The following is a 72,089-nucleotide window of genomic DNA, read 5'->3' on the forward strand; positions in this document are numbered from 1 at the left end:
GAGGGGTCAACACTCAAGGCTCACAAGGGGGATTACATGGTAGCTATACAAAGCAAAGCATGGATGACTTGAGCAACCAAAAATAGACCTTGGGCACACTAAAATATGCATAAAAGCTTCACAAAGCTAGGCCAAAACAAGTAAGCATAGTGGTCTAAATGCTACGCACATGTTAAGGCAATTCATGGCATTACAAGACAAGTATGCTAAGCATGCATGGTGTGTCTAAACAAATTAAAAACAATGCTATATCATGGCAAAATAAGCACAAATAACACTTAAGACATGGCCAACATGCACTTAAATAAGATGCTCACACATGAGGCTAAAATGGTCAACATTGAAGGCAACAAGGAGGGGGGACCCTCTCCTTCTTAGAACCTTAAAGCACCATCCCCACCACTGAAATCTTGGAGGCCCAAACAAGGTGGTCCCGGAGCTCACCAAAAATGTACAAAATGGGGACCAAACAAGGCCTAAGAGGGGTCAAACAATGCCAAACAACAAAGTGACCTTAAACAACTATTTAGAGCACTCAAAAACAAGACTTTTATTAGTTATGCACAAAGTCTCAAAACAGATGCAAGGTAGGTTAAAAGACTATGCAAAAATGAGAAATAAAGAGCAAGAATCTTACCCTTGTAGACCCCTTCAAGGATGGAGCTCCAGCAGCCTTCCTTAGCTCAAAACCAGCTCAAAACTTTGTAAACAAACCTTTGGCACCTCAGAAACCAACGTAAGGTGTAGCACTAGGTGTTTGTGCACAAAAGTAAGACACAAACACACTTATACACACACAAAGGCAAAAAGAGAGAGAGATATAGAGATAGGTGATACACAAACCCTAACCCTAATCCAGACCTCTGGGGCTCAACCTTCTACCCCTTGAGAAGGGAGCAGAAGGCCTCCCTTTATAGAGGATCACTCTTGCAAAGCTTACAAAACAAGCTAAGCAAGAGTGAAATCCCTCCATACACGTGTATGGAGGGAGGGCAAAGTGGGTGCCAGCTATCGCAGCTGGCACAAAATATCTGCCAAAAGCAGATGCACAGTGGTTGGCCAGCCAAAGATGCCAAATTGGCCAAAACAATGGTCAGCCGACCATCAATAGTGCCGACCGGCCAAACATTTGGCCGATGGCAACAAAACAGTGGCCGGTGGCCTCAAGCCATGGCCGGTGAGGTGTGGAGATGGCCAACAGGCCATTCCTTGCCCTCCAAAGCAAAAACACAAGTGTTTGGTGCAAAACCAAACACAAAACAATCGAGTCGAGAGATCCTGAGGCAAGGCACATGGCTGAGACCTCCGGGAACTCAAGACGAACACAAACATGGATGATCACTAAGTGTTCAAACGGTGATGTCCAAGTCTTGAGGACGGTCAAAAATGGGGTGTCTACACCCACGTACTCAGCACGAGCCTATTTCTTTCGCCAACAACTAGTGGATTTCCCGAACAAGGGGTGGTGGTGCCATTGGATGTGCAACAGGTCTGTTGTTGACATTGCTTGGTGTTGCCCCTGGTTTGATCTGCCCGAGATGAGCTACAACATGTCTCTATAATCTGGCATTCAGTTGATTGGCCTGATACACTGTGTCTTCTATTTTTCATTTTGATTCAGGCGTCAGTTTGGGCATGACTAGGCTTGTCCAGAAGAGGGGGTAGAGTACCCGACTTCATTTCCAATTCGAGGCTCACAACTAGCTCGATATCCCACTGCATGGAGGACAAGAGAACTTCTGGATCCCACTCCAAATTTCAGTTGTGCGCTTTCTGGCGAATGCCTGGCTTGGCTTGAAGATAAGGTGCAAACCGGGCCTACTTTAGCATCTGAAGCTTTCACAAGCTCAAGGAGGGGACACAGGAACACTTGATTTGTCTATGCCCCAAGTTTATTTCTTTGATCTGTACTTTCAAGTTTTCCTTTTGAATGTAATAAAAAGAACTTTGATTTGCATCAAGAGTTAGAGAACTTTGTATTGAAATCAATGAATTTGAAATTGTGGGCACTGAAAATTTTCTTTTTGGTCCAAAAATGGTCTAAGTTGTAGAGTGATATGGGGAGGCGGGCAAATTCTATTAAAAAATGGGAAAATTATCACACAACTATTATAAATTCATGAAAAAATTTAAAATTATTAATATTTATAAATTTTATTACTAATTTATAATTAATTTTTAAAATATGCACTGAATTGTTATTTCTCTTTAAAAAATTCAGGCAAAAAATTAAATTAGTGTTTCTTTATAGTTTTTGAAATTGTAATTTTTATGTTAATTAAAATTGAGAAAATTATGTAAAAGTCTAATCTAAGGAGGGTATAAGGTATTAGGTCCAATAGATATTTTTTATTATTGAGATGTCCACTCTTTGTGAAATAGTTTGGTGAGAAGTCTTTTTATTGATTTTGAAAACGCACAATGAATAATATCAGAGTAAAGGGATTATGTGAATGAGATATAGTAAATGATATAAATATTTCTATACCATAAGTAATTCATAGCGAAACGACCTTGGGTCCATTAGATGTACAGAATGGAATTGATCATATCATAACAGAATGACCTCAGGTCCAATCATTTACAGTTGTATAATGACCATTCGGTTAACTCATAACAGATAGTTAGACTTATTAGATGTTCAGAACGACCTTGGATCTATCTTATCAAATGTACAAAATGACCTTGGGTCCAATTCAAATATACAAAACAATATTGAGTCCATCATACATATTCCTGTCACATCGATCACATTTAGAGATATCACAATGATTAGACAGATAGAAACTCATTCACTTTTATAAATTCACAGTTTCAGAAAGTTTACCATAGTAGGATATACGGAAAATAAAATAATTAAGAAAATATATTTACTAAGATATTACTCACAGTGGTTTGGTTGTTGATTCATCCTTGCGAAGGATCCTACACAATCATAAGACACACACACGTTGAATCACATTGTCTAAATTGGATTTTTTTTTTAAGTTATTCAATTCTCTTAGGCTTCATTCTACCCCTATAATTCATTTAGGATGTTCGATTCATGTCTAAGAATGTTCAGAATGGAATGAGAAGGCAAACTTGACCAGAATATGTCCTTTCAAACTTTGTTGAAATAGAGCACTTTCCTCGGGCGCAACATTGGACTATCGAGCGGACCACTTGGTTTGCAAAAGTACTTGATGGTCCAAATCTAGGCTCGATGTTCGCTCGAGCCAATGTGCAAAATAAAAGGCGATCGCTCGAGCGGTGACTTGGTCACTTGAGCCAACTGTAATTGTCTGCAAAAATACTGAATGCATGCAATGTGCGCTCAAGTGACGGATTGTTCATTCAAGCGGTGAGGTAGAATTCTGGAATTTCCAGAACATAATCGAGATTCAATTCTTGTAATTCAAACACAAACTCTTTCATGGCTTGTAAACCACTTCTCAAAGACTTAAAACTCTTCTATAAACATGGATACACAATCAATTCTCAACCCTCATGGGCAAATTTCATGGATTCAAACTAAAATGACATGCATGTATGATTAAACTTCAATTATTTTCCAAAGTTTACAACAACATGCAATTTCTTTTCAAAATCTTGTAAATCAGGGAATTAAGCTTAAAACTCCATAATTCATGAGTGCATGTAAAAGATATCTTCAAAACTCAACATAGATGACATGTGTTCAAACTTATGAAACTTTATCAAATTATGCATGCATGTATAAATTGACTTTGATTCTAACAATTCTAACTCAATTCTTTCTTTTAAACACATAATCTCTTTGAATTCACAAGTTTGATGATGTAAACTCTTGAATTTTGGTTCAAACTCTTACCTAAGGTCTTCAATTACACCTCCACAAGCTAATTCTTGAATTACTTCACACAATTCCACAAGCTACGAGCAATATTCTCCAAGTTTGACCCTCTCTCTCTCTCTAAATTGCTCTCACTCTCTCTCTAACTTGTAAAATTTCAGCCAAAATGAAGTATTGAGCTCATCTCTTTAATTATAACCCATATATATACTAATTGGCTTAATTAACCCTAATCAAGGATTAAGCGAATAATCAGGTTTAAGTTTAATTAATTAAAACTTAATATTTTTGAACTGAATCAAATTTTAATCAAAGTTATCATTAGGTTCTGAAATCATGTTGATCACAATAAATTAACCAATTTCGATTTCTGATGCCATTAAGGCCTTCAATTTCAGATCAAAGCAGAATTCTTAACAGATTTTCCTACAATCAACAGATATAAAGTCAAAAACATATTAGTCACATACTTATCACTAAAATACACACACTTGGCGCATAAGCATATGCACAATTAAGGAATTAAAAGCATAATACAGAAAGGGGTTATTACAGTCTTTCCCCTTTTAAGAAGTTTGGTCCTCCAAACTTACATTATCTTGATTCGAAAAGAACCCGGGGTACCTTTGCCTCATTTCATCTCCTTTTCCCCAATTCGTTTCCATGCCATAGTGGTCCTTCATTCTACTTTTACCATAGGAATCGATTTTTTCCTTAACTGTTTGACTTGTCGATCGATAGTTTGAATTAATTTTTCTTCATAGACCATATCATCATCAAAAGTTATTTGGTGATGGTCAATAACATGGAATAGATCTCGAAGATAGCCCCTTAACATCGACACATGAAACACATTGTGCATTTGTTCCACTCCCGGTGGTATAGCAACTCGGTATGAAACCGGACCAAGCCTTTTCAAAATCTAAAATGGTCCAATGTATCAAGGTGATAATTTGCTTTTCTTGCCAAATCTCGATTGACCCTTCATCGGAATTACCTTTATGAATACACGGTCACCTGTTTCATACTCAAGAGCTCTCTTTTTATGAACTGCCTAGCTCTTTTGTCGACTTTGTGAGTTTTGAGCCGTTGCTGAATGACTTTAATCTTTTCAGTGGTCGTTTGTACACAATTTCAGGTCTAAGCAATCCCTAACTTCAGTCTAACATGTCGGAGACCGACATTTTCTGCCACACAAGGCTTCATATGGTGCCATGCCACTGCTAGAGTGGGAAAAGTTTCCCAACTCCCCTGAAAGTCTAGAGCGCACATTCAGAGCACATCCTTCAAAGTCTGGATAGTTTCTTCTAATTACGAATCAGTTAATTCGGTATTAAACCTCAATTCCGTTACCATGGTTCTTTGAAGACTTTTCCAAAATCTAGACACAAATTTTGGATCTCCATCCGAAATAATGGCTTTCGATACTCCATGCAACCGAACAATTTCATCAATGTAAATTATAGCCAATCTATAAGCATCATAACTAGTTCTCACATATAGGAAATGCACAAATTTAGTCAACCACGATAACCCATATAGAGTTCATACCTCTCGGTGTTCGAGGTAGACGAACAATGAAGTCCATGGTCACGTGCTCCCATTTCCATTCCAGAATACGGAGAGGTTGAAGTAATTTCACCGGCTTTTGATGTCCAACTTTGACTTGCTGACACCGAACACACTTAGACACATATTCTACAATTTCTTTCGTCATGCTGGGCCATCAAAAACTTTGTTTCAAATCCCGATACATTTTGTTATTGCTCGGATGCATTGCAAATTTAGACTTGTTAGCTTCCTCTAGTACTATCTTCTTTAACTCAGGAATGTTCGAGACACACAATCTTCATTGAAAACTCAACACTTCATTTTCAACACTGAACCCCGATTTCAGATTCTTATGCTTAATTTTGTCATTGATCACCAATTGAGCTGAAATGGCGGCTATCAACCTGCCTTGATCATGTAGCACCATAACAATCTCGGTTCTTTCTAAGTCTTGCAATATCCCTTTCTATTCAGTCAAAAAACATGCCAACTTTCCCGTTGACTTTCTACTCAAAGCATCAACTACGTTATTGGCTTTACCCGGATGATATTGAATTTGAAGATCATAGTCTTTAATTGGCTCGAGTCATCTTCTCTGTCGCATATTTAGCTCATTTTGAGTAAAAAGGTACTTCAGACTCTCGTGGTCGATATAGACTTCACATTTTACTCCATACAAATAGTGGCACTAGATTTTCAAGGCAAACATAACTACGACTAATTCCAGATTATGAGCCGAATAGTTCTTTTCATGAGGTTTCAATTGTCGAGAAGCATAAGCTATCGCCTTACCATTCTGTATCAAAACACAACCCAGACCCTTGTAAGAGGCATCACTATAAATGACAAATTTTTTTGTGCCTGAAGGCAATGTTAAAATTGGTGTTGTAGCCAATCTTGTCTTCAGTTCTTGGAATGCGGATTCTCTTTCATTAGTCCATTCAAACGGTTGTCCTTTTCGAGTAAGTTGGGTAAGTGGTATAGCTATCTTTGAAAAGTTCTTTACAAATCTTCTGTAATACCCCGCTAATCTCATGAATGTTTAGACTTCCATCATATTTGTCGGTGTAGGCCAATTCACAATCACCTTAACCTTTTGTGGGTCTACCGAAATTCCATCTCTCTTAATGACATGCCCTAAAAGCACAACTTCATCTAGCCAAAATTCACACTTTTTAGTTTTGCATATAATTTTTTCTCCCTAAGTGTTTTTCAAAACGATTCTTAAATGTTGTTCATGTTCTTCTCTACTCGAATAAATTAGGGTATCATCAATAAATACTATTACAAATTCATGAAGGTAGGATTTAAAAATTCAGTTCATAAGGTCTATAAATGCTGCAGGTGCATTTGTAACCCCAAATGGCATAATCAAAAATTCATAATGTCCATACCTTGTTCGAAATGCAATTTTCTCAACATCTTCAGCTTTCAGCTTCAGTTGATGATACCTAGACCTCAAATCAATTTTCGAAAACACTTGCGAACCCTGTAACTGATCAAATAAATCATCAATACAAGGTAGAGGGTAATTGTTCTTGATCGTTACCGTATTCAACTCTCGATAATCGACGCATAGGCGTAAAGTTACATCCTTCTTTTTCATAAACAAAATCGGTGCACCCTAAGGTAAAGTACTCGGTTGGATAAAACCCTCGTCAAGCAAGTCCTGCGGCTGTTCTTTCAATTCCTTCTTTTTAGTAGTTGACATTCTATATGGAGTTTTTGAGATAGTTTGAGTACCGAGTACAACCTCAATTGTGAATTCAATTTCTCTGTCAACTAACTCCCATGACAATTCTTCTAGAAACACATCCACAAATTCCCTAACAACAGAAATATCATCTAACATAATGTTCATAGATTAATCAGTCATTATACTACACAAATAACCCCAACATCCCTTCTTAAGGAGTTTGCATGCTTTCATTGCTGAAATCACGTAAGGCGGAGCTACTACACCATTACCCACAAATACAACTTGATCATGTCTAGGAGGTCTTAATAAAACCCGTTTCGTCACACAATCAACAGTAGCACAATATTTAGACAACCAATCCATCCCCAAAATCACTTCAAAATGTCAAATGTCAAGAGGTAACAAATCTACAAATAATGTAGCATCTCCAACTTGTATTTTACAAGCACGATATATAGATGAACATAGAACAGATTCCCCAAATAGAGCAGATATACACAACAGATATGGCAATGATTCCATGGGTCTACTCAGTCTAGATGCAAATGCAGTAGATACAAAGGAATGTATGGAGCCCGAATCAATTAGCACATAAGTATCTTGGTTACAAATAGATGGGGTACTTGAGAAAACGGCTTTAGTATTTCATGTATCACCTAGGGCGAGTGCAAAAACTCTTCCTTACCTCAGTGTGTCTCTTGTGGCAGTGGGTCTTGCAACGTTTCTTGGCGTTGGGATAGATCTAGCCGAACTAGCAGCTGGCTTTCCACTCCTTTGTTCATTTTTGGGACAATCTCTAACCATATGTCCGGTTTTGCCACATCGAAAACATGCCCCATAAGAGTGATAACAAACTCCCTAGTGTCTCTTATCGCGCACACTACAGGTTGGTGCAGAATCTCTTGTCGAATTGAAGGTACTAGATGCTCCCTGGTTTTGCTTCTTTGAATATAATGATCCTTTATTCGAAAAAGAACCATGCCTCTTTCCTCTCCATTCAAAGGGTCGGTTATGGGATGCCAAATTCGCCTAAGATATTAAATCTCGCTCAAGAACATCCACTTATTTTGGCAGTTTCAAAACATTTACTTTTTCTAAAATTGCATTCCACAATCCACCCTTAAACTTTCTCACTTTTTTATAATCAGTGTTGACCATGTGTGGTGCAAACCCTCCTAACTCTGTGAACTTTGCTTCATATTCAGCTATTGTCATGTTGCCCTACTTATGTCCCTCAAATTCTGACACTTTTCGGTCATGGACGCACTGTGGAAAATATTTCTCATAAAATATTTCAACGAACTGTGCCCAGCCAATCCCTTTATTGTCCTCTCAGATTAGCATCCACCATCTTCTGGCTTCATTCTCTAAAGTGAATGCAACCAACTGAACATTTATGTCTCGGCACATGGAAACACTTCAAATAATTTCTGTGTTCTAAGAACCCAAGCTTCAACTTTCAACGAGTCCACTCCCCCATGAAACAATGACAGTTCATCTTCTTAAATTTTTTGGTAAATGCAATTGTACGGTCATCAGTCTAATAGTTCTGTACAGGTGGTACTGGCATTGGCGGAGGTGGGGGTGGTTGTAGCCTCAATGCCTCAGACATATTAGGGATCATTCTTTCCATTCTGCCCAGTCGAGCCATAGTTAACTCTTCTATCTCATCAGCTTTTATTTTCACCATTATCTATATAAACTTGCATTATAATAGGCACATAAATTGCACATATACACATATAGGCACAACAGTTCATGTTCCAAATATTCACATATTCTCAATGTACATAGACAGATCCTTATCAGATGGATGCACCTTAAGTCTTTTCTAGACACCTTATTGCTTATTTGGCCAAGTGTGTGAGTTATTAACCCGTGCTCTGATGTTATTCTGTCATGACCCGAACCCGCCCCTAGAGGTTTAGATCATAACTGACCAGTAATCATGAGATCACCAATAGCCTCAAACAGAAATCTAATCATATTTAATTATATAGGGCTAGAAGTGGAAGCATAATTATAAAATTTTATCCAGTGAGCTGTGCATAAATGGCATAAACAGAACTTCTCATATATTAATAACCCACACTCATACAGACATAATAAGATTTCAAATGGTTAAGATCTTTCGAAACATCATTGTCGTACAAAACCAAAACTTATATACAGAAACGATCGAGTATGACAAACAAAAGAAAGAAACAAAAAATTAAAAGATCAAAGAAACAAAAGCCTCGATTGTAAGGCGCTCATAACAGACTTCACAAAACTTGGTTTGCTTTACAAGTTCACTAAGGCTGGGTTTGGAAATCCCGCTACTCACTTACATACATATAAATACAGAGTGAGCTAATGCCCAATGAATAACATTACAGTAAAGGTGTTTTGTGAATGAGATCTTGTAAATATTTCTACGTCATAAGCAATTCATAACATAATGACCTTTGGTCCAACAGACAACAGAACGACCTTAGGTTCATCAGATGTACAGAATGGAATTGATCATATCATAACAAAACAACCTCGGGTCCAGTCATTTGCAGCTGTATAATAACTATTCAGTCAACTCATAATAGATAATCAGACTTGTCAGATGTTCAGAACGACCTTGCGTCCATCATATCAAATGTACAAAATGACCTTGGGTCCAATTCAGATATACATAACGACCTTAGGCCCATCATGCACATTCGTGTCACATCGATCACATTTAGAGATATCACAATGATTAGACAGATAGAAAGTTATTCACTTTTGCAAATTCACAATTTTAGCAAGTTTACCACAGTAGGATATATAGAAAATATTAAGAAAATACCTTTACTAAGTTATTACTTAGTGTGGTTTGTTTGTTGATTCGTCCTTGCGAACGATCCTACACAATCATAACACACACACACGTTGATCACATTGTCTAAATTGGATTGTTCTTTAATTTATTCAATTCTCCTAGGCTTCATTCTGTCTCTTTAATTCATTTAGGATGTTTAATTCATGCCTAAGAACGTTTAGAATGGAATAAGAAGGCACATTTGACCAGAATATATCTTTTTAAACTTTACTAAAACAGAGCACTTCGCTCAAGTGCAACATTGGTCGCTCGAGCAGACTACATGGTTTGCAAAAGTATTGGATGGTCCGAATCTAGGCTCGATGTTCGCTTGAGCCAAGCTGCAAAATAAAAGGCAGTTGTTCGAGCAGTGACTTGGTTGCTCAAGGTAACTGCAATTGTCTGCAAAAATACTAAATGCATGCAATATGTGCTCAAGCGACGAATTGTTCACTCGAGCGGTGAGGTAGAATTATGGAATTTTCAGAACAGAGTCGAGCTTCAAACCTTGCAATCCAAACACAAACTCTTGCATGGATTGTAAACCACTTCTCAAATACTTAAAACTCTTCTATAAACATGGATACAAGATCAATTCTCAACCCTCATGGGCAAAGTTCATGGATTCAAACTCAAATGATTATGCATGTATGATTAAACTTTAATTCTTTTCCAAAGTTTACAAAAACATGTAATTTTTTTTCAAAATCTTGTAAATCATGGAATTAAGCTCTAAAACTTCATAATTCATGAGTGCATGTAAAAGATAGCTTCAAAACTCAACATAGATGACATGAATCATGGTCAAACATATGAAACTGTATCAAATTATGCATGTATGTATAAATTGACTTTGATTGTAACAATTCTGGCTCAATTCTTTCTTTTAAACATATAATCTCTTTGAATTCACATATTTGATGATTTAAACTCTTGAATTATGGTTCAAACTCTTGCCTAAGTTTTTCAATTACACCTCCACAAGCTAATTCTTGAGTTACTTCTCACAATTCCACAAGCTACAAGCAAAATTCTCCAAGTTTGAGCCTCTCTCTCTCTCTCTCTCTCTCTCTCTCTCTCTCTAACTTGTAAAATTTTAGCCAGAATGAAGTATTGAGCTCATCTCCTTAATTATAACCCATATATATACTAATTGGCTTAATTAACCCTAATCAAGGATTAAGGGAATAATTACTTTTAAGTTTAATTAATTAAAACCTAATATTTTTGAACATAATCAAATTTTAATCAAAGTTTTCATTAGGCTCTAAAAATCATGTTGATCATAACAAATTAACCAATTTCGGTTTCTGACGCCATTAAGGCCTTCAATTTTTAGATCAAAGTAGAATTCTTAACAGATTTTCCTACGATCAACAAATATAAAGTCAAAAAAATATTTATCACTCAAATACACACACTTAGCATATAAGCACATGTACAATTATGGAATTAAAAGCATAATATAAAACGGGGTTGTCATAGTGTGGACTTGTGGTGTTGTGAAATAATATAATTGTTTTATATGTAAGATGTTATGTTGATTTGGTGAGGGACCTATTGTGTGGAAAGTCGAACCTTAGAGACATGATCATTTGTTGAATAACCTTGAAAAGTCCGACTGGAAGCATGTTCGGTCAGCGTGGCTTTGAATCAAAAATTCTAGGCAAATTTTGTGGGAATGAATAGGTTACCTTACCAATGTCCTTGTGTGATTGTATGTCTTATGGTTGATTATATATGATGCTATGTTCTAAGTTAGTCAATATTTATCCAAGTGTTACTAACCTTTGTCTTGTGTCTTTAGGAAAGGATGGTGAAAGGTACGAATGAAGTGGACATTGAATCTTTGTCAGAGCGATTAGATAAAGTAGAAAAAGTGCTAGAAAATATGATGAAAGCTATGCAATCATGTCATGACAAACTGTAAGATCGAAAGATAGAGTTAAATGTGAAATCAACAAAGGGACCAAAGAATATGTTTGAGAATTTTGTAGTAGGAGGCAAGCAATCCTAAGCAAGGTCGTAAAAAAAGTAAACCTACCCTCAACATATCCAACGTGTCTTAAGCCTCATAGGCAATTGTGTCATCGACATATGGGAGCGTGTTTTATATGTGGAGAAATGAGGCATCGAGTGAAAGATTGTCCAAAAATCAAAGGTGTCACAAGTCACTCAATTAGATTGAAGGTTAGTACTTAATGAAGATGTCAATGAGAAAATGTTTAGTATATGCAAGAAGTCTTGAGTTAGGATTTGTTGTATTTGCATTTGTCTTATTCAATTATTGAGAAATTAGAATTCATTAGCTTACACAATTGGGAACTGACCCAAAATTGTTAGAATTAGAAAAATGTGAGCAAGACTTAAAAAAATTGTTTGATGCGGAATAATAAGTGAGGGTTTTGCTTTTGTTTTGGTTTTGTCGAGATTGTTCAATCTGATTAATTCATATGCTTTTGGAAATATGTTTGAATAAGAGGAGAGTTGTACTCCACTTTAGTAGACTCATGCCTGTGTGAATTAAATAAGAATGACCCAATTTATTAGAATCAAATCTTCATTAGTATTCCTTAAGAACATCAGAAGAGGACTATTTTTATTTACTCAAGCTATGAATCTAAATGGATTGTCTATCAGAAAACATAGTAACTTTCACATATGAATAATGGTTAAATTGGAAATATGTTAAGTTTTGCTCTGATCTGTATGTCTGTCAGAAGCTATTGGGATGCAGCCCGTTATCTGTTCAAAGATTCTATGAATTTCTACAAGGAATGCTTTTGTTATGGATCTGATGTGCTTCTTTTCCGAATTAGTTTTTCTATTTTGTGAACAAGATGCCTATATGAAATTGAGACCATCAATATGTAATAATATTTCTATGCAGTCCAAAAATTATTGTCATAGATTGACATGTGAAACTTTATTTGGAGATACTACATCGTATGTATATGACTCAGTGCCTTTGGACATGAACTAATATGATGTAATTTTGAGGAAACTATACACATTGTGTAAACATTACTCATATGCCTAAGCGAAAAGATTTTGACCTCCGGGACAAAATGACCTTTCTTTGGAAATAATTGAATAGTTTTTCAATTTATTTAAGGTTGTTAATAAAGGCTTCTGAATTACATAGGAATGAATGCCAAGATTATTATTGTCAATGGAATTGAAAGTCCAAGAATTTGAGTTTGTTATTAATGTTTCATTGAGTACAATAGCTTTTGATAACGGTATATGATTTGCTTCCGATGTAAGTGCCATAAGTTTGGAGAACCAAACTTTCTAAGGGGGAGAGATTGTAATAACCACATCATACACATTATTCATAATTATTTAATTATGTGATTTTGGATATTAATTTGCATAGTGAAGATTTGATTATGGAATTTATTAGCATATCATGTGCCTAATTTGAGTATGTGTAATATGCGTTAGATTGAAGAATTTAATCAGTTTAAATTGAGAGCCTAAATGCCTTAAGGAAATATAATTGATGAACTTAGTTAGTTTACTTTTATGTATTGAACCATATGGAAGTTTAATTGAATATTTGATTTAGTTTAGTAAAAACTTGTTATGGTTAAAATAAGCCCAATTGGAATTAAATAAGTCATGTGGGTTTATGATTATTTTGAATTTTACTCGCTTTTGTAATTTATTGGTTGTAATCTAGTTTCTTATCAGAAATTGAAAGTTTTAATCATTTGAGAAATCATAATTAATATGATTAATTGAATCAGTTTAATGTGTAGAACGATATTGCCATTTACTTAAAAAATCTGATTCAGAATAATAAAATTAAATATGTTTAATTGGGCCTTAATTGCAATTAATTTGACCAAGTAAGTTATGTACTAATCATGATGAATTAAGTTTAAGTGTGATTTAATTACGAGAATACATAATTAGTGCAAATCTATTCCCAACTAAGTGTGATGTGCTATAACTATTTTTGAGTGTGTGTGTATGTTAAGCGGTGCTGGAGGCTTGAGGGAGTATGTGTGTGTGTGTGTGTATTTTGATGGCTTTAAGGGTACAAGCCAATATGTTCATTTTGTTATGTGCTAAAAGAACTCTACACACACACACACACACAAAGTCCAAGTTCTTGAGAGAGAAGTGAATGAATTCAAGATATGTGCTAGAAATTGAAGAAGAAAAAGGAAGACTAACTAATAATCATCTCTAATTTCTGTAGATTAAAGTTCTAGGTAAGGATTCTAAGCCTAAATTATGTAGAAACCCTTTATGCGTCATGAATTGAAAGAGTTATTAAACTAATCTCATGAATTATGTAAGAAATTGGGTTTGAAATAAGAATCTAAGTTAGAGCCATGATTGATGAAGATTAATTAGAATTTCATGATTTTGTTTTGGATTTTGAAGTTTGATGCATGAAAGCTTTTATATTGCATAATGTTGCAAAAGATTTCAGAAAATTAATAGAATTACATGTTTAATCTCATGTTTTGTTCTTCAAAGAGAAAGAGTTTGGAAATCTTTGCATGTATGGGATTTTAATTCAAGTTTTGGAAAATTGATGAAGTTTTGGGAAAATGGTTTATAAAAGATCATGAAATTATGTTTTTCAAAGTATTTTCATGTTTTTGAGTAAGCCATGCATGAACCCAAGTTTTGAAAATGTGTTTGTAAAATAAATTGATGTATTATTATTGATTGATTTGTGTTGTTATGTATTACAACTCCTATATATAGAAGAAAATGTGGTAGTAGGTGTAGTGTAGTGGAAGTGGTAGGTGGAGTGGGTGGTAGTGGAGATGGTAGGTGGAGTGGGTGGTAGTGGTAATTTACATTTACACAATTTACATTAATAGCCCCCCTCAAACTCAAGGAGGATAGGCACTAGCCAACTTGAGGTTGGAGAGAGTAACAAAACAGAAAAAATAAACTGATAAATAAAATAAAACAGGATAGGAGACACGGTATGGTCGTGTCAAACCGTTGTAGGAGACACAGTATGATCGTGTCGGACCGTTGTAGCAGACAGTTTACGGGGTCATGTCGGACCGTTGTAGCAGACACTGTGTGGTCGTGTCAGACCGTTGTAGAAGACAGTTTACGGGGTCATGTCGGACCGTTGTAGCAGGACAGTTTACGGGGTCATGTCGGACCGTTGTAGAAGACAGTTTACGGGGTCATGTCGGACCGTTGTAGCAGACAGTTTACGGGGTCATGTCGGACCGTTGTAGCAGACACTGTGTGGTCGTGTCAGACCTTTGGAGAAGACAGTTTATGGGGTCATGTCGGACCGTTGTAGCAGCTGACCGGAATCAATGTCGGGACAGTTTATGGGGTCATGTCGGACCGTTGTAGAAGACAGTTTACGGGGTCATGTCAGACCGTTGTAGAAGCTGACCGGAATCAATGTCGGGACAGTTTACGGGGTCATGTCAGACCGTTGTAGCAAGTTGTGGTGGTGCACCAAGGGGGCGACTTAGGGAGTGCGCCATGAGGTGGCTTGAACATGATACTGTGTATAACCCCCCCTCAAACTCAAATAGGTGTGAAGATAGAAACCTATTTGAGGTTGAAAAAGGGATTGATAAAGCTGACCGGTGTAGAAGACACTGTATGAGTGTGTATATAGGCTGCCCAAAAGATATACATGAATGTAGATATCGAGCCCTCAAAAGTCGTGTCCTCAAAAGGTGTGCCCAATCTATCAAAAGGCGTGCCATCAAAAGGCGTGCCCGATGCATCAAAAGGCGTGCCAGATATGATGGCGAGGCACGTGAGTGCCTTGGCTGGCGTGCCCGTTTGTCTGGCCTCAAGAGGCGCGCGATGCGCGTGGCTGCCTCGGCTATTTAACCAAGACGGAGCCTGAGGCCGAGGCAGAAGACAAACAACTTGCGAAGAAAAACTTCTGAAAAACGCTTCGTTGTGCTGAGAGAGATAGTCTGTAACACTCTGTTGCGAGAGATGGCTTCGTCGTCCCGTGGTCTGCTGACTCTCTTTCCCGACCTCAACGAGTCAACAAGAGAGATAACGGATGCGGTGTCCCGTGAACCTCAACCAAACACCACTGGGTTTGCTCCGTTGAACTTTCCGATGCAGTCGGTGGAGCAAAAAATGGCAGTGCAAACGGATGTGGAGGCGAATCAGTATACTTTGAAGGCATGTGTGGAGTCCATGACGGCAGTCACAAACTTGTCGCACCGGCTGCAGAGTAGGACAAATGAGGTGCAGCAATTAAACGCCCAGCTGGCTCTGCTCCAACGCATGTATAAGGATGCGCGAGCAGAGATAAGTGTGCTAAAGACGGAAAACAAGGAGCTGAAGCGGAAGGCCACCGTGATGTTCCGATTTGGAGGTCCGCCATATGCTGCAGTGGAGGAGTATGGGGGAGTGAACGTGCTCGACGGCGTGGAAAACACGGAGGCAACACCGTCAAGGACCGCCCAGGACGGAGGTAAAAAGAAGAGACCGGCGACAGAGTAGAGAAGGGAAAATCCCACTGTGGATGAGGTTGTTGTGTGTGGGTTTTTTTTTTTTTTTTTTTTTTTTGGTGTAAAATGGTGATCGGGGTGAGCCCCGACATGAATAAAATGAGTTTGGTGTGCAGTTCGTCTTCGGCGTTTGTTTGTTTGTTTTTTTTTTTTTTTTTTTTTTTTTTTTTTTTTTTTTTTTTTGGAAAAAAAATGGAGAGTGTTTGGTTTGGAAGGGAATCAAAATATATTTGTGGGTGTGTTGATTATGAAAAACTAATGTGCTGGTGCTGTGTTGTAAAGTTCAAAAAGAGAGATAAGAAAAGAAAATAAAAGAAGCACCTGGATGAGACATGCCCAGGTGGGTTGAGGAAAAAATAAAAAAATAAATAAAAAATAAAAACAAAACGAAAAGGTGAAAATATTATAAAAAAAAAATGCGGTGGGTATGTGGGTAGTGGGAAACATGGGTGTGAAAGTGGCTCACCAACTAAGTGTTTAATAATAAAAGAAAAAGAAGCACCACACCACTACATCCCAATTAAGCAACTAGAGAGAGAGAGAGAGAGAGAGAAAGATAACCCGTGTATGTGTGTATGCATGTATCTGGGTGTGTGTTGGGTCTCTCTTCCCCCTTTCTCTCACCTTTCTCTCCCTAAGCCGAGAGAGAGAGAGATAGATGGGTTTGCATGTGTGGTGTCTCTATGTGTGTGTGCTGCCGTGTGTAGTGAGAGGGAAGAGATCAGTGCATGAGTGTATGTATTTTGCTTCAAAGAAATGCTCGACATAACATTCAACCCATCTCCCAACTCATACGCCTTTATCAATGGCATCGAAGTCGTTTCGATTCCCAACAATTTCTACATAAAAGGCGATCGTATCCCTTTTCTTGGCAATCAACAATCTGTCTACATTCAACAATCTGCCTATTTCGATAACAACACTGCTCTTGAAACTCTGTACCGGTTAAACGTTGGTGGCAACGACGTGTCTGTGAATGACGATACTGGCATGTACCGGACGTGGAATCAAGATGACCCGTACATATACGGTGCCGTTGGTGTGGTGCCTCACCTTGAGGTCCCAATTCGGTACACTAACGAGACACCGAATTTCACTGCTCCGGCGACTGTGTACACTACGGCTCGAACCATGGGAAAGGACCCAGATAAAAACTTGCAGTACAATTTGACTTGGATCTTCACCGTTTTCTGGGTTCTGGTACCTGGCTAGGCTTCACTTTTGCGAGTTTCTACCGGAGGTAACCAAAGAAAATGAGAGGATATTTTCTGTGTATATGAATAATCAGACGGCTGATCAAGAGGTTGATGATTAAACTGATGAGGGTGTTTTACGGTGGCGGATGTGGGGCTTCTGCGGCTGCTGAGTGAAGGTAGGTGTAGAGGTCCGGCGGGCGGCCAAGGCGAGACTGCCGCCCGCCGGTGAAGCAGAATGACTAGTTGTTAACCTTGCTCTGATACCATGTAAAATAAATTGATGTATTATTATTGATTGATTTGTGTTGTTATGTATTACAACTCCTATATATAGAAGAAAATGTGGTAGTAGGTGTAGTGTAGTGGAAGTGGTAGGTGGAGTGGGTGGTAGTGGAGATGGTAGGTGGAGTGGGTGGTAGTGGTAATTTACATTTACACAATTTACATTAACATGTTTGATGCCATTTTTGCTTCATTTCAAAGCCCAGAATTTTACAGACCGCTCAAGCGGTATAGTCACTGCTTGAGTGCACATAGCAAACATCTAGTATTTCCGCAAACAGGATAGTTCCCTCGAGCAACTAAAGGTCCGCTCGAGCAATCAGACTTATTTCAACATGTTTTGGGAAATTGCACGTTGTTCTTATTTTCGTCCTCGTCTCTTTCTGAGCATTCCTAGGCATGATTATGGCTCATTTAGGATTAATAAGCTAAGAGCCAACATATGTTAATTAGTAAAAAAATCAAAGTATGAATTCGGTTTATTTGAGAAGAAAGATTAAGAGAAGTAAGATTCGATCAAGAGAATAATATAATGTTTTGATGTGTATGTTTGTGTGCTATGTGTAGGTTGGACATCGGAGGAGTAATATTCGAGTCAAACCTACGGTGAATAATGTCTTTGTAAAGGTTTTTTGGTATAAATGATTAGACAATGCTATAACATGAGAAGTTTTATGAAATCTATGTCGTTATGAAATGTTCCAATATGGTAAGTGTTCTGATACAAGTATTTTTTGAAACGCTAAGATATGATATGATAAGCTTTTTCAAAATTATGTTCTTAAGTGTTTAATTTGAAATGTTATGAACTGTTATGTTTTCTAAAATTATGTTTTGTTATGAATAAATGTGTTTTCCATTTGATAATTTATTGTGACATCCTTAAATGAATTCTTTGTGAATAATATGTTGGACCTGAGGTCGTTCTATCTTATCTTTTATAAGTTGGATTAGAGGTCATTCTATACAGCTGTTATATATATTGGACCAGAGGTCATTCTGCAATGAGTTGGACCAGAGATTGCTTTGTACAACTATTAAATATATATTGGACCAGAGGTTGTTCTACCATGAATTAGACTAGAGGTCGTTCCGCTATGTATTGGACTAGAGGTTGTTCTGCTAAATAATAGACCAGAGGTCATTCTCTCAAGTTTAAATATGTTTAATGCTATTGGGAATTATCCCATCACCTGATAATCTTTGAAAGGTTTGATAAGTTTCTGAATAGTATGCCTCTGAACGACGTAATGTGTGTAATTATAAAAGGGTTTATGAAGTTTACATATTTCATATTTATGAACAATGTTTATGATGAGTGTTTATTTATTTATTTATTTTTATAAATCTGGAACTCATTCGTTAACCCTTTACATTGATATTACTTATTAGGCTTCTAGCTCACCCTCTTTCCTTATGTATGTAGGTGAGCATCTGAAAGTTCAGCATTAGAGTTTGCTTTGGAGTCAACTATTCTGCCAAGCCACCCAAAGATGTGTCTCTGTGTTGAGGCCTAAGCTTTTGCTTTTGGTTAAGCTTAGTTTTGTCAAGTTTTATTAAGTCAAATGTATGATCTTAGGATGTATAAGATAATTGTACGTATAAATTATATGTTTCTGTTGACATATTCATTTCATTTGAGGCAATGAAAATAAGGTTTATCAATGGATGTAGACTATGACGACCCCACCACGTATAATAATTAGTATTTAATTAATTAAGGAGATTATTCTAATTTAATCTGGGATTTATAAAAATTGTGAAGACTGATTCGTATATGATTCTATTGAGGTTTAAAATTATGGAGATTGATTCGTTTGTGATTTGATTAAGGATTTATTTTGGAATTAGAAATTGAAAGCCTAAATGGCTTAAGAATGTGAAGTTGATGAGTTGAATCGGTTTAATTTCAAGTATTGGGCCATATGGGAGTTTAATTAAATATTCGATTCAATTTTGTAAAAATTGAGATTTGATTAATTGGGCCTGAATTGGAGTTAATTAAGTCATGAGGATTGAGAATTATGATTATTATGAATTAAATTTACTTATGAAGTGTCCAATTTGAGTATGTAATTTATTAACAGAAATTTTGAGTTTGAATTGAAGGCCTTAATGATTTGAAAAACCAAAATTGATTATGGCAATAAGTCTAATTTGATATTTAGAGCCTTTTGGGGGTTTGATTAAAAATCTGATTCAGATTCGTAAATTCGGAATGATTAAGTTAAGTCTTAATTGGGTTAATTAAGTTGTGTGGTAATCATAATTAATTAGGACTAAGTGAAATCAGTATAAATTAAGAATGATTAAATTAAGAATTAATTTAAAGTAATTTGATTTGAGACTAAACATAATTAATTAAGACTAATTATGAGTCATTGGCAATTAATCTATTATATCCAATTAAATATAAAATATATAGAAAGAATGAGAGCATTCTAGAATCTTTGATTAAAAAAAAAAGAAAAAGGAAGAAATGAAATTAAAAAAAAAAAAGGAGATGTAAGTGTGCTGGGCTGAAGAAAACTGTACGGGAGAGAAAGAGAGAGAGTTCAAGAAGAAAGGAAGAAGAAGAGAAGAAGGGGGTTTTGAAGAACACCAAGATTCAAGTTAAAAATTGTGAAAAAATCATCTTAAGGTAAGAAATTCCATTCTCTTTCTAGTATTATTTAAATAATCTAGACAAAAATTGATTCGAGGTGGATTTTGAGAGGATTATTTGAAGAAACTCAGAGTTGAGATGAGTTTCAAGAAAGTTTCAGGGAGAGTATGTTTTAAATCAATTAATCTCCAAATTCCTTATAGATGAATGTTCTCCTAAAGATTATAAATCTTCTATACATGAATTAAACATATAAATTTGAAATTGAGGGTTAATTTAAAAAGATGATAATTAAATTAGAGCAAATCAAGAATTAAATTATGATTTGATTTTGAATATAGAAAATTAGTTAGTTTTAATCTTAATTTCATAAATGCAAATACTTTCTGAAGAGTCATATAACTTCAATTTCACGATTTAAAGGAAAATAGAAAAAAGTTAGAAATTAATTTCATGTAAATTAAAAGAAATTAGTAAAAGGGTGAAGAAATTGAATTAGATTCAAAATTATAGAAGTTAATTTGAAAATTAACCATTTTGGGTTTGAATTTATTTGTCTTACATGAAATTGACTTTCAATTGCATGTGCAAATTTTCAAGAGTTTTGGAAGTTTAATTAATGTTTTAGAATTTATGATTTTGAAATTGGGTTTGATATGAAGAAAATGAATTAAATCTAAATTTGGACAATTAAGAAATAAATTATAATTTGAGTTTGCCAAATCAAAGAGGTTTGTATTAGAAATTGAAAATTAGTCATGGGTTCATGTTCATTAATAAAATTACATGTTTAAAATTGAGTCATGCATGAGCTTAAGCTTTGAAATGAAGATTAATAAGCTATTAATCAACATAAATTAGTTGGTTAAAGAATAAGTTATTGATTTAGTAATAATTAATTAAGAAGCCAAGTAAGAAACCTGTCTATTTGGAAAAGAAAGATCTAGTAATGGAATAATATGTGAAATGAGAACTCGGTTTCTTTGAGTAAGAAAGAATAAGCGTAGTAGAATTTCGGATTACTTAGATAGAAAATGAGAAGAGAAATTAAGTTTGATTAAGGAAGTGATATTATGTTTCAACGTGTTTCTGTTATGTGTTGTGTAGGTCATGCGCTACGGTCCGTTTGATCTGTCTCTGGAGCTATGTGTGAGTAACAACCTTGTAAAGATATGTTTGAATTATACGTATTTTCTGAATTATAAAATGTTATGTTTCTAAAATGATACTTTCTGACTGATTGAATGATTGTCCTATTTTATGAACTGTATCCGTGGTATCCATAGCATCTATTACTGCTACTGTTTACTGTTACTGTTATAGAGATCTCTGTTAGTTCAAATTCTTGGAACTTCTAGTTACTGTACTAATGGCCATCAATTATGATTGTTCGGTCTTCATGACCTACTGTATTGTTCTAATATTTGATGTACCACGTATGACTACTTTGATTTCAGTATGAATCTGATAAGTTTATGATTCTAATTTGAGAACTGATTTATTGTTGAAATTGATTGATTTTAATTACAATAAGGACATCATTCATAACCTCTTTACGTAGTTATTATTCGTTGGGCTCCAACTCACTGTATTATTTATGTATGTAGGTGAGCAAGTGTGTGACCAGGCTTAGAGGGGTTTGCCTGGAATCTATTCTTGTCAACCAACCTATATGCCTCCCATGGAGGTTTCGGATATGCCAAGTGGTCAAGACTGTGATTAAAATTTAAGTTTTTGTTTATTCTGTATATATGATGACGCATGAATGATGTGATAATATATGTATATAAAAATTTTAAATATTTTTTGTCTCATGTGAGTCTCCACAGCTTAATGGACGATATATGTTTGTATTTTGCTTCCGCTAGCCTCTAATATTATGTATCTGTTTAAGAGGCCTTTGGTAATATTGGGATTACTGGCCGGTCACGATGCTAAACCTATAGGGGTGGGTTTGGGTAATGACAGAGTAATATTAGAGCACGAGTTAATATCTCATACATTGAATGTCTAGCATGTATTTAAGTTACATGCATCTAGTAAGTAAGTGATATGTTATGCATTCAGAAAATATATATGTATTTGTTTAATAGGCTAAATATGAGATTAAGAATTAATAAGTGTTGTTATTATGGAACTTTGATGTTATGGTAAAAAAAAAAAAATCAGAATCTTGACTAGAATATTGGTAAGTACAAGTATATTGATTTGTGGGATTATGGAATCACACGTAATTAGAATCTTTGATGGGAGCCACGAAAGTTATATGGTTTATACATGAAATCAGATTATGGGAATAGTTGGGAAATTGAGATAATTAATGATTAGTGAAGTGTGTGGAACTATTGTGATTGTATCTATTTAAGAGGCCTTCGGTAATCTTAGGTTTACTGGTCGGTCATGATGCTAAACCTATGGGAGCGGGTTTGGGTTATGACATAGACCGTTCATAGGGGTGGATGGTTGTCACTTGAAGGATCCTTATGGTGGAGTGCTAATTTCAGCAGTTGCTCTAGATGAGAATAATGGGTTGTTTTCACTAGCATTAGGAGTAGTGAAGTATGAATGTAAGGAGAGTTGGACATTTGTCTGAGAACATTTAAGAACAATACTTAGTGATGCATTGTCCACTAGGCTTTGGATCATCATGTCTGATGAACAAAAAGGTCTTGACAAAATTGTTAGTGAAATTCTACCAGAGGTTAGATATAGAATATGTTGTATGTATTTGTTTAACAACAACTTTAGGGCTAAATTTCCTAGAGTGATCTTGAGGAAGAAATTTACAGTTCTAACAATGTTAGAGAGCATAAGATGTAACTTATTGGGCAAGTTTCAAATAAGGTATCAAAAAGCATTGCAATGGCAGTCCAATGTAACTTTGAACATTAAAAAAAGGCTTGATAAGAACTTATATGAGTCAAGAAAGTGCAAAGTAGAGTATGCAGCAAATCATGAGTATGAGATTAGGGACAACGAGGAGTAAGACACATTGTGCATCTAGGTAGGATGAGCTGTGTATGTAGAGAGTGGGAGATCTTTAGGATTCCATCCATACATGCTTTGGTTGCTATCTCACATAGCAGAATGAATATGGAAGATTTTGTTTGCCTCTATTTCTCAAAGCAAAACTATTTGATGACCAATGGTGGGATTATATATCTAATATTAGGCCAAACTATGTGGACACTGATAGATGATGAGCCTTTATAGCCACTACCTCTCAAAAGATTAGTAGGAATGAGCCTCCAGCAGACACAAGTCAGGCCAAGTGGTCTCATACTTTGAAATGCAGTTGGTGAAAGGAATTTGGGCACAATAAGAGGACATGTCAAATTGGTCCAGTCAAGGATGGAACAAGTACTAGAGGCATGGGTTCTTCATCTGCGAGAGGAGGCACTTCACCTGGGAGAGGTAGAGGTAGAGGTAGAACTTCATCTAGAAAGGATACTTCATCTAGAAGAGGCATTTTAGCTGAGATAGGTACTTCATCTGGTAAAGGCAACTCTGGCAAGGGCAGGGTAGGGGTAGGAGCAAGAATACACATCTAAGCATCTTTAGTTTTCTTTGCCTATGCATTTTTATTTATGACTTGTGTATTTATGTACTAATTTTGGTTTGGAATTTATGCACTAACTTTGGTTTGCAACTCAAGAGATTCCAAGAATGAGCCCTTCAATGCCTACTCAGTGTGTGACATAAGTCACAAGAACATAAAGTTAGTTTGGATTTTGTTCACTTCATATTTTATTTAGATGGTAAGGGTTCAAAACTAAGTTCTTTTTGTTTTTGTTTTGTTTTTTTTGTTTTTTGTTTTTTTTTTCCAGATAACTTGACTACTTAATGATGGTTTTTGGGTACATATGTTGGACAATGAATAGGTACAGAACAGATCGTGCATAGTGCTTAACTGAACTATAGGATGATGCACCCACTTTTGTTTTTTGTTGTTGCGATCTTGATCATACTTTTGTGTATGAAGATATAAAGACATGGGCACTGTTTTGTTTAATTGTGAGGCATTGATTGCTTCTTTTTTTGGGATGCAACTATGAAGCATTTATACAAATTTTTGGGGGATGTAACTATGAAGTAACTATGAACTAACTATGAAGTATTGATCTTTGAACTTGTTTATGTATGTATGAAGCACACATATTTGGGACTCATATTTTGGGATTTGTCATGCTTTCATTCCACAAAAACTAGCACAAACTTGTTGTCTTAAACTTAAATAGACAAGCTTTATATATTTCATTCAACAAAAACTAGCACAAGTTTGTCATAGTTGGATATACTTGCATTACATTTAAATAAAACAAACTTTACATATGATGAGTAGGTTACTTCATAGTAACAACAAACATGGCAAACAAACTTATGACCAAACTTATGATTATCAGTAGCTTCATATATCCTTGGTTGTCTTCAAGTACTTGAACTCTTGTATGCACATCTTTGAAATTTTTTCCTTAAGATAATGGTCTTTCAAGAGTATCAGTAGCTTCACCAGTTGAGTTAACAGGTTTGCACCAATTCCAGAATTTGCATTTTCCTTTTGAACAAACATAATACAACTTTCCTTTGTTTCTTTCAGATCTTGTCACCTTGATAGCTGCCTTATGACCACAAACACATGTTTTGTTTCTATATTTCAATATGTTGGTTCCATTGTTTGAGGATGACATATCGTGCATGGACATTAAAAAAAAAAAAAAAAAAAAAAAAGTGTGTTTGGTTTGAGTTTTTTGAATTAAGTTTTCTGAAAACTCAGTTTTTTGGTTTTCGTGTTTTTTTATTTTTAATGAATATTTTTAAAATTTTAAACATTTTTTTAACTTTTTTAGATGCACCTTACTTAGATGTATCTAAAAAGTAAAAAAAAAAATTGTGAAAAAATATTTTAAAATTTTAATAAATACATAAAAATATAAAAAATGTACTGAATTCTCGTATTTTTTTGTATTTTTGGTATTTTGTGAATTTTTAAAAGGTTTTTTTCACAAATTTTTTACTTTTTAGGTATATTTATGTTAGGTATGTCTAAAAAGTAAAAAAAAATGCTTAAAATATTAAAAAAATTCAGTAAAAACAAAAAAAAATGAAAAATAAGAAAGTAGAATTTTCTGAAAAGTGCTTTTGAAAAAACACAACCAAGCAAGCTGATACAATTCAAAAAATAAAAAATATATATAGTTCACAAAAAAAAATACAAAAAACTAGTAGAGAGAGAGAGAGAGAGAGAGAGAGAGAGAGAAAGTTTACAGGTACTGAAAAATTGGAGAGAAATGGTTACAATGGTGTGTATTATTTTATAAGTGATGTGAAGGGTATTTTGAGCATTTATGTGTTTATTGCGGCTAATGTCTCTCTTTCTAGTTACTTTTGTAACATGCTTCTAACAAAAGGGGAAATCTTATTATTATTTTCAAAAGTAAGGAAAGTTAGTGTAATTTTTTAAATCACATGCAAGGTATCTGCAATTATGGTAAACATTAGAGGAGATAAGTGTAATTTACTCTTTTTTTTTCTTTTTTTTTTTTTCAAACACTAATATGTTATTTGCCTAATCAATTACAATAAGTTTGGAAACTCAGACTTATCCACCCAGATTTTTCTAGATAAGTGATTGTATAGTGTGAGATTTATATATAGAATAAATCTAAATTATAAAATGATAATTATGAATAATCTTTAAATAGTTAAATTTAAGTTGGTAGTATTATTAAGGTGTGGGTTTAGTTGATGATTTGGATAGCCAAGATTCCGTTTGGTTTAATTTTAGAATCATGATTTGAGTATGGAGTTAGAATTTAAGTGTGAAGTTGCGAGTTGAGTATTGAAAAGAGAAAATTTGTTTGATTATGAATTTTGAAAAAAGTTTTAAGTTTTGAAAAGAGTTTTGAATTATATTTTGAGTTTTGAGTTTTTGAATTTTGAATTGTATTTTAAAATTTTTTGAATTTATGTTTTTAAAATATTTAAATAAGTTTCAGAAAATTTTATTATTTTTATTTTAAATGTATGATTTTTCTATTAAATATTTTTTAATTTTTTTTTTAATTTTAAATATTTAATTTTATTTTTTAAATATTTTATTTTTTAAAATATTTTAAACTCAAACACAACTCCACCCTCAAATCATATATAGCGATTTTGGTTTAGACTCGACACATTTGGTGTTCTAGACTCAAGTTTCATGGTTCTGTATTGTTGTTCTTGTATTATTCTTCTTTTCCCTCCTTGAGTTTGGTTATTGGGATGTATTGGTTGTGTTTGGAACAGGTTAACGTTGTTGCCAAGAATTTTGCCTCTATGTTTGAGCGGCACTTCTTGCACTCAAGCGTCCTTTGCGAACTCTTAGTGCTTTTGCAAGTCTACAAAATTACTGGGAGAGTGTATTCTGCGCTCGAGCAGTTATTCCTGCGCTCAACCGGTAAGCATTTGTTTGTAAAATTACTGGAAGTGTGTATTCTATGCTCGAACGTCACTTACTGCGCTCGAGCAGCGACGCCCTTTTTTATTGTGTCTTGGCGCTCGAGCATCACTTCTTGAGCTCGAAATGGTAATTATTTTTGTGTCTGGACGCTCAAGCGTCACTTCTTGCACTCAAGCGGACTGTGCGTATATCAGTTCGTAAAAGTTACTTTTTACATCACTTTTTAATCTCTCTCTCTCTCTCTCTAAAACATTTCAAAACCCTAAATCTAGAGCTCCTCTCTCTAGAACTTACTCTCTCTACAAATACACCAAGATCTACCTATTTCTCCACCCTACTCTCTTTGTAAAAAGGGTAGAGCTCACCTAGGGCTTCATTTTCATCCGAATATAGTTGGATTTCGACTTCCTTAAGGTTTTTTCACTCTCTCTTTGGTCTTCTAGTTTTGAGATAGGGATTCTCTGCACTCTTTCATGATTTTTAACTTAGCTATTTGTTTTTATAAAATAATATTGTGATATTGGAGGATTTGAAATAAACCTAGGATTTTGATTTAAAATCAAAAGAGGAGTTTTCAAATGGATGTATGAAAAATGGTTATGTGAGTGGAAATGAGGATGAATAGTGACTAAAGTATTGATTTCATACTTGGAAATGGATTTTGGAAGAAAGAGGAGTTTTGCTCTAAATGTCTCAAATATTTATTTAGGATAAATAAATGAAATTAATATTGGAAACGTGAAATTAGATGGATATTGATATAGATGGTAGAGTTTGATATGTATTATCACTCACCTTGAAATTTGGAAAGTTATCTGTATTGGAAATTTTACATCTGTTTAGAAATATCTATTTTTGGCTATTGGTGGAGGATATCTATGATTGTTGTAGAAATTGCATGAGGATTAGGTGAATTGAAACTAATTTATCATCCATGTGCATTGAATATTGTTGCTCATTTAATATATTGCAAATTTATGCGATTTTGAGAAAAATGGGTGAAAGTTGAAAAGATGTGTGTATCACCAAACTAAGTTGGCCTGTGTATTTAGGATGAAAGTCCTGAAAACGCACGTATACAGGGGTACCAATTCCTGCGGACAAAATATCCGTAAAATGGCAATAGTAGCGCTTGTATAGGCTACATTTACATGGGTACTGTTTGACGGTTTTCTGTGGATGAAATATCCACGAAAGGTTGTACCAGTTTGAGAATTCCTCCTTGTTTCTTATGGTAAAGGACATGATTTCAGAATTATGATATAAATTAAGCATGGTGATTTTGAGAAAGAAATGTAAACTATTTTGACATGGGCATTATACATGCATTTCACCCTTATATCTTTGTTAAGATTCATATATTGTGTTAAATTATTTCTACTTGGTTTTGACTTACCCTATTTGGGGAAACTATTTTCAAGTGCTGGTGACATGCCTCCACCAAGGACTTAGCTTGGTAAGACTATGGAGCTGAAGGCTCAGTTTTGTTCTTTTGTATGCACTCTCGTACAAGTCTAGTGTTTTATTTGTATTGGGCTTAAGACTTACTTTTGATGTACCCAAGCCTTGACTTGGAAAGATATAAGCCTTTAGAGCATATTATTATCTGTTTAGCTTTTATTTCATTTTTATTGTTTCGTAACACATGCTGTAGATCCATGATATATTATTTATGGATGTATATTGCATGAATCACCCTTTTGTACAATCGAATCTCCTGTAATAAAAGAACATCATACTCTGATTCATATTATTATTTACTTATCGTCTTGGATGATTTATTGCATTTATTTCGGGACGTTACATCATAACTAAACACATAACTCAAAACTCAATTCAAAAACTATTTTCAAAACTCATAACTAAAAACATAATTCAAAACTCAATTCAAAAACTCTTTTCAAAATTCTATTAAAAAAATTCAAAAAAATATTTTTTATTTTGTTCATTATAATTATTCTTTATTTTATATTTTTTTGAAAAAATTTTTTTCAAAATATTTTTATTTTTTTGCAAAATAATTTTTATTATTTTTTAAAGTATTGGGAAAATAAGTTGTTATGATTTAGATATAGGAAAAATTAGTGAAACATCCCTCTTCAACTTTTCGTAGTAAGAGAAGTCTAAGATGTTTTTTTGTTAGTTAAGATTCCTCAATATTTTCGCAGAGAAAATTTGACTCAATTTTTTTTTTACCCAATTCAGAGAAATTTCAGCACCAACTTAGAAAATTTTCAATTTTCACAGAGAAATTTCGAAGTATGATCAGAAAAATTTCTCTGAGTCGGGGCCAAATTTTTCTTAGTCGGGCCAAATTTTTCGCAGTTGAATTTTCTTTGTGAAAATGTTGAGAGATCTTAATTACTTTAAAAATATTGTGTGTACTTTATCTTATAAAATCTTAATATCAAGAATTTTTTTTAAAAAAAAAAATTCCCCATAGATATATATGGCGATCCATTTTTTTTTAAATTAAAAAAAACAAAAAAACAAAAAATATTTATAAAATAAAAAATATATATTTAGAATAAAAATTATGTATTTAAAATAAAAAATATAATTTTTAAAATTTTTAAATATTTAAACAAAATACAACTCAAATATTTAAAAAAATACATCCCATAATTCTATGAAATAAACTGCACATTAAAAAAAGCAACTTAAAACTCTTTTCAAAACTTATAATGAAACAAATTTTTTCTTTTTTCTTTTTTCAAAACTCAAAACGCAACTCCTCACTCAAATCATGCTTCTAAAAATAATTTTAAAAAATAAAATAAGATAATATTTTTTTGTATTTTTTTTGTTTTGAATAGAGTTTTGAAAAGTGTTTGATTATGAATTTTGAAAAAAAATATAAACTTAATTTTAAAAAGTGTGTTTTGTTATAAATTTTAAAAATAATTTTAAATTTTTTTAGTTAGAATTACAATTTAAAAAGAGAATCAGACGGACCCAGTCAGTCTCCCTCTATGTGATCCTTTCGGTGTTTGTGTCATGTCTTTGTAAAATTACTGGATCTGACCGCTTCAATTCCAATCTCACCCTTCTCTCTCACACATGTTCCTATAAAAGGACATCTTCATTTCTCTCCATTCTCCAGTCAGCCAAAAAATGAACTCCAACCCTTCTCCCACCACCATCACCACCCCTGAAGTTCTTCAACATTCAACTCCTTACACTCCCCTGCCGGACCACCCCACCTCCTCAGCCGCTTCTCCGGCGAAGGATCACCTCCGACCCTTTAAGGGTCTCGCCGTAATCTTCCTCTCCATGTTGTTTATGTCGTCTATGATTACCTTTTTCTTCTCAAACTTTGGCAATCAATCAGAGTCTTCTCCTTCGGCCACGGAGGCGGTGTTGCCGGAGACTTTGATGCCGCCGTCGAGGGGGGAGTCGGAGAAGACTTTCCTGGAGTCCTCCGGCACCGGTCCGGCGTACCCTTGGACTGATGCTATGTTAGCTTGGCAAAGAACATCTTACCATTTTCAACCTGTAAAGAATTGGATGAACGGTAGGTACACAAACAAACACTTCTGCTTTTTTGTTTTTGTTTTTTTGTTTTTTTGGTTTCATTTTTGTCTTCAGCTGGGTCAATTCATTAATTTAATTGCTTATAATAGTATATATTTAAATAATGTTGTAGAAAAAAACATATATATATATATATATGTATATTTTTTTTATGGCTAGATACAAAGAAAAATAAATACTTGGTCTACAAGAGTATTTAAGAGTATTTCAACTTTAATCTCTAATTGTGTCTATTAACCGACTTATTGAGCAACTAAATTGATTTTTTTTTAATATATTATGGATTAAATTAATACAATTCAAATATAAAGGAATCAAATTGACACAATTTAAATATTAAAAACTAGATTGGCAAAAGACTCATACTTCGGGAATGACAAATGTAATTAATCTTTAAAAAATCTGTTTTATGTGCATTTTTATGTATATATGTATTTTGATACTAATCAAAATATATTGATCATTTTCATGGCTGTTTTTTGGGGGCATCGGATAATTTCTACTACAGATCCTAATGGTATGTCTAATTTCCTTTCTATTAGCTCTCTGAATTTGGTTTTCTTATAATGCCTGTTTGTAAGCTCAATAAGGAGGAAATGCTTTTACTTCTGAACCCCGCTATTCCTGACCATAGGAAGGAATATAATAAGGACGCAGGGTGAGTGTTGTGCTTTATAGGCACAATACGGTACTGTGAGGCCCATAGGGCCTTGTCCCGGGTTGATACTATTAACCTGAATTGTTAACATTATGGAGTTTGTCGAATAAATTATTAAAAAAAAAAAAATTTAGATTAATTCAATATCTATGACCTCAAAACAAACGGTTAACATAATCTTGATGCTTTATTTTAAACACTTAGGACTTGATCATAGGGTTATATATGTCTAATTAACTTGATTCTTTATTAATAATATACTTGATAAATTTTATAATATGAGTGATTTGAGTCATCAGAATAATCTCGAGACACATATCCATCAAATCACACAGCACTATGTTGTGCCATATAGGCACAACATGCAACCCTTGTCCGAGATAGGGTAAAGATGACCTTTCCTTCCTATCTCTTCCTTCTCTTAGAAGGAGAAGGAAGTAGTCTTTTTTGTCCTATGATCTAACTGAATTCTATGACGGCATTGTTAACCCCTTATATAGAGAAAAATAAAATAAAATAAAAAAGATAAGAACAAAATGAGATAAAAGAAACTAAACCTATTTCTTGTTTTGTTTAGTTTTATTGAAAAAAATAAAAATAAAATGTCAAAAATCACACTCATTGATGTTTGATGAAAAATACACGAACATGCCTTTACATTTGACGAAAAGATTGGAGACATTCCTTCACATTTGGGTATAATTTAACTTCATATATATTTATTTAAATTTCATTTTCACAGCACAATATGGTTAAAATTAATCTCCTGCATTGCATATATTGTAATTTTTTGTTAAATATTTGGAAATATAGGCATACACATAAATAAACTAATTTAAATTATCACATATATTCATTTAACTTATAATTTCATAGCACAATAGAGTGAAAATTATTCTTCTACATTGCAAACGTTGCAAAATATTTGTAAAACAATTATATATATATATATATATGTACATATAAAAATACACATAAATAATTTAATTAATAATATTGCAATCACATATATTTATTTAAGTTAAGGGGGGTGGTGTAGATCTTTCCACCAAATATTAAGGGGTCCATCCGTATTTTTGCGAAATGTCATGAGGTGTCTTTGATCTAACTAAATGTTAAAAGTGTTTATGATATAACTTTCAAATACTAAAAAGGTGTCTGTGATATATTAAAAATGTCAAGAGATATCGTGTATTTTTATTAAATGGGTGTTTCTGAATAAGTTGTTATTTTTTTCTTACTAACTTGTTGAAAAAGTATTAATATAAAAATTTCTTTTTATTGCTTTTTCCTTGAAAAATTATAGATTTCCAAAAAATTAAAAATAAAAATCCTAATACTAACCATATTTTATGTAGTGTTTATTACCAAAATAGTAATGTCTTACTAGTAAATTATTGTCTTGGTCGACCCAAAAATGGCTAAGGAAAAAATTTGTAGGTAACTAAAATATATTAATCTTATTCATTTTGGGCTGGTTGTTACTTCTAATCTTAATTATGAAAAGATCAAGAATAATGCTTGGGACCCCCTTTTGGGGGTCACCCCTCACCTCTTTTGTCACGTGGCGGGTGGTGATTGTAGGAGCAGGAAAAAAAAGAAAAAGAAAAAGAAAATGTAACCAATGAGAGAGAGAGGGGATCAAAGGGGGTGGGAGAAAAAAGAGGGATGAATCATTGTTGAAAGATCAAAATGCTTGATTGCTAGTAAATAAATTTTGTAGTCTACATCAAAATGACTGATTTAAGACATATATTTTAAATTGACTGTTGGTATTTAGTGTATTTGTGCAAGTCCTATGCTACAAACCGTGGGCTCAACTTTTAGTTGGACTGACATAGAAATTTAAACTACGGGGACCACAAGAGGTTGCCTCATACGAAAAAATTGGACCAATATTATTTTATTAATGATAAAATAATTTGTAAGATTAAAAAAAATAAAGTAATTTTTGTAATTTTAATATAATAATATTAAATTTTCTTAAAATCTTAATTTATATAATATTAAATTCATTTTCATTAATAATTTGTTAGATATATGAATATATAATGATATTATTATTTATTTTATATTAAAATTTATATATTTTTTTAATTTATTCTTTTATCTAGTTTTATTAAAACGAAAGTCAATATAAATATGTTAAAATTATAAAAGTTTCTGTTTTAAATTTTGGGAGAAGTTAGTTTAGTTTACCTTATTTTTCAATTACTTTATGAAACATAAATGGGCATAATATTAAGTTTGGTTTTGGAATATATATTTTTAAATATTTAAATTTATTTTGATGAAAAAATAATAAAAATTTCAGAAACATTTAAAAAAATTATATATTTCTTATATATATATATATATATTTCAAACTCAATCCGGTGATAAGGGGAATAATTTTTAATTTTTAATGTGTTTTCATCAAGAGTCCGTCAGATGATGTGCAAAAGCTTTAAAAAAGGTAAATTATAGTGACACCCCTGTATGTTTCTGCGATTACACTTGTTACTATATTTTTTTCTTTTTTCTTTTTTTTTGGTAAAATATAAATATATATTTTTTAATTTTTTTTCTCCTTAGTCATGTGTGATAAATGGATTAGTTTTATTTTTTTCATTTGTTATTTATGTTCTTGAAAAGTCTATCAGTTGATGTGGACAAAAAGAAAAAGACAAAGAAAAAGTAGAGATGTAAAAAAAAAAAAAGAAAAAGAAAAAAAAGAGAGGATAAATTACATGCACTAACATTGTCACCCCATTTATTATCTGAAATTACACTGACACACCTTGTCAATAACACTATTTAATGGTACAATTACTATATTGCCCATGATAATTTATCTTTGAGTAATGCTAGAGACCTCAAATATTTTATCAAAATTTTATCAAATGTATCACATGGGTGTGGGACCCACACAATGTGGGTCATGTGGGTCCCACACCCATGTGAGACATTTGGTAAAATTTTTGGTAGAATTTTTGAGGCCTCTAGCATTTTTGTTTATCTTTTGTTTATCTAATAAAGACAACTCTCTCTTAAAACCACCATCAATCACCCCACCTCTAATGCATCTCTTTTCTATTCTTCTCTCTGTCTATCTTCTTTCTTATCACCAAGGATCCTCTAGAGTGAAATTTCCTTAAAATTTCCTAGAGTGTTATATTGTGTGGTTGAGATTTACTGGCAAGTCACTTCAGAAAAATTGATGTGACTTACCAGTAAATCTCAACCACACAATGTAGTACTCTAGGAAACTTTAGGGAAAAATCACTCTAAAGGATCCTTACTCCTTTCTTATGCCTCAACCTACTCCTTCAAATTTTTTCATTCATAGCCCCCACCTTTATAGGAATGGATCATCATCTCTCTTGAAAAAAAAAATAAAAAAAAATCCTTCTGTGATATTGTTCATTGCTAATTCATGCCCTTCTTCAAAAATTCCTTCAATTTTCTTAAATTAAGATTGATCTTGGGCAAACCTTCAGTGTCTACATCAATTTCATTTGGTAAGTGAAAACTACAATGGTTTATGGTGGTCATATGGTGGTGGTAATATTTGTGATGGGTGGTGGTACGATTTTGGTTGGTGGAAGGCACTAATATGGGTATGGTGTGATGGGTAAATGATGTGGCTTTTGAGAGGAGGTGGTTGTAGCTGTGAGTGTGGTGAGTGGCAGAAGTTAGTATTTTATTGATGGTTGTGAATGTGATAATATATCTATATATATATATATATATATATATTATTGTTTACCCATTATTGGGTTCATGCAATAGCCATATACACGTGTGTATATGTATTGAAAAGGGTCAAACCAAGCTGGGCTGGGCTGAGCTATTGCATTGGGCCTAGCTGAGGTTTGGCCCAAAGACACTCGGCCACTCTAAAGTGGGTCGAGCAAAAGGCCGATCCGAGTTTACTTCACTACTCCGTAGTGCGCCAAACAGAAAGACTAGCTTGCTACTCCTTGAGATCGGCTGAGGAATAGAACGACGTGACCAAGCATGTCCACAATAAAACCCTATACTTGATCTGGGCACACAACAGACATGTCATCCTACCTCTTCACCACTACTAGTATAGACTAGTGGGACGAGGATGTGGACGTGTAAAGGGACACGACACACATATGGCAAGTCTGAACGCCTGATCGTTAGACGTACTCGTGTCCTCCTCAACTAAGGAAGGGTTTTCTTACCCAACCCCGGTTTGGCATCCCTCATTGTTTGTTGCTTGTGCAGATTTCGACTCCCAGAACGAAGCTCCACCTATTATGCGAAATCACTCATGCACATGTGTTGCATGCATTTGATGATTTTCTTTATATTCAAACTCCATTTCCTGTATGCAATTGCTATCTTCTTGGATTCAATCGATGAATAGGTGAAAAATATGTTTGCACCTATGCACTTTCATGCCAAATTGCCAATACTCCTCCTCATTTCGTAATTTAGTACATTGATGGCTCATCTTGAATTGAACATTTTGATGAGACCAATAGACAATTTCTCAACAGAAATTGCTATGAGAACTTCATATTCTTCTAACTTCATTTTAGTTATATGATTGATGTTAGTTATACATGTTGGACAATCTTCAATGTATTCAAAGAAAGAAGAGAGATTGTTTGATTATAAAAATCAAAATAGTATATAAATAAATAAATAAAACAACAAATTCTTGTTTTGTTGCAAAAACAAAATTAGAATCTGAAAATGAAAAATTAATAAAACAAAAAAGTAAACTAATCACTTACCTTTTCTCGACCAAAATTTTGATCAACTCCAGTGTTTAACACTGTGTCCTTAAGATATATTCGTCATCTCCTCGGTGCTTTTCAAATTATGGACGTTTATTTCCCAAGATAAAATGATCAACAATAAACAGTAGCAGCACTACAAACTATTCGCACAACGAACACACTTTGTGTTTATACACTTTCTCAAAAAAATAAAAAAAAAATAAAAATACAGCAAAATGTAGAGAGCAATAGTAGATGCAAGAACGAAAATTATTGAGTGCAAAATCCAAATGAGGGCCTGTCTATTTATAGAAGACTTGATGGCTTTTCAGAATTAGTAGGAAACCTGTTTGGACAGGTTTGAACAGGTATAAGACCTGTTCAGTTTGAATTAAACAGATACGAATCTGTTCAGTTTAAATTTAAACAGATATGAACCTGTTCGATTTAAATTTAAACAGACATGAACCTGTTCGGGTGGAGGAAAAATCTGGATAGGTGTGTTGCACGAAACTACCAATTCGGAATTAATTTCGAAATTCAAATTCCAAAATGTAATAATTTAATTGTAGAAAAATAAAATTCAAATATTTTTGGCCCCCAAAAAGATAAACATTAGGCCGGACAAGCCCAGCCCAACCTCATACCACGCGCCCAAGCCCAGCCCAGCCCAGCCCATCCACACAGACAGACGAACGGTGGCGCGTGCATGTGTGTTTGTTTTGGGTCTACGAATCCGCTATATTCTCTTTAGATTTTATATAATCCATTGAGATTATTGCACTTGAGAGCAATTGTCTTACAGTATTATGTCAATGACGAATATGTCATGACTTACCATTATACATATTACTCTGTGCCATGCCTATTGCAGATTGACTATCACAATGAATGCAAATAACTGGAACAGGTTTTGGCCACATTAGAATGCCTTCTAAGAAGTGGCGAAGCCATTCTGCTTCTTCTCCTGCTGTGTTTAAAGCGATGAACTCAGATTCCATTGTGGATCGTGCGATGCATGTTTGTTTTATGGATTTCCAAGAAACAACAACGCCCCATAGAGTAAAGACATATCCACTAGTAGATTTCGAATCTTTAGTATCGAATATCCAATTGGCATCACAATAACCTTCCAATACTGTAAGATATCGATTAAAGTTTAAACCATGATCACGGGGAAATCTTAGATATTTAAGAGCTCGAATGATCGCTTGCCAATGGTCTTTTCTGGGGTTACTAGTGTATGTACTCAATTTACTGACAGCATAAGCTATATTAGGATGCGTGCAATTCATTAGGTACATTAGACTTCCAATGACTTGAGAGTATTTTAACTAAGACACCGCATCACCTTTATTTTTCGATAAATAAAGACTGACGTCTACAGGTGTTCTTGCTACATTCACATCATGCTTGATATATTTACCAAGAATTTTCTCAATATAATGAGATTGCGATAATGCATATTTTTCATAATATAACATCTACGACTCCCATATTTTTCATATCAAATCTTTTGTTCAACATTTGTTTGGTTGATTTGATCATGTTTTGACTGCTTCCAATGATCAGCATGTCATTCACATAATGACAAACAATGACATAACCTTTGTTAGTGTTTTTAACATAGACGCACTTGTCACATTTGTTTATCTTAAACCCATTAGAAAACATAGTGTGATCAAATTTTTCATGCCATTGCTTAGGAGCTTGTTTTAATCCATAAAGAGATTTTACAAGCCGGCAAGTTTTCTTTTCTTGCCTTGGCAATACAGCCCCTTCGGGTTGCTCCATATAGATATCTGCATTTAGATCACCGTTTAAGAAAGCCGTCTTAACATTTAGTTGATGTATCTCTAAATTATATAACGCTGCTATAGCAATGAGCATGTGGATGGATGTTATTCTTGTCAAAGAAAAATATGTGTCAAAATAGTCCAGAATTTCCTTTTATCTATAACCTTTTACCCCAAGTCTTGCTTTATACTTGTCTATTGAACTATCTGCTTTAATTTTTCTTTTGAATATCCATTTATATCCAAGAGATTTAGAACCGGGTGGAAGATTCACAAATTTCCAAGTATGATTTTGCATAATGGATTCAATTTCATTATTAACAGTCTTTTTCCATAAAGGTGTTTCAGGACTTGACAATGCTTCCTTAAAGTTTTGAGGCTCATTTTCTAACAGGTATGTTAGAAAATCTAGATCAAAGGATTTTGATATTCTCGCTCTCTTACTTCGTCATGGTTCATTATCAATTAAATCCGATTGGTCGAGACTGTTACTAGTCTCTTGCGTTTGATTGTAAGTAGTCTCTCGACTTTGTGCACAATCATAAGTTTTTTTGTGTGAACTTAATTCCTGTCCTTTCTTGTAAGGAAAAATATGTTAAAAAAATATAGCATTCCTTGATTTTATAATAGTGTTCACATGTATATCAAGTACTTCTAATTTACAAGTTAGAAACCGATATACATTACTATTATGCGCATAACCAATAAACACACAATCTATTATTTTTGGTCCTATCTTAGTCTTTTTCGGATAGGAACTTCTACTTTTGCCAAACACCCTCACTTTTTTACGTATTTGTAGGAAGGTGATCAACCTTTACACAATTCATAAGGAGTGCTAATTGTTTTCTTGTTGGGTATTCTGTTAAGAACATAATTAGTAGACAATATTGCTTCTCCCCACAAGTTCTGCGGTAAGCCTGAATTTAGTAACATGGTATTCATTATTTCTTTAAAGGTTCTATTCTTCCTTTCAGCAATTTCATTTTGCTGTGGAGAATAGGGTGCTGTAGTTTGATGAATAATGTCATGTTGTGCACAAAATTCATTTAAAGGTGCATCATATTCACCACCACTATCACTTCTAACTATTTTAATGGTTTTACCAAGTTGATTTTCAACTTCAGTTTTCTAGAGCTTAAATATTTCCAAGGCTTCATCTTTATTTCTAAGTAAATATACATAATAATATCTTGTGCAATCATCGATAAATGTTATGAAATACTTTTTGCCTCCTCTAGTTTGAACAAATTTCTGATCACACACACCAGTATGAATTAATTCTAGAGATTCGATTTTTCTTTCAACTGATTTAAATGGAGCCTTAGTTAGTTTTGCTTTTACACATATCTCACATTTGTGATTAGGATCAATTTCAAACTTTGGTATATAATTCAAACCAATTAGTCTACGCAAAGTATCAAAATTCACATGTTATAATCTACCATGCCATAAATTTGACTCAAGAATATAAGCAAAAGATGTGTTATTCTTTTTCATAGCAGATTTTGGTACAACAGTCATTACATTCAACTTGAAGAGACCATCACTCATGTATCCCTACTCACATACATACCACTCTTTGTTAATACAAATTTATCAGAGTTAAATACAAGCCTAAAACTATTTTTACTTAACAAAGAAGCAGAAACTAAATTCTTTCGGATGTCTGGTACATGCAGCACGTTGTTGAGGGTCAGTTCTTTCTCCGATGTCATCTCCAAGACTACTTTCCCTTGTCTAGCCACAACGGAAGTAGACAAGTTTTTCATGAATAGTTGTTCACCATTTGCAGCCTCATTATAAGTAGTAAACATCTTTTTGTCCGCGCAAATGTGTCGAGATGCCCTAGTGTCGACCCACCACTCTTTGGGATTTCCAACTAAATTAGCCTCAGACACCACAACAAAGAGATTGATGTCATTTACCACGTCAGAAATGTAATCGACTTCTGTCATATTGGCTTGATTGGTGGTCTTTTTCCTTTTACTTCCGTGATCCTTCTTAGGACAGCGGCAATCAAAGGCACGATGTCCGATCTTGCCACAATTATAACATTTTTCTTTGAACTTTTTATTGCTATTGTTGTTGCCTTATTTAAAACCATCTCCAACAAACTTCATCCTCTTGTTATGTGGTTTAGGCACTTGTTCTACTACATTAGCCTTGGACTCAATGAGATTTTTACCAGTTCTCTTTTTAGCCTTACGGTTATCTTCCTCAATTCTCAGTCTTATAATCAGTTCGTCTACGGTCATCTCTTTGCGTTTATGTTTTAAAAAAATTTTGAAATCTTTCCAAGCCGGTGGTAATTTTTCTACTAACGCAGGGACTTGGAAAGACTCACTAAGAGATATACCCTTAACATGAATATCATGCAATTAATTGAAAATTTTGAACTTGAGAAATTACTGATTGGGAGTTTACCATAACAAAATTCAGAAATTTGTTGAGTTTACCATAACAAAATTCAGAAATTTACCAACAAATTTCTTTGTGCCAACATCATCTGTCTTGTATTTTTTTCTCCAAAGAATCCCGCAATTCTTTTGCTGTTTTCAGAGGGCTATAAACATTATACATCATGTTGTCTAGGCCATTGAGGATGTAATTTCTGCAAAGAAAGTCAGAATGCTTCCAAGCGTCCATAGTAGCAACAACTTGCTGATCACTTTCACCCTCTTTTAGTATTAGAGCATCTTCATGGAGAAACAGACAAGATTAAGAGTTGTAAAATAGAACATCATTTTCTGCTGCCATCTCTTAAACTCAGTGTCATTAAATTTTTCCCGTTTTCTCCGTGACTCATTAGAACTTGAACATGGTTTTGGGTAAGGACCGGAGTCGTTGTAACAATCAGATTTGAAGTATTACTTTTAGAAGCCATTATATTTGATTACAAAAATCAGAAAAAAAAAATCAAAATAGAAATTAATTTTCTAGTTACCAAAACTAGAAAAATAAAATACAACCCAATAATTTCTTTATTACAAAAACCAAAAAATTATTTTATTGAATTCAAATAAACAGGTTTATAAAACGAATTTTATTAATACAAGGAAGACTTATTAAAGAAATAAATTTTGTCTTAAGATTATTGGACAATCTTCAATATATTCAAAGAAAGGGGAGAGATTGTTAAATTACAAAAATCAAAACAGTATATAAAAAAAATAAAACAAAACAACAATTTCTTATTTTGTTACAAAAACAAAATCAGAATCTGAAAAGGAAGAAGTAATAAAACAGAAAAGTAAACTAATCACTTACCTTTTCTTGACCAAAATTTTGATAAAGTCCAGTGTTTAACACTGTGTCCTTAAGATATATTCATCATCTTTTCGGTACTTTCAGATTATAGACGTCTATTTCCCAGGATAATATGTTCAACAATGAACAGTAGCAGCATTACAAACTATTCACACAACGAACACACTTTGTATTTATACATTTTCTCACAGAAAAATAAGTGCAGCAAAAGGTAGAGAGCAATACCAGAGGCAAGAACGAAAATTATTGAGTGCATAATCCAAATGAGGGACAGTCTATTTATAGAAGACCTGGTGGCTTTTCAGAACAGGTAGAAAACTTGTTCGGACAGGTTTGAACAAGTATAAGACCAGTTCAGTTGTAATTAAATAGATACGAGCTTGTTTAGTTTAAATTTAAACAGATCTAAACCTGTTCGGTTTAAACTTAAACAGATATGAACCTGTTGAGGTGGAGGAAAAAATCTAGACAGATGTGTTGGACCAAACTGCCACTTCAGAATTAATTTCAAAATTCAAATTCCAAAAGGTAAGAATTTAATTTTAGAAAAATAAAATTCAAATCTTTTTGGCCCAAAAGAGATAAGCATTGGACCGGACAAGCTCAATCCAATCTCACACCACGCACCCACGCCCAAGCCCAGCCTAGTTTGCCTGACCGGACGGGTGGCGGTAGCGACGACACGTGTGTTTGTTTTGGTTCCAATGGGTCTAGTCCATTTTGTCCATAACCTCATCCTTCTACAAAACTTAGATACCCTTTGAGGTCCTCCTCAAGTTGTAAACCCATGGCTTATAAACCCATACAATGTTAGCCCAACCAAGCAATATGGGACAAGCTTTCTTTCCTTCAATTTGGGAAATCCACCAAAACACTATTTTCATGGAGCGAGCTTATTTTGGTATCAATTTCCTATTCACCCGATAGTAGTTTTGAACAATCAAATATACTACGTGAATCACAATGCGACATAGAACGCGTTACCACCAATACCCGCCAACCTTGGTGCGTGGATCTCACCAAAAATTAGACCATAGTTTTAAGAAAAATCTTTTTTTTTTTTTGCCAAACAAATTTTCTTTTCCAAACCATTTCTTACAATACATAACCACCAATACATATATATATATATATATAATTTCTTGAATTTGTTGTCTAAATTTTGAATCGAATAGTTTTGGGGGATGAGTATGTATGTGTGGGTTTTCCATGGAAGGAGTAGGTGAAGTAGGAAAAGAGGGTAAATGGTGGTGGGTTACACACACACCAAAAAAAAAAAAAAAGAGTTAGAAGAGGGGAGATGGAAACAAAGAAGGGCAATATTGGCATTTTAAGAAATTTTTCGCTGATCTCACACTTTTTCATCCTGTTTGTAAATGGAAGATTAACGATTGGATGAAAGTATCATAAAAAAATTAAAAATAACGAAATACAATGTGGTTTCAGAGAATTAAAAGGGTAATAATATTATTTCAGAAGCATGCAGGGGCGTCAATGTAATTTAAGCTGACAAAAATGGATTATAAGGGAATGCAATGTGATTTTGGAGAATAAAAAAGGTGATATATTATTTCAGAAATATGCAGGGGTGTCAATGTAATTTAAGCTGAAAAAGTGGATTGGTTCCTTTTCTTTAAGGGGCTTTTGACCAATGAAAAGGGATGTGGTGGGTCCCTGTCTATTTCTATATTCTTTTGGTAACAAAAAAACCTACTGTCCCAGATTTACATTTTCAGAATTTTAGTGAGATATTTGTGTGGAAAATTAAATTAATATAATATGAGTTTAAGATAAAATGATTTTAAGTTACAAATTAATATTTTAAAATAAGTTCAGGATATATTTTTTTGAGATTGTAATATTACTCTTTTGGTAATGTAACAAGTTAGTGTCATCTGTTGGTATAAAATTGCAATTTGAACGATCACATGGAAAATTATTGGGCGATGTTGGAGGAGCATCTACTTTATTTATTTATTAGTTATCAATAGGACATTATATATAATATGATTCCATGAGGATGAAACAACCAACCTAACGAACCAACTTAACAAAGCATCCAATCCAAAAGAAGAGTTCAGATCCTTTAGAATGATTTTTGTTATAGTGATTTTAGAATGATTTTTTTTTTTTTTTTTTTTTTTTTTTTTTTTTTTTTTTGTATATTCCTAAGGGAGAGTCCCTTAACATAGAAGAAATGGATAATACAACAAAGAGTCTGATAAAGAGAAAAAAAATATTAATATTTACATTCAGCCATTATTTTAGACATAAAATTGCGCCAGTGTCGAGGCTTTCCCTTAGTAATTGCTTACTAGTATTATTATTTGATTTTTTCGAGTCTAATAAACAAAAATATAAAAAATGATATTTAATATGATATTTTATTTTGAATATTATCTCAAATTTGAAGTGCATGACATAGATTTGAGGTTGATAGAATGTGAGGCACACCCAAAACAAATATTGTCACTAGAAATATTTTTCTAAGTACTTTTTTAGGAAATTTTTTTGGTATGTAATATTATTGCAAAAATATTATTTTATCATTTGGTACACATTAAAAAGTTAAAAAAAATAATAATAAATAAATTTTTTTAAATAATTCAAAAAGTTGAGAAGTAGACATGTTATCTAAAAAGTTTGTCTGTTAGCTCCCCTAATTTCGTTTAATACATAGAATACCATTTTCTTCTTATTTACAAAACAAAATTTTTCATGATATCTGTAGTCAAACAAATCCAACGGAATATTTTTATTTTTTAATTTTGGTGGCCAAACAATCCACTCCCCCTTCTCTTGTCCATAATTTTCTAGGAAAAGTGACTGAAAATTTCAAGAATACAATAATGATGATAAGTCTTGCATTTTATATATGTATATGTGGGTGTGCTTGAAATCGACAATAACAGATCTATAGATATGATTGAATTCAATAGTTGGTAATTGAAATCAACAGCTACAGATGTAGATATGGTTGAATCCAGTAGTAGTAGTAGTAGTTAAAGTAGAGGAACATTTTTGAAAAGCAAAAATTGTGTCATTCTGTGTCCACACTAAATTCAGTGTTTATTTTATATAATAATATTGATGAACATTATTAATATTTAACTGATTAGCAAAAAAAATTGAATGGCCTATTTTAAAAATATACTTATTGTTCATTTTTTTTTAAAAGATAAATGCAAGTAGTGAAGTACGTTATAATTTTCGGATTAACTTTATTTTTTTATAAATATACATGAAGGGTCCTATAAAATAAATAGTTTGGATTATCAAAACAGACCTATAGTGAGTACTACGGATCCCAATAGCATCTTTCACTATAGATCATGGACAAGAAAGAAGCCAATCCCTATTTGCTGACCTGCTTATATATGTTGAATTTTGCATGGTTGTAGGTCCATTGTTCCATATGGGGTGGTACCACCTTTTCTATCAATACAACCCAATTTCTCCACTTTGGGGCAATATCACATGGGGCCATGCCGTATCAAGGGACCTGATCCACTGGCTCTACCTCCCCTTTGCCATGGTACCGGATCATTGGTTCGATTGGAATGGTGTTTGGACTGGGTCCGCCACGCTCCTCCCAGATGGAGGAATCATAATACTTTACACTGGTGGTTCTGATAATAATGTGCAGGTGCAAAACCTTGCATATCCTGCCAACTTATCTGATCCTCTCCTTCTTAATTGGGTCAAGTATAAGGATAACCCGGTTATAGTCCCTCCACCCGGTATTGGTCTTGAGGACTTTAGGGACCCGACCACTGCATGGCATACCGGGGATGGCAAATGGCGGGTTGCAATCGGGTCAAAGATTAACACAACGGGTATAATCCTTGTTTACCAAACCACTAACTTCACTAACTACGAGCCATTGGATGGGATTATGCATGCGGTTCCGGGTACAGGCATGTGGGAGTGTGTGGACTTTTACCCGATTTCAACTGCCGATATGAATGGGTTGGACACGTCATTTAATGGATCGGATATTAAGCATGTGCTTAAGGCAAGTTTAGCTATTGAGATGAAGGATTATTATGCACTTGGGACATATGATCCGAATAATAACACATGGACGCCCGATAACCTAGAACTGGATGTGGGTATCGGGTTGCGAGTGGATTATGGAAAGTATTATGCATCAAAGACATTTTATGATCAGAACAAGCAGAGGAGGATTTTGTGGGCTTGGATTGGAGAAACTGATAGTAAAAATGATGACCTCTTGAAGGGTTGGGCATCCGTTCAGGTATATTACTTGTCTATCACCGTAACAAAATTTCTCTATCTTGGTAAATTTAATTTACAATACCATGTGTTCAAATTATGTAAATAAGTTTAGGGTAAATTACAGTAAACCTTTTTAAAGTATGACCCATTTTCATTATGACTTCATAAACTTTAGACTATGACTCATTTCCATTATGTCATAGTAGTTGGATTTAGAGACGGTGTTATGATTTTGACAAACGAAGCGGGGTCAATTTAGTTTAGTTTGCTTTGGGTTAATTTTTTGTTTTTCGAATTATCAATATTTAAAAACTACTAGAATAGAATACATATTGCTGCAATTAATTATCATAACATTTAAGTTTAGAGAAATCTCAACCAATAAGTGTGTGAAGTAAAAATATAAAATGTGAATACAATACATCTAGTAAACGGGGATGCCTTTATAAATTTCCATGCAGAACAAATAAATAGTCAATCTACGTTTGTATTCAAGCCAATGGTGTATCGAGTTGGATGAAGAAGAATGAGAAAAAATTGTAACCTAGTAATTCAAAAAATCATTCCATTGTTTAACAAAATCTCAATAATTTTAAAATTTCAAATGAACTATATGTAATCAAATAAATCCTATTTCATTTGAGCAAACAATTAAAAAAAAATTAAATAATATATTAACAAATTTGATAGCAAAATAAAAATGGAAAGGTAAGTGTAGGGGTTTTTTGAAAATGATAAAAGAAATGGGCTATACATTTAACAAATTTAGAAGGCGTATATAATTTTAAAAGTGATAAATTGAATGATATTTTGAAAAAATATTACAGGAAAGTGTAACATTTAAAAGTTGAGGGGCATGTCCCTGCTATGTCTTAATTGGCTCCACCACGGGAAGGATGCATAGCTTAATCCCATTGCATGAGATCTGAGAGGAGTAAATTGAGTATATAAGAGTAAATTGAGTATAGACCTAACATTGGTATGATTTGTAAAAAGTAAATGCCCTCATATAGAGCTCGCAACTTCAAAGTTCATAAATACTCCATTATTTTTTTAAGTTTTTCTTTTCTAGAATAGAAAATGACTATGTTCTGGCCCGTTGGATGGCTATGTCCAATCATTAGTGCATGTCTGGATTGAAACACTTGTTGTTATTAGAGTGAGACTTTTACTAAAACTCATGAATAGAGAAGATTAATTCCCTGTTATGTTTTCATAGACCATTCCAAGGACTAGTGTATGACAAGAAAACTAGAACTAATATACTTCAATGGCCTGTGGAGGAAGTGGAGAAACTCAGATTGAAATGTATTGAGTTCAATGGTGTAGAGCTTGGACCCGGATCAATCGTGCCACTGAATATAAGCTCTGCTACACAGGTTCATGTTACATATATGTTAATAAAATTGTCGGATTATTATCATAAACATGTGTTAATTAATAATAGTCCATTTACACGTATCCGTGTGATAATGGTGACAGTTGGACATAACTGCCACATTTGAGGTAGATAAGGAGGCATGGGAAGCGACACTTGAAGCCGATGTCGGCTACAATTGTAGTACTACTGGTGCTGTTGTGAGAGGCACTCTAGGACCATTTGGCCTTCTGGTTATTGCTGATGATTCGCTATCTGAGTTTACACCGGTGTATTTCTACATCTCTAAGGACATTGATGGCACTTATAAGACCACCTTTTGTTCCGATGAAATGAGGTTGGTTTCTTCAACTATATTAGGAACACAAAAGTTGGACCCATATAAGTAGGTCCATTTGGAATCTCTTTAATTTTCTAACAAACGTATTCTTGTTTTTGATTTTCAAAATTTTTGAAAATAAAAACAGAAGCATTACCAAAAATGGGTTTCCTAGTGTTTATATTGATTATGATCAAGCTAACAAGAAATTATTTTTTACATGAGATGGTGTTAATCATATGCAGGTCATCAAAGGCTTCTGATGTTGACAAAAATGTTTATGGAGGTTTGGTCCCTGTGCTAGATGGCGAAAAATTATCTATGAGATTATTGGTATGTAAAATCATTAAATTGTATGTAAAATTCAGTTTCGAGTCTTCTTAAGTTGTTTTTCCTATAAAATTCATTTTTGGGGGGGTTAATATATGAACCTAAATGGTTTAAAAATAAATAAATTAGGTTGATCATTCCATTGTGGAGAGCTTTGCTCAAGGAGGAAGAACTGTGATCACATCGCGAATCTATCCAACGAAGGCAATTTATGGAGCAGCGCGAGCATTCTTGTTCAACAACGCTACAGGAGTGAGCGTCACAGCATCACTCACGATTTGGGAAATGGATTCCGCAGATATTCAACAATTCCCCTTTGAGTCAGATGATGTAATGTGGCTTTAGTCAAACCATCTTGTTATATTCGTCAATTCTTTGGTTGTTTGGTTGTTGGGAAAATTTGAAGTTGAAGGGAAAATGTACAATCTTGCTGCAACCAAAATGATATTATATTATTCCATTTTTCTGAAGGGTTGCCAGTTTGTTTTAGGCATGTTGTTTGGTTGGCAATCCCCATTGTATTTCATCTCTAAACAATAATTATTGAAGTGTTGAGAATTTCAATTGTCATTAATGCAAAGCATTGGTTGTTTGGTTAGCTCTGCCTAATCTATGTTGGCCACCAAAATGCAAGTAGTTCTTTTTACTTTATGTATCCTTTCAATGAGATAGCTCATTATGCATGGTCTTTCTTTCTAGTGCTTTAACATGTATCTGTTCATGTTGGAAATTATGTCAGATTTAACCCGACTCACAGATTTAACCCGACTCATTACCCATGGAGCGTCCACATGTGTTATAGATAATTAACGTATTAAATACATAAAATAATTAAAGGATTATCTTTGGAAGTATTACAGTGGTTGTGAGAGCCCACAACTTCACTTTTATCAGCAAAGAATCTTTATATATCTGATATAGAGAAAATAATATACGTATTATTGGTGTGGGAATTTATCCAGAAAAATCTTTACAAAAAATATTTCTCCCTTTGTTCTTACCTCCTAGGTCACTATTGTAGAACCAAGGGATTTGGAGTGTGGATAATATATTTCTCAATTGATGACGAAGGGTTTTACGGACAAGGCTCGTAATTCAAGTATTCCAATCTAAAACCGTTTCTGCTTCAAGTGATATGATTACCCACATATTTTCCTTCATTGGTATTAGAGCCATGATTGCTTGTTTTCGCCTCATGATTTGCATGGCATAGATTGGTTTTATCCATATTTAATTCAATATTATTTGTTTTAATATTGTTGAATATTATGGCACGTCGAAAAGGTTTTTGAAAACCCTAGTTTTTACAAAACTCCATTACAGTAGATTTTTTAACTCAAAAATCAGTATAAAAAAAATTTGTTTTCAATAACAAAAATTAGCATATTTTGAAATGAGCTTTCCATCCATATAAAATGGGCTTTAATCGAAATTAAATTGAAAAAGATATGGCATTTCAAAGATTTTTAGGGCAAAATCGCAGTTTTTAAGAAATTTTAAGAAAACAGGAGATAACAGAAGCCAAATAAGCGCGGCTTGGCTTGGCTCGTTACAACTCGGCGCGCTTCCTGATGTTGGCACTGGATAAGAGCGGCTCGACTTGGCTCGTCGCAACTCGGCGCGCTTCTTGACGTTAGCATGACGTATCTCAGAGTAATCACTGCGGCCCGGCTCAAGCATGGCGTGACTCAGTGCGGTTTTGCAACCAGCGCGGATGACGTTAGTGCATTGTATGGGTTGATGTCATTAACATGTGAGGCGAGCACATGTGTACGCATGCCACGTGGCGTATGTAGCTCCTACCACAAGCGCAAAGCAGCTTTCGTAGCTTGTGTGTGGTGCGTGTACACGTTTCTCGAGGCACGTGTGGTACATGCGAGGCGTGCGTGGATTCCCTGATATTTGTTATATGAGTAATGCTAGAGATCCCAAATATTCTACCAAAAGTTTTATCAAGTGTCTCACATGGGTGTGGGACCTACACAATGTGGTCCCATGTGGGTCCCACACCCATGTGAGACATTTAGTAAAACTTTTGGTAGAATTTTTGGAGCCTCTAATATTTTTGTTGTTATATTTTTCTACGTAATTGATTTGGTCATTGTTTTTTGGAATTAATTTATATTGAATTTTTTTTTTGGATATTCTCACATGATTATATAGATTTTAATTTTGAAAATTACAAAAAATTAAAAATATAATTATGAAAATTATAAAAAAAATTTAAAAATTCTAAAAATTACGAAAATTTTAGAAAATTATTTTTCTGTTTTGTCAATAATCATGCATAATTTTTTAATTCCTTTTAGTTGTTTTAGCATTAATTTATTAATTGTTTAATATATATTAGTTGAGAACTAATATATATTTTTGAGTCCTAAATCTTCATGGCTATACTTTTTTCCTTAGTATGATTGTAATTTGACCTCTATTCTTTGGCCATTTGTTTATTGATTGATGTTTTTTTTTGAGGACGTTTATTGATTGATGTTGTATGTATGGATGGATAGAGGTAATGTTGGTAATTTTTTGTGCACATGTTCATAAATTTATTTTTGTATTCTTAGAGGTAGACTCCACAAATGTATTGATGTAGTAGCATCCCCAAGTTATTTTTTCTTAGAATCAATGTAATATGATTCTTTTGGGTTATAAGTATTTATTTTTTGGATGTATTTTTTTAATAGCCACGTAAGGGGGTATGTTTCATTTTCACCAATACATTTCAAGATTGTCTTAACATATTGCACCATATTACCAAAAGGGATTCAAGTAGAGCCCACGAGCAAAATTGTGTGGCACATTTTTGGACTCATATATTATGCATGATTTAATGTTGTGGAATTAAGAGATGTTTATGCCTATTAAATAATTCAAAATTAATTGGGTACTATATTTTAACTCACATAGGTGAAGATGATTATGAGCTTAGCGAAATTTTCAATCTCCCTATGTAAGTGGAAATATTGCATACCAATGTTGTTTTGGGGAATAAATTTTTTAAAAGTGTGTTAATGTCATACCCTGTGTAATCAATGTAGCGAAATGGCCTCTAAGAATGTTGTTACCAACCTCACCAAAGATGAAATGTGGTAGTTCTTTTTGGCAGATCGCTCAAGCAGTCATTTTGTTACTCGAGCAAAGATTCTTAGCTCTCAATAGTTTGCCATATTACAAGTGAGACCGCTCGATCGGTGAAAGTGGTCTCTCGAGTGTAGATTTCATGCTCCAAGTATTTTCATTATAGCTCTGCAAAAAACTTCTGGGACCTCATATTTACCGTTTGAGCGGTCTCTTTGAAATTTTGTTTGTTGCTCGAGCGAAGAAAATTCGCTTGAACGGTCTGTTCGGAAGAGCTCACTTAAAAATCGATCTAACTCATCTCTCTCTACCACCCATTTCGAAACTCGAACACCCCAAACACTCGATTCCTTCAATTTTTACCTTAAAACCACCTTAGATCCTTCAAGATAATTGAAGAGCAAGACTAGTTCAAGATGTCTACCGATTGTTTCGCACTTCCGTCGAAGTTTCATGTGGATTCTCATCTTTAGCTTCTATTTTTTAGGTAGGGTTGTATTTAACTTGTTATACCTTTAATTTGGGACTCATATGTGGTAATTTCATTAGATACTCATCATATATGTGTGTGTGTGTATATATATAGACCATTGTGTTAGTGAAGGGATTGGACAAGAGTGAAATGTTTCAAGGTTTTGAAAGGATTTGTACTTAATATCGATGACCAATGTTGTTTGTGATGAACACTAGCATCAATTTCATGAGATGGAGAGAAATCCCTAAATTCTATATAAACCCTAGTTTTGGAAATTGTTCAATAAAAAGGGATTTCTCTTAATTGATTTCAAAAATATGAAATTGAAGGTAATTGCTTAACTTTGAGGTGGAAATGTATGATTTGAAATGCTTTTCTACATACACCTTGTGTTCGTGATGATTGTTAAATGAACCATGGTTATTATTGAAATGTGAAATAGTGAATTGTGTGTATTGAAATCATTTTATGCATTATCAAATTTCTTTTATGATACAATAATGGTGTGAACAGTGGAAAGTTGAGAGGGGTTAAATAGTCTATGAGTCTGAGTAGTGAGTTGGGTGATTTTGAGTTGTGTATTGTATTTGGTATCCTTGCGGGGAGTCAAGGTGCCCAATTGCCCTGTTTGCGCATACCGTCGTACGATTGTGGGAAAATGTTTATGGGTGTCCATGAGCCCGCTGTTTCTGGAGTCAGCAAATATAGAAAAACATGGTTTTGGGTGTCCGCATCCCCGCCATTTCTGGAGTCGGCAAATATGGAAGGGAAAAATAATTTTGGGTGCCCATCGTCCCGCCGTTTCTAGAGTCGGCAAATGTGGGACTATTTTAATTATACAAAACCTATATCTATGTATGTGTTTTGAATTTTGACTCTTACTTAGAATGTCATAGTATATTTACCGCCTCGTCTAAACTCAGGAAATGTTAACTTAACCTACATATTACTCATCTCATATTCATGCATAAAGGCATCCATAAATTTACATAATAAAATTTATCAAATGTTGCATTGCGTGATCATGTGTTTTTCAATTAATGTTAGAACCTGTTAAGTGCATTACCTACTGAGCTTTCGCTCACCCTAAAGCTAACCAATTTCAGGAAATGAAGATGAAGTGCCTCCTAAATGAATAATTTGTGTTGAAGAAGACTTTTGAGATATGAAAGCTCATGTTTGAAATCATATTATGCGTATGCTAGGGACAGTTTTTTGGATGACTGTGTGGACATGTATTTCGATTTAACAAGGAACAAATTTTGAGGAAAAGATAAACAGTAGCTGATTTTGTTATATCATTCCTTACTAGTTGAACTATTTTATTTTGTTTATAAGTGTAATGAAACAATGTTGTAAAGCTTGGAAATAGTTCAAAAGGGAAGGAATGTTGTGAATGCTATATCATTACTATTTTATTTTGTTTGTGTTGTTTGTGTTCTCGGTCTTGTGTTTGTAATGTCCGGATGAAAAGGGGGAACATGGAGGTTCATTTGTTAGGGTGTTACATGAAATCTAATATTTGCTTAATGAACAAGAAGTCATAGAAAATTTGACAACCCTTAAGATTCAATCTGAAAAAATGACCACTGCCCAACATTATCATGACACGGAGACCAATCAGAATTGGGTCAAGGAAGATCGATGCGAGCGCTATACTATGTTAAGCAGCATACATAATGATCTCACAAGGGAGTTTGAGACAAACCCCATTACTTAAGACATGTGGAATCAACTGAATATTACTTATGGGACCACACCTGCAACCGAGTTGCTTACTCTTATTTTGAAATTTGAGCAATTTGGGCTTGAAGTGGAGCACTTAGGGTCGCATCGTAGCGTTGTCCTTGTTGCCTAAGCAGGGCAATGTCAGGTATTTAGGCCTAAGTGCAACAAACAAGGAAAACATGGTGGTGTAACTTGTAACCTTGGTCCTAAGAAAGGTAATGTGGGGAAGCGCCATCGAGGCAGGCGCCCTGGAAATAAAAACAAGACCAAAGTCAAGTGCTATAACTGTGGGAAGCAAGGTCACTTTACAAAGAAGGTAGACCTTTCACTTAACTCATTAAATACTTGTGTTTGTTCACATGTATGTGTTGCTAACTCTCTCCATGGTCGGATTATAGTTAGAAGCAATCCCCTACACACTCAAAGAAAGAGTTGAGTTTGTGAATTACAGAAAGATACTTGTTGGCAAGTACACTGCTGGAAAATCTGTTTTTAGCGACGTTTAAAAAATGCCGCTATAGGTACAACAAACGTCGTTAATTCTTTTTGTGACGTTTAATACCAAACGCCGATGTTGCGGCCGTCGCTATAGCTTTATGACGTTTAAAAAACGTTGTTACATGACTATAGGCGGCGTTTTTAAAAACGCCGCCAAATGTCCCACCGAAGATACTATGACGTCACTATCATTTTAACGATGTTTCAAAATGCCGCTGTATCTTTTTAAAAAATTTACCATTAGCTTTTAGAGTTTAGGTGGCGTTTTCAGAAATGCCGCGATATCCCCTTTTTTTAATTTTTTTTTTACTTTTAAATTTAATATGAACAATGACCTATTGATGTAGTAATAAATAAGAAAGCAACCTAAATAATAATACATATATACGGTTTTAGAAACACACAAACAAAGAAAATTAAGCTCAAAGCATTAATCTTTACATGCTTACAAACTCCAAATGCCTTGTTACATAAAGATTTAAAAAACAAAAAACAAAAAGTTGGGTCAAAAGGGTCTCATCAGAGAGTAAAATCCATTTTTCTGGTGTAGCCAATTTTGGGGTTGGGTAGTTATCTATTGTGGGAATCCTGATGATGCTGCAGCAGTTACAAACAGTTACAGAGGATAGATGAACGACCTTTGCTGATTGTTGCTCATTGACAGGGAGAGGTGATTGCCTCCGGTGGTGGCTCCAATTTGACCTCCATTGCTGCTGCTGCTGCTGCTGCTAGGATACTAAACCTACAACCACACGATTAAAACAATTTATTAGCCGGCCTAATTAATTAACCCAGTTATACCCAACTCATGAAATGGGTTTCAATACCGACTTGATAGTTTGATGAGGGTGAAAGCATGTGAAGCATTGAGTTTTCACTCTCATTGACGAATTGCCCGGGTCTTAGTGAACTCGGAGATTGAATGTGGGTTTGGCTTAAAAGTTGCACTGTCTCGGTCTCATTGTACCCTTCTCTTCTGTAGGAATTAATTCTATATGGTTCTTGTTGAATATTGAGTTGGGTTCACATTAATATAAGTTACGGAAATTATTAATATTATTAGAATAAATAGTAAATGTAATTTCATACCTACTGTAAAACTCAATTAACTTATTGTAAAACTCTTCAAAACTATATTTTGAAAACACTATTTCATACTTGAAGTTGTGTTGTCAAAATACGCGTTCCTAATTTTCTTAATTTATTTTTCTGCCTCATGCCCTTACGTATTTCCATCCCAAAATTGATCCGCACCCAATGCAGAAAACATCAGCAACAACGTGCAATCCGGTCATCATCATTCTTTCTTCTCCCTCTCCAACAGTGACATTCACTCTGTCAGATATCAAGAAGCAAGATAAAACATAAGAACAATTCACTGGTACTATTCCAAGTGAGATTTGTGTGTATGTGCATCTCCAGAATCATATTTTTTTCTCACATTTGAACATGAAGAACTGAAGAATAAGATTGAGAAACTAATGCTTTAAGACAATCAAATACTTATCTTCGATTAGAATTGTAGACTCATTCATATTCTTTGTATGAGTGTTCTTGGAGATGCAAGATTAAGCATTAAAAACCTAAGCCAGTAATGGAGCAAAAATTTTACCAATTCTTCTTTTCTCTTCCATTGACTAACAAGTCTACAAATCAATTTTGACTTGATGTCAAGGTTGATTTCTTTTCTCTTCTGCCATTTTGTCACCATTTTGTATCCTGGTTGGCATCCTTACTGTTTTATTTTCCACCAGTTGCCTTCCTCTTCTACCCTATCCCTGCTCACCCAACAAAAACAAGCGCCTGCGTGCACATGCACATATACACAAATCTCACTTGGAATAGTACCAGTGAATTGGTTAAGCTGCATATTCAAACTCTGCAAGCCAACTAGGTTTACAATCTTGGGTGGAATGCTTCCGAATATATGATTGTGGTCTAGATTCAAATATTCAAGGTTTCTCGAGAGATTATCGATGTATTCTGGAAACTTGCAGCCAAAATTATTGATGTTCACTTCCAAACAATGTAAATTAGTGGCATTGATCAAATAAAAGATAAAGTTCAAGTCCTGCCTTAAGCTTTGAAAAGTTTCTTTTTGATTAAGTATTTCTTGCAGAACAGACCTTTTAGAGAAACAAGCAAACTTGAGTAAATAATAGATAGATTTTAGAATGAATGAATTAAAAGATCACTTTGAAGAAAAGAACAAAACTACAAACCTCTTGAACGCATACAATTGAGCATCCATCAAATCAACGCGGATTGCCATCTATACAAGCAATGAAAAACAAAGCCCCTAGTAAGAACCAACTACCCAGTCGAAATGGTCTTAAAAAAGGCAACAAAACAAGGAACAAAGAGTTATTACACATTATTAGATATCATGTGTGCTTCCCCGTGAGCAATAAATCAAACTGGTGACTGAAATTTCTAATCAGTTACGCAGGCCCACAAGAGCAATAGATCAAACTGACAAATGATTTTCTTTTTTCTTTCCTTTTCTTTTCTGGTACAGAATAAAATTATTTTCTATGCCAGCAGAGAAAGATAAGAAATAGCTGTTTTAATGAAGGAGATGAAAATGAGGAGGCATGAAAATTTAGGGAAAAGAGAAGAATGCACTCAGCATGTGACAACAATTAAATTCTTTTTTTCCTTTTTTCTTGGGTACAAAGACAACTAGAGAAGATTAATAGGAAGGTCACCAGTAACATCTTTGACAACAAACATTCCTCTGCAGTGCGCCCCCCCTCCCCCCCAAAAGGGTGGCCCCACGAGCATAGACGACAATGAATTAATTTAAAAAATAAACAAATAACAAGGGACAACAACCAATAAATAAATGAAGAAACTCATCTCAGTCATTGCACTAAGCACTGAAGAATATTTTTCTAACAAAGGAGATTTATAGACCTGCCCCACTGCATGGAGAATGCTCTTCTAACTCTAATATCTTTCTCAACTTCAACTCCCAGGATTCACATTACATGATACATAAATGTTTGTTTTTCAATTAAGATCACAATATGCATGTATAAATATGTATAGAGATCTAACCAGCTGCTATGAACAAAAGAAATTGTTGTGTGGGATCCAGCCCTATAATATTATAGCGTTCTGGTTTCTTGGCTTTGTCCTTTCCACCAGCAGAACCAGACTCTGATGGTCCACTGACACGACAGAGCAAAGCATTGTTGTCACTACGGCATCATGTCGCCTATGAGCAACAGCCACTGCCCCCGGGGGAACATCACAAACAAGATCGCCACTCACAACCTGCAGAAGCATAAAGAATTAATAGCCATAAATTCTAACAGAACCATAATGCACAAAAGTTGAGAACTCCAACCAAGATATCATGTGCAGTCAGGTAGTGACCAGTGGCCCGAAGAGCACCAACTGTGCTAACATCCTCGGGTACTGCAGCTACTTGCAAAATTTGAAACTTCACTCAAGCTCCATTTTTCAACTAGTGCAAATTTTGCATATAACACAGTTGCTTGCCTAGATTATCCTAATGGCAAGATGCTATACATGCAAGACAATAATTTTCATTATTTTACAAGTGTTGCACAAAGGCAAATTCACATCATATTCTTTCCACATAAATAAATAAATAGATAAGAAAAAGAAGAAATAACAGCTCAACTCTCCTCCCTGAATGATCACCTTCCTTTCTGGTCTTGAGCAAAAGATGCCAACAATTATAGATTTAAACCCCCATAATCTACATGGGTTACTGTAGTCCCACCCCATTCATTTAAAATAAAAATTATTTAAAAAAAAAAAACAAAAAATAGCACAAACAATGAAAGGATGATTTTGCAAGAGTACATAGCACAGTACTGAAAGTTGCTAAACTGTTGAATACTTGAGATAATAGAAGCACAAGTACTCTATACTCTATTGTTCCTTGAGACTAAGGGTTTTCATCAGACATTCAGTTCTCCAATTATTTTGTAGAATACCCACACCAATCAAATGTAATAATCAGAATAATTTAGATGCAGTATGATATACATACATATAAAAAGCTCCCTTATTTAAGCTGTGTGAATGACTATTATCTTACCCTTCATGATTTTATGTCTCCAATGCATAACCCAAACTCACGTATACCAACTACTAATTCAATAGTTGTCTCATATCACTGAGAACAGTGTTTATTATTGTACTTCAAGAATTTTGTATTTCCTATAAAGGAATGATTTAGCCCCAAACCAAGTACACTCACACTAACTAACTAGAGTAGTAGAACACTTGCTAACCTGAACCCAGGTGTGTACTGATTTCTAAGCAAGCATGTTTATCTAGCAATTATGCTGAGAGCTTTGTAGATTTCCCAGCAGAGAGAGGTATGTGTATGTTGAAATATACCAAAAAGAAAAGACAATAAAATATGATTTCCACAAATCACATCATGTCTTAATAGATTTCGAAAAGTGAGAAATTAAAAACTAGTGATGTTAGTACTTTTACCTTGTTAGTTCTTCTTCTTCACTTTACTCTTGTTCGCCAAAAACTTGTATTATGCATAAGTGATCACATAAATAGGGGAGAAATTTAAAGGATGGAATTTAGCTTGAATTATAATTACTTTTCAGAGAAATCAGAAGAATAAAGACCAAGAGTTACCTGAGATGGCAAAGAAATTAGATGTGAAAACTACGAAAGGGTCTCGAGTAACACCAAAAACTGCTAGTATAGAGTCAACCTGAAATCAAATTAACAAACACAACACTAGAAAATAATACTTTTTTGCATAAAGAAAAGTGAATGTTATGCAAATTAAAAGATAGATATATTGGATTACAAAATATGAAATATCTTTGACAAAGAAGTTCTTGCACATCATAAATTTCAAAGTTTTCTGGCACACCAAGCAACCAGAGGAGCTTACACATCTGATGATTATAGAAAAAATTATACTAATAACAATAATTTTCGAATATTTACACCCATGAAAAAGATGAGGGTTATTGATAGTTCTAGTTTGCTTAAAGTTTATTAGGCATTTATCAAGCTTCATCAAAAGCATTTGTGCTATAATTCCACATCAACATCATAGGTAAATAATGTATTTCTACATTCCAACACTGCCTTTCTCAAATCCCAAAGAGTCAAGATTTTTTTTTTTTTGTAACCCCAAACCTATAAGCTTGCCCCTATAAAGAATTTGTTTGCAATAAAAGATGGGTAAAGAAGGATAACTTTTTCAGCCTATACATTATTGGTTAAGTTATTAGGTTACAGCAATATATGACCCTAGTACAAGATATTTTTAGCACACCTATCAGAGAACATATAATTGGTGTCATGTCACACAGTCATTTCTTTTTTTTTTTTTTTTTTTTTTTTTAGCTTTGGCCTGGTATATGTGTCAAATAATTTGAGCTATTAATTGGTCTAGAATCTCTTATGTAATAACAAAAATCTTCATAACAAGTCACAAGGCATTGAGGTCTTAAAAAATTACAAAAAAAACTTCACTTATAAGGATATCAGAATAAGTCATAACGTAATGAGTAGAAGTAAATTGTACCTCCACTTTGTCCCATTCTCCTTTTCTGAATCCAGTCTTGAGATTCATAACAAGAATAGAGCTCATTGTCGCCGCATGCCCACCAGAATAACTTATTATGTGCAATGGTAAGATTGGCAGAACCATAAACTACGATAGCAAAAAATTGTGGTAAAAGTATGAAGCAAACCTTTGATGAATTGGCGAGCTTCTTCCTTACTAGATGGTTTTTCCCTTATAGCACCTTCATAGACAACCACCTCCAAATCATTTGAAGTTAGGAATATGAAATAAGTAACAAAATGTAATTTTATTTCTCCCCAAAAAAGGGAGGGGGGCAAATCCCTGACAATGTTTTGGGGCATGTCCCATCTCCTTCAAAATTCAATATATCCTCGTTGCATAGATGGAACTAGGCCATCCCAAACTTGATTTGATCCACCAAATTGATTAAATAGGGTACATCAAGAGAAATGAAACAGGACATATTGTGTCAGCTGCTATTAAAATTGTTGGTTTGACATCTGTCTTTTGATTATCAATTGTTTGAAGTTTCAATACGAGGGCATCAGCCTGAGATGCAGTGCAATTTACACCCAATCAATGGACGAGACTGGAACCAAAACTATTTCGACATTACACCATCAGTTCAGCTTGAGAGAGAGAGAGAGAGAGAGAGAGACAGAGACAGAGACGGAGACAGTGGAGCTCACCGACCTAAATCGCTGAGATGAACTTCGATTTCGATTTCGAGAGAGAACTTTGAAATGGCTTTGATGAATCACCAATCTATTTTGCTGAGACCGAGCTGAATCTCTGAATCACCGAGCTGAATCCCTGAGATAATTAGGGTTTAGATAACAGTAAAGCTCACCGATCTGAATCGATTCACCGATCTGAATCTCTAAGATCATTAGGGTTTAGACAGCAGTAGAGCTCACCGATCTGAATCAATTTTGAGAGAGAACTTCGAAATGGCTCTGATGAATCACCGATGTGATTTCTTTGAAATGGCTCTGACTTCGATTTTGAAGGATCTTAGACAGCACAGAGAGAGAGAGAGAGAGAGAGAGAGAGAGAGAGAGAAAGAGCTCAAGATTTTCATTTTTGATTATCAGATTCAAAATAAAGGTGAAAAAGAGGGAGATAAGGAGCGCGTGGGACAACACCATATGAAGGCGTTTAGCAGCGTCTTCTATTCATGACACGGCGCCATTTTGATTAAATGAAAAGGTGACGTTTACAAAACATCGTTAAATATTAGAAACAGTGACGTTTTCAAAAACGCCATTAAAAAAACGCCTCCAAAACAGATATTTCCTGTAGTGGTAGTACGTTACTTTGGGTAATGGAACTCGATAGGATGTCCTTGGAGTTGGTTCTTATTAGCTCAAGACGTATCTGGGGCACACTTTACTCCTCCATGATGTGCTTTATGCACTTGGTATCTAATGTAAGTTTTTTTTTAATTTTATTTTGTCAATTATTACTTTGTTAGGATTTGGTTTTAGCGGTAGTTCGTTGGATACCTATTTGAACAAGGGCTTGTATGGACAAGGTTTTCTTTCTAATGGTTTATTTATGCTAGATTTGAATTTTTTTTTCTCATATTCTTAAGTGTCTTGTGATAATGATACATTAAAATTCTATTAATTGGCATGCTAGACTTGGTCACATAGGAATTGATAAAATGACTAGACTAGCTAAATAAGGCCCATTGGGTCATCTTGCTAATGTAAGTCTTTCTGTATGTGAGTCTTATTTGGCAGGAAAGGCCTGTAGGAAGCCTTTTGGAAAGGCACCTAGGATTTTATATCCTCTAGAGTTAGTCACTCTAACATTTACAGACCTATAAATGTAAAGGCATGCCATGACACTTCTTATTTCCTTATATTTGTTTATGACTATTCATGGTTCAATAATGTCTATTTGATCTCACATCGCTTTGAGACATTGGATTGCTTCAAGCGCTTTATTGCATTGGTTAAGAATTAGGCAGATAGGAAATTGAACATCCTTTGAATGGATCGAGGGCATGAATATTTATCACATCAGTTCTAGGGACTGTGTGAAGAAAATGGGAACGTAGGCAGTTAACGATTCTAGGTAGTTCGAAACAAAATGCTGTAACGGAGAGACGAAATCGCACTTTTCTTGAAATGGCTAGATTGATATTGACACAAGTCAACCTCCCTATATCTTTTTGGGAAGATGCTCTTATGACTGCTGCCTACATCCTTGACCTTGTGCCTTCAAAGTCAGTTCCAATGACTTCATATGAGTTATAGAAAGGTGCAAAACCTGATTTGGAACATTTGCGGCCTGGAGTGGTGCAAGTTTTGTTCACAATACTTCTCATAAGTATGGAAAGTTAGGTTCTAGAGAAAATAAACAAGTGTTTGTTAGATACTCAGAATGCTCAAAGGGTTATGTAAAGTATAATGAATATCCCTATAGTGGAATGACTAAAACTAAGTCGTGAGATGTCAGTTTCCTTGAGAGTGAAATTTCTAGTATTGATGAAGTAAAGAAATATATTGTGCTATTTGAGTTTTAGGAGTCTAACGAACTCACACCATCTTTTGCGAGGATAGAGAATTAGAGAGTCATATTAAAATCGCCAAAAGATAGTGAGAGTGCTTTACCTTCTAATGACAGTGTTTCACTAGAACATGACTCAATAAGGATCCCAGTTATGTAGAGGTAAACGTGGAATCATTTATCGTTATCTTATGAGATTAGAGGAAAATTTTTCATGTGTACTTCGTTGGATCATGATGAGTCTGCTTCCTATTAGAAGCGTTTGTTTCACCAAATGATAGTAAGTGGATGGCTATTATGAAGGATGAAATGAGTTCTATGGCTCGGAACCAAATTTCAGAGTTGGTTAACTTTTCACCTGGATGCAAGACCATTGGCAACAAGTAGGTATTAAAAAGTTAAGCACAAGGCTGATGGGTTAAAAGTCCTTCTCACGGCGAAGGCTATACCCAAATCTCAATCCCCTCCTCACGATTAAACCCAATCCCCTCTCTATAACCCCAAACAAACGGGGCCAAAGAGTCATGACCCGAACCCCACCTTGTAAGGGGTCGGTGAAGTGACCGGCTAGTAATCCAAAATTACCAAAGGCCTTCCTGTACAGTAAAAAATAATCGGGGCTAGCGGAAGCATTACATAAAAATATCAATGGTCCAATGAGTTGTGCATCTATATGAACAAACATGTAGACATATAAATGTTAATTTACCCACATAACGATACATAACTTATAACATAATACCTTATACAAAATATATGCACGTGTCGAAAGTGTAAATCATGATAAAAAGCTTGACAACGGCCTTCCAGGCCTAACCCCCAACTCGGAGGCACTCAAAACAACTCGGTAGGCTTCAAAATAGTGGCTTAGCTAAAGACTCCTTCTAGACTTGTCCTCCAGAACGCTTACCTATACATATATATATAAACAGTGAGTTAAAGCACAGTGAATAACAACATGGTAAAGGGTTAATGAATGATGTCCCAAATCAGTAATTCAAATCGTAACGACCCAGATTTTTAATTATTCTGTAAAATTTATACTAATATTATTTAATCACAGTTAGAAAAATATACGATTTATTTTGTATTAATATGTGTAATTTTGTAAAATAATATAATTATTAAGAATTTAGGGGTCAAAGTATAAATAAATAATAATAATAATGGGTGGTAGTAAAATAAATAATTAATTTTCTGTTGGTATACGATAGAGTGTAATTTAATTAGGGATTAATTAATTTATATAGTTATATTAAAATATTGGGCCAAAGTGTAATTATCTTAAATATCTATTAAAGATAAGTATAAATCTTTATAATTTATTATCAAATCTCTGGGGAAGATTCGCATGGGACACGTAATGCTCTCACCTCCCTATATAGGGGGGAGCTGATCAGGGCGGAAAGAAAGAAAGAAGAAAGAAAGAAAGGAAAGGAAAGGAAAGGAAAGGAAAAGAAAGAAAGAAAGAGAGAAGGAAGGAAAAAAATGATGGAAGCTAGGAGTGTTTTTGGTAGTGGAAAGCAAGAGTAAGGTATTAAAGTTAAGGTGAGTTATATTATGCCTTGAGTTACCATTATATGTTTTACGTATGTTTTGACGTACCATATTTACTTTATACAAGTTACGTTTTATAAACTATTATAAATTATATTGATATTTCAGTTACGTGGTTTAATTTCTGAACCCTATTTGTGAAAATGAAACCCATGGATATATTTATTTATATTTTAAAGAATATTTGACTATGGCCTTATATACAATTACGTTTTGTAAGTACAACCATGAGAGTCTCACGCCTTGGGGGACTTAAATAACCATTGGCCTCTATTTGACCACTTTGTGGTCCTCTGTCTGTCATGGATCCATTGACCTTTGTTTTGTGCGGAGCAAAGTGTTGTACGGAAGCTAAGTGCTACACTATTGTGGGAGCCACCTCTAGAGTTCGTATGAGTCACCTCTTGAATCCGTACCTCTGTTCAGACTGTCACTCCTGTGACCTCTGTTCTGTTCTGTTCGGTACTGTGGTTATGGTTATTTATTTACATAATTTTTGTATTTTAGTTTCTGCCACTTAAATGATTTATTTACCAAATTGAGTTATGTAAATATTTTGGCCTAACTAATTATCCATGGTTATTTCGTGTCCTTTATACTCTTTGTATAATATTTCTTACTCTGCCATGTGCTCATAGTTGTTTACCAATTTTCAGGAACAATGCAATTCAGAAGTAGCTTTTGGGAAGTCGAGTTGTGGAATAGAAACACACAACACTTTTATGATATTTTTATATGTAAATATCGGCCTTTTTGGTTAATAAATTTTGTAATAAAAATAGAAGCTCCAATGATTATTTTGGTATCCTTATTTAAATATTACTTCCGCTCGTGTTTATTGATTTGTTTAAGAATTGGTCGGAGGTAACCTTAGTTACTGGCCATCACGATGCTTAACCCTTGGGTACGAGGAGTGGGTCATGACACAAACAGTTCAGTTTATCAGTGATTCTTGAATCGGAACTTTATAGCATATCTTCTCAGTTCATATAAACAGTCATACCAGTATTTGTCAACAATCATATTAGTACTTGTAAACAGTCATATTAGTACATCCCTTAGCATAATAGTATGGTGGTTCCAAGACATCCATTAGCATAACAATACGGCAGTTCCAATTAGTACAGTCAGAAGTTTTTGAGCACATATAGCCATGGTATTGTTACCCCCGAGCAAGGGCCACATGGACATAGGTTGCGGTATTATTACCCCCAAGCAAGGGTCACATGAACACATGAACATGAACATGAACAAAACCACGGTATTGTTACCCCCGAGTAAGGGTCATGTGAACATATATATATAAACCACGGTATTGTTACCCCCGGGTAAGGGCCACGTGAACATATGAAAGCCACATTACATTTCACATATATATCTATATATGTAGCTAAACTAATAAGGGTTGCCCAAGCACTGCTTAGCGAATTAGACAGAATCAATTTTCAATTAAACTCCTCAAATGGTTCCAAATATTCCGATTAGTCTATACATGTGTTCAATTTTCAGTTTCTGAACCCACTAAGGTCGTCAATTTCAATTCCACAGTCGTAACTCCAACAGGTATTTTCCCATTTCAGACAGATATTGTCAAATTAAATCATAGTAACTCATAATTCAATCAAGATAATTGTGATATGCATTTTGGGGCCGTTACACAAAGAGAGGGTATAGACATTCTCCCCAGTGGTGAAATTTTCCCTTATTCGCCTAATTCTAGTTATTGACGCACATCTGGATCTAGAACTTTACAATTGCATGTTATAACTGCATTTCTCAATAGAAAACTGTATGAGAAGATATATAGGGATCAACCAGTGGGCTTTAAGGTCAATGGGCAAGAGCGCAAAGCATGCCGTCTCAAATGTTTCATTTATGGCCTAAAGCAATCATCTACATAATGGTATTTTAGAGTCCATAAAAACCATTGTTCCGATTGGGTTTGAGATGATAGAGGAATACCATTGTATTGTTGTATGTTGATGACATATTTGTTTGCTGGAAATGACATGGAGATAATTTTTGCCTCAAAAGTGGTTGTCCTCTACTTTTGAAATGAAGAACATGGAAGAGGCAAATTATGTGCTTGGAGTTAAGATCCTGAGAGATCACTCTAAGAGGCTTTTTGGTTTGTCTCAAGAGACTTACATCAAGAGGATCTTGGAACGGTTTTGGATGCACTATTCCAAACCCATTGACAATCCAATTGAGAATGGACATAATCTGAGAATTAGCTTTTGCCCTAAGAACATATGAGGAAAAGAAACAAATGGCAAAGGTTCCCTATGCAAGTGCAGTTGGTAGTCTGATGTACGCTGTGTGGTGTACTTGACCAGACATATATTTTGCAATGGTTGTGGTCAGCTGTTACTAGAGTAACACAAGAATTATGAAGAGGATTTTTTCAACATCTTTGTCCACGATGGAGTAAGAGTATGTTACTTGTTCAGCAACAGTACTAGAAACTATTTGGTTGAGGAGATTCCTATAGCGCCTTGGGATCATGACTCTTGCAGATGAAACCGTTATGAACCATATTGATAGCATGGTAGCTTTGGCATATTTTAGGGATCCTAAGTGTTATGGTAGGACGAAAAACATCAACATTCAATTTCATTTTATTCGAGATGTGATTGCACGAGGAGAGGTAGTTTTATAACATATCTCCACTAGCAAGATGGTGGTTGATCCACTACTAGAGATACTTTCCAGACTCATGTTACGAGTTTAAGACTTTGTAGGTTTGATATACTTTGGATACCTCATTGACTTTGTTAGATATTTTATGAGTATCATATGCATAATTATTTATTTATGTGGTTTTATGGTGTAATTGATACTATTAGCACACATTGTATATGATGTCATTAGGCTTAGATTGGCTTTCTCGCACTAGCGATCACACTGGCGCTTGTAGAGCAAGTAAGATGAGGCATTAATTAACCTGGCGCTTAGAGAGCGAGCGATGTAAATGATTTGTGACCAGAGAAGTGAACAAAACTGATTTACCATTAGATGTCGCCTTAGTGTTGGCTAAGATGAGACTTTAAAAATTCGAACATGAAGTTATCCACAACTTTAAGAAACCTGAATATAGTCGAATGTGAGATCTTCGATAAGTGCTTCCTGAGCGAATATGCTAAGAAACCCAGGTTAGGTGCTTGAATAGTGACTAGACTAAGATACGCATGGCATTAAGGATTGACAGACCCAATTTAGTGGGAGCTCCACCATAGCATACATATCATATTGTATGTGCTACTGTCGAGCACTTAAGGGAGTGGCTAGATAGATCCCTGCTCTAATATTGTGTGAGCCCTATTAGGCCCATAATAGGCCTACTCTATACCCTTGAGTCTGGAACTATGTCATGAAGTGATAACTTGATGTCGCTACTTTAGTATGTATAGACGCGCCCTTGGGCTTCATGTTACAGTTCGGACTCAAATGTCACGGTTCTTAATCTGATCACACAATGTGCGATGTAAGATTGATAAATCACCAAAGAGTCCAAATCCGGCAAATTGTTTTGGAAAATTGATTTTTGTAAAGAAGTGCCAAACATGGACTACTTTGCCAGATACAGAGTCGCCACCTAAATATTTTATTTTGGGGGGAATTTAGGAAACCCTGACTCGTGCCTAAGGCCATGTGTCTGTCATCACCAAAGTTGCCTCGGCTCGGGAACTTGGGTACGATTGGGGAAGGTCATCTATGAGCACCCCCACTCGCCCGATCAAAAATCGGCCTGTACTAAGCATGATATCTTGTTTTTCAAAACACATGCGTTCTTATTCCAGTTATTAGCTAGAATTTACTATGTGATGCGCACAACACACAAGTATAGACTAGATTGCCTAATTTGGAACAAAGCATCGCATATCCGTTTGTTTAGAAATAGTTTGAAGTTTGCTACTCACAAGTAGGCTAAAACACAGATTTCAATGAATCATTTCAATTCAAGCAATCCAACCTTCACCCATAGGCATTCAGACAGTTATATCACATAAGAAATTAGCCTCATGGCAAGCATGCTGACATGGCAACATTAACACACATGCAGTATGCTAAAGCATAAACACTCACAGTGTACTCCGAGCCAAAACAAAGAACTATTTAGTAATCAATGCATGATCCTAATTCATGTCAAAATGGCTAATGCAACACATGTAAAATGCAACTAGAAATAGGCTCGGCTATTCTAAGATGGTATATGAGATGCGACAATTCGATACATGTATTCAACTTGGAATTGAAATACAATGCAGTTAATATGATGCGCCGAGTCTGGTGCATGCAATACAGATGAATGGTGCAAACATGCATAGCATAAGGGTGCTAATTGAAATATGCCCTAGAACTAACCACTGAAAGCAGGTAAGTAAAAGGGAGAAAAAAGTGGGGGTTAGAAGACATGCATCACACATACGCATGCTTATTACAAAATTGTGCCCTCTCGACAGAGGGACCAAAAAAATAATACAAATCAACTAATTAACTAACTAACAAGCTAATTAATTAATTACACAACCAAATCAAAATAAATAACTATTCTAAGTTATTAAAACATTGAAATGGCCTCAATATGAGGGATGAATGCATGCTCGGACGGCTTCGCTCAGAAATCCGTTGCCATGCTTCATGTTGCCTCTGTTTGCATTGCTCTGTACCTCTGGAAATTGTGCCAACTTCTGTGACACTTTTGAACCACCTTGTGAACATTCTGGGAGGCCATCGGCCAGAAGATAGGACCATCGACCAAGGCAAACTGGTCATCGACAAAAAATGAGGCTCTCGGCCAAATATTGTTAGCCGATCGGCACTGAAGACAGCCGATTGACCATCCCTTCCTGTGAAAAGCTCCTGTTGCTGCAGCAGAGGACAAACAGAGCATGTCAATACATTTACAAGACAATGTCTGCACAACTACACCCCTTATCATGTTTAAGACTCAAAGGTGTGTAGTTCTCGACCCTCGGACCACCAATCACGCATTTCAATGCATGATGGCCAAAGGAGCCAAGTGTACAATTCAATATCTAATGAAATGCACAAAACACATAAGGGGGCCCCAACCTCTATCATGCTTGATCGAGAGGCAATGTAATGCACACACAATGCAATGCAACCTAAGCATGTAAGTAAGCATGCAAACAACTCAAGCATGATACAAATCTAATGCAATATGAGCATGCAAGCATACAATATGCAATAGGCATACAACCTAAATATGCAAACATGCATAGCATGCAACAACATGCAAAATGAAACAAGCATGCAACAACATGGTAAGATGGACTTAAAACCAAAAATGGGCTACTCTCAAACATGTCCAAATCAGTGGCCAAAGTGCTAAGAAATGAGGGACAAAAACACATACAAACATGCACATGTGATGGCCTATCACCTAGGCATAAGAGGGCAACTTTAAAGAGCACTTAAAGTGGACAAATATGGACATGTAACATATATTGTAAGCTCTGAAATCATGCAAGGAAAGATGCCAAACCAACCAAAGTACACAAGCAAAGCATGCAAGAAAGCCCAAAGCTTAAGACTAGCGAACGGACTCAAACCATGGCTATGCAAGACAAGCCCCAAAGGGCCAAGGGGACCTAAAACAGTCCCAAGGCAGGTCCAAACAAGACCAAAAACATGCTCGAAACTAGCCAACACAAGCTAGAACACAATGCCAAAAGCATGAGGCATGCAAGGCTACAAAAGGGGTGTTACACTACGCCTATCAAAACCAAACATGCCATGACTTAAGCAATGAAAACAGAGTTATGGCATGTTAAAATGAGCCCAAAAACCCACTTAGATGGTATCCAAATGACCTAAGCATGGAAGCATACACAATGATCCATTCAAGAGGCATAAAACATCAACTCTTTAAAACATTAAAGGAGTGATAAATGCAAGTGTTCAAGCATGAAACATGGACTGAAATATTATAACAAATGATGCTGAATCATTGAAATGGTCCAAGTAAAGCGTGCTAGTGACTTGGACACTCAAAGTTAACAAGCTAGATTGTATTGTAGTTATACAAAGCATGGCATATATGACCAAAACAACACAAATCAGACCTTAAACATGGTAAAACATGAACAAAGTCTTCTCAGAGCTAAGCCAAAAGCATGCTGAAATGATATGTTAAAGCATTAGACACATTAGGCTATTTCATGGAAATGCACTACAAGTGCATGGAACATGCAAGGAGCTATTAAACCAAACCCGAACAGAGGTATGACATGGTAAAATAAGCCCAAGAACATGTTGAAATGGACACAACATAGGCTAGAATGACATGCTACTTCATGAAACATACAAAGCTAGTGTGTGTGATTTATACTACAAGTGTATAAACCATGTATGGAATGACCAAGACAAGCAAAAACAATGGCGAGCCTCAGCTAAATAGCCGCAAATACATGCTAAAATATGGCCAACATGAACTTAACAAACATGCTCACACATGAGGCATACTAAGGCAAATATTAAAAACACAAGGAGAGGGGATGACCCTCTCCTTTTTGGGACCTTAAAACACCATCCCCACAGTGGTGGGCAGGCCAAAACAAGGTGATCCCAAGGCTTAAAAAGAAGGCACAAGAATAAGGCCGAACAAGGCCTAAGAGGGGGTAAACAACCCCAAACCAAAAAGTGACCTTAAACAAAGGTCTAAAGCTCATAAAATCAGAACTTTTATCAGTTAAGAGTTAAGCTTAAAACAATAAGAAAGAAGGTCTAAAAGCTTAAACAAAAATGGGGGTTTTAAAACAAGAAACTCACCCTTGAAGACCACCTTCAAGAACACCACTCCAGTAGCCTCCTCTGACCAAAACCAGTCCAAGAACTCTGAAATCAATCCCAAGGGACCTCAGCTCCGAGAGGATGGTGTTCTACTAGGTGCTTGTGTGCAATAGTAAGACAATAGTACACTTTTGAACACAAAATAAGAACAAACAAGAGAATATAGATACAAAACTATATCTATCTCTCAAGACTCAATTTTTTGAACCCTTGAGGAGGGTGGAGATGGTTCTCTCTTTTAGAGAACCAGAAGCAAAGCTTCTTGAGGAAGCTAAGCAAAGGGGCAAATCTCTCCATGCACGTGTATGGAGGGGGTGAATTGTGCATTCCAACTATGACAGCTGGCATAAAATATCTGCATAAAGCAGATGAACAGGGTTCGCCCAGAAAATATGGCCAATCGACCAATATAAGGTCCAACCGACCAAAAAGAGTGCCGATCGGCCAACACTTTTGGCCAATGGCAAGAAAACAAGGGCGATGGCTTCAAGCCTTGGCCGATGGGTTAAAAGGATGGCCCACAAGCCACCCTCTTTCCTAAGAAGCAAAAACACAAGTACTTGGTCCACAACCAAGCACAAAACAGACAAGGTGAGAGATCTTGAGGCAAGGCGTGCGGCCAAGACCTCCGGAAACTCAAAACGAACACGAACATGGATGATCATTGAGTGTTCAAATAATGATGTCCAAGTCTTGAGGACGGTCAAAAATGGGGTGTCTACAGTTGCCCCTCTTTGACAGAACTCGAAAGTCATAAAAATGACGAGAGTGAATGTCAAAGCCCAGAGACGACCCATTTTTGACGAGGCCGAAGACTTAGACACGCATACAAGATAACAAAGATATGTGCCCGAAGGCAGGGGCAAAATGCAAATGACAAGCACGGTGCCGAACATAACTTATGATCATGGAAAGGGAGCTGTAACGAAGCATAACATGCAACAGTTTTAAGCAAGCGAATTCAAACCAAACTACATTACATGTAGAAATGATGTAAGAGAATTATTCAATTCTCGCTACGTCTCACATGGAGAATGTACAATACCTGTCCGGTTCATCTGGTCGCGCCAGCCTCAAATGAACCGTACATACAATATTGTGCCTGCAAAAGAAAGAAACTTAACAGGTACAATATCATTAGAAACATGCATAGCAATGCAAGTGAGAAGTGCATGACAACGCAAGTGAAGTGTGCATAACAATGCAAGTAGAACGTGTGAAACAACGTATGTTAGATAAGTTGCAAAACAATGCAAGTTAGTAAGGGGTACAAGACAATGCACAAGTTAGTAGGGAGTGCAAGAAAATGCACATAACGAGCAAGACAATGCAAGTTACAGGGGGGGTGCAAAACAATGCACATAAGTGTGATGCATAACAATGCGGAAGGGATGCAAGACAATGCAACCTAAGTGTGACGCATAAGAATACGGAAGGGATACAAGACAATGCAACCTAAGTGTTCATGACAATGTAATGCACTAACAAATGCAGATAAGGTGCGCAAGATAGCGCGATGCAATGCACAAAACAGTGCGATGCGCAAGATAGCGCGAGTGAAATGCAATGCACTAACAGGTGCATATGATGTGTACAAAATAGCGTGATGCGTAAAATAGTGCGAATGCAATGCAATGCAATGACAGGTGCATATGATGTGCACAAAATAGCGCGGTGCGCAAAATAGTGCGAATGAGATGCAATGCACTAACAGGTGCATATGATGTGCGCAAAATAGCGTGATCTGTAAAATAGCGCAAATGCAATGCAATGCACCGACAGGTGTATATGATGTGCGAAAAATAGCGCGATGCGCAAAATAACACGAATGAAATACAATGCACTGACAGGTGCATATGATGTGCGCAAAATAGCGCGATGCGCAAAATAGTGCGATGCATAAAATAGCGCAAATGAAATGCAATGCACTGGCAGGTGCATATGATGTGCGCAAAATAACGCGAATGCAATGCAATGCACTGACAGGTGCATATGATGTACGCAAAATAGCGCGATGCGCAAAATAACGCGAATGAAATGCAATGCACTGACAAGTGCATATGATGTGTGCAAAATAACGCGATGCGCAAAATAGCGCGAATGAAATGCAATGCACTGACAAGTGCATATGATGTGCACAAAATAGCGCGTTGCGCAAAATACCGCGAATGAAATGCAATGCACTGACAGGTGCATATGATGTGCGCAAAATAGTGCGATGCGCGAATGCAATGCAATGCACTAACAGGTGAATATGATGTGCGCAAAACAGCGCGAATGACATGAAAGTATAGCAGATACAAAAGAAAGGTGACAAACTCTAACCATGATGGAATCATGAGAGAAGGAAAAACAAATCCCAAACACGCTGAAAACGTGTGAGGAATGGGGATACTCAAACCACGCTGAAATCGTGAGAGGAGGTCCAAAACGACCTGCCTAGGCCCGCGTATACAACGCAACCTGAGATAAAACCCGCCTAGGCTCGCACGTCATGCGTCTTGAGATAAATTCCAAACACGCTGAAATCGCGTAAGGAATGGAACACTCGAACCACGCTAAAATCGTGAGAGGAGGTCCAAAAACAACCCACCCAGGCCCGCGTATACAACGCAACCTGAGATAAAACCCGCCTAGGCCCGCGCGTCACACGTCCTGAGATAAATTCCAAACACGCTGAAATCGCATAAGGAATGGGACACTCAAACCAC

At 35.0% G+C, this 72,089-nt stretch overlaps 1 protein-coding gene and 1 long non-coding RNA gene across 3 annotated transcripts; both read left to right on the plus strand.

Annotated features, from left to right (window-relative positions):
- The first annotated feature begins 20,318 nt into the window (after positions 1-20,318).
- LOC114308981 (uncharacterized) lies at positions 20,319-24,661 on the plus strand. Of its 2 annotated transcripts, none has more exons than XR_003645645.2 (4): positions 20,319-20,495; positions 21,567-21,608; positions 22,067-24,217; positions 24,341-24,661. It is a non-coding gene; the product is annotated as an uncharacterized LOC114308981 (long non-coding RNA). The 2 variants fall into 2 exon arrangements; XR_014336443.1 differs by having other exon boundaries at positions 22,067-24,177; positions 24,287-24,661.
- Positions 24,662-29,863: 5,202 nt separating this feature from the next.
- LOC114318847 (beta-fructofuranosidase, soluble isoenzyme I) lies at positions 29,864-47,756 on the plus strand. The gene is given in 7 exon segments (XM_082879916.1): positions 29,864-30,412; positions 44,294-45,150; positions 46,351-46,361; positions 46,363-46,510; positions 46,614-46,846; positions 47,074-47,161; positions 47,288-47,756. Coding segments are annotated over 7 exon segments (1,953 nt in total). The 5' UTR covers positions 29,864-30,012; the 3' UTR covers positions 47,504-47,756.
- The last annotated feature ends 24,333 nt before the right edge of the window (positions 47,757-72,089 follow it).

This window comes from Camellia sinensis, chromosome 1 (genome assembly GCF_055761805.1).
Source record: "Camellia sinensis isolate YWXY chromosome 1, ASM5576180v1, whole genome shotgun sequence".
NCBI lineage: Eukaryota > Viridiplantae > Streptophyta > Magnoliopsida > Ericales > Theaceae > Camellia > Camellia sinensis.